Below are 58,304 nucleotides of genomic sequence, written 5' to 3'. Positions count from 1 at the left end.
TCTGGCCACCGCCGTTTCTGTTCCACCTCCAGGGTCCTGAGCATCTGAAGGAGGGTCCGGTTAAAGCGTTCACAGGCCCCGTTGCCTTCCGGGTGATATGGCGTGGTCCTGGACTTCTGCATGCCGTAGGTCTGGCAGAGGCGTTCCTTTATGCGGCCTTGGAAACACGCCCCCTGGTCAGAGTGGATGCGTTCGGGGCAGCCGTACCGCCGGATGAACTGGTCGACGATCACCTTGGCGGCGGTGTCGGCAGTCTGGTCCTGGGTGGGGGCGACAACCGAGAACTTGGTGTGGTGGTCGGTCATCACGAGGGCGTACTGATACCCCTGTACTGACTCCCCGATGAGTACGTAATCGATCATGAGGAGTTGTAGGGGTTGGGTGGTGACGATGGTCTGCACGGGGGCTCTCTGTTCCGTGGGTTTGGTGACCTCGCACCTTTCGCATGTTCGACATGCGTCTTCCACCACCCGCTGAAGCCCCGGGCAAAAGTATTGTCGACGCAGCCACTGGAGGGTCTTGGCAACTCCCAGGTGGGCGCCCTCCTGATGGGCTTCCCTGGCGAGCTCCTCGGCGGCTTGTCTCGGAACCACGATCTGCCACACTGTGCGGAGCTCTGGTTCTAGGTAGGTGCGACGATATAACACCCCCTCCTGGACCATAAGTCGGTCCCACTGGTGTAGCACCCCCTGGCCAGCACTTCCCAGCTGGTTTCTCTCGTGGGGGGAGGGCCAATGCCCTTGTTCCTTCCAGTTGCGAATGGCCCTCAGGGTGGGGTCTTGTTCCTGCTCTGTGGCCCAACCTTGGAGGGACCGTTGCAATTGTAGGCCACACGCGGTGGCTTGCCGGATCGCTGGTGGTGGGCCAATCCTGGCAAAGTGGGGCATCTCGAGCGCCTCCCGTTCCTCATCCGTGGGACCGGTGGGGGCATCCACTGGGAAACGGGACAGGGCATCCGCATTCGCATTTTCTTTCCCCGGCCGATAGCGTATCTTCAGGGGGAACTTGGCGAGGCGCGCATTCCAGCGTTGTTCCAGGGCCCCCAGCTTGGCCGTGTTTAGGTGGGCTAGGGGGTTGTTGTCGGTGACCACCTCGACTTCCCCCGCTGTCAAGTATTCCGGGAATTTCTCGGTGACCGCCCACACCAGGGCCAGCAGTTCCAATTTGAACGAGCTGTAGTTATCGGGGTTGCGCTCAGTGTCCCGTAGGCTTCGACTTCCATAGGCAATCACCCTCTCCTGGCCTCCTTGCACTTGTGACAGGACGGCCCCCAGTCCCTTGTGGCTCCCGTCGGTGTAGAGTATAAACGGCTTGTCGAAGTCCGCATATGCCAGTATCGGTGCCTGTGTAAGGGCATCCTTGAGCTGGTGGAACGCGTCGTCCTGCCTGCGGCCCCACTCAATCACTCTTCTCCGGGTGTCAGTGGCTACACCTTTTAGCAGTTCGTGGAGGGGGGCCGCTATCTTGGCGAAACCCTTAATGAACCTCCTATAGTAACCTACTAGGCCCAGGAAGGCCCGTACTTCAGTTACGGTAGTTGGCGCCTTCCATCCTTGTATTGCGGCTAGCTTCCCAGGGGTTGGTTGTACGCCTTCCTCGGAAACCACGTGGCCGAGGTATTCTAGGCTGGTCTTCAGCAAGTGACACTTCCGGGGTTTCAGTTTGAGGCCATAGTTTTCTAGCCGCTGTAGGACCAAATCAAGCCTCCGTAGGTGTTCGTCCATCGTGGGGGCGAAGACGATGATGTCATCTAAGTAGATTAGGATGGCTTCAAAGTTTAGGTCCCCCAGGCAACGCTCCATGAGGCGTTGGAATGTGGCGGGCGCATTGGAAAGGCCAAACGGCATCCGGCAGAAGTCGAAGAGTCCCATGGGGGTGATGAAAGCAGTCTTGGCCTGATCGCATTCTGCCACCGGTACTTGCCAGTAGCCGCTGGCCAGATCTAGCGTTGAAAAATAGCGAGACTTCCCTAGGGCGGCTAACGATTCCTCGATGCGGGGGAGGGGGTAGGCATCCCTTACTGTGCAGCTGTTCAGTTTTCGATAGTCGACGCAGAACCGGAGGGCCCCGTCCTTCTTCTTGACGAGGACGATTGGCGCAGCCCAGGGGCTCTTGCTCTCCTTGATAACCCGGTTTTCCAACATCTGCCGAATCATGGTCTTTACTTCCTGGTATAACCGGGGTGGTATGGGTCGGTAGCGTTCACGGACTGGAGGGGTGGGCCCCGTGTTGATTTCGTGTTCGATCTCGCGGGTGTAGCCAAAATCCTCTTCACTGCGGGAGAACGCCTTCTGTCTCTTCCACAACAGCCGCTCCAGCCGCTTCGCATCTGCTGGGAGAATTTGGTCCAGGGTCACGTCCGTCTGTTCCAGGATGACCCGACCGTTCCAGCTGGCGGTGGGGACTTCCTGTTCATCTACGGCTACGGACAGTGTCCAGGGCACCTTCGCATCTGGGTGGAGTGTCACACCCCGTTGGGGCATGAGGCGTTCTGCGGGGATGGCGTGCACTTGGGCCATGATGGTCCTGGCGGGGATCGGGGCCGGGTGGTTCCCCAGGTTACAGATCCGGACGGGCACCGTCCCACCTTTCACCATGGCAAGGGCCCGGGCCACAACGAGGCCGGTTTCGGTTTGTCGCAACCAACAGGGCTCGATGAGTACTTCCTTCCCTTCCAACCGGCACTGTGACCTGACTGGCAAGTCCAGGATCACCTCCTGCCGGGCGGGAATCTTCAACTTCTGTTTATGCTGTGTCTTGACACGACCAATCGGCCCCGTTCTTCCGGCGGCCTCTGGCTCTTCGCACAGCTGTACCACTCTCTGGAGGGCCTGTTGGACTGGCTTCTGCACCTGGAGGTGTTTCCAATAGCGAGGGCCTTTTTCCTGGACCAGCGCCTTATCCATGCAGCGTAGGATATTCATGCCCAGGATGACGGGGCCATGAGCTAATTCTTCCCCGGCAACGACCATCACGCCCTTCTTACCCAGGGGCTGGCCATACAATTCGACTTGGATCCATATGACCCCCACAATGGGGATGGGGAGGTTGTTCGCGGCCTTGAGGGTCACCCAGTTTCCGACGCTGGTCTGGGTCAGGTGGGCGTAGTGTTCCTGGAAGCATCGCTGGGACATGGTCGATACCTGCGAGCCCGTGTCCAAGAGGCAACGCTGGTCCTTGCCCGCTAATCGGGCTATTACGGTAGGGCACTCTCCAATTAGGTCCGAGGAGTGGTTGATGTCCACCCCCTCGGCCTTTTTCCTCGTGGTTTGGCCCACAACCGCGAGGGAGGCTAGTTTAAAGGCCTCCTGTGGGAGTCGCCATATCGCCTCCCAGTGGGACATTCCCGGGCGATGTGTCCAGTTTGCTCGCACGCCCAACACCGGGGTCCGGGGGCGTCCCTCCTCCTGGCTCCATCCGCCCCACGGTTGGGGGGCGTCTCCCACCTTCGCGAGCGTATGGGGGAGCGGGGTTCAGACCTCCGCTCTGGACCTCTTGCTTCAGGCCTGGTGTGGGTCCGTCGGTCCTCTACTCGGTCGGTTCGCAGGGCCAGCTGGGCGAGCTGTTCTTGCATCTGCCGCAACATGTCGGTGAGCGGGCTTTCGACGGGGCCTGGTGTAGGTTCGGGGCTGGAGGGAGCGTCCGGGAGGGCCCGTTGTGTGGCCACGGTGTAGGCGGAACCGCCGAGCTCCTGGTCCTTGGCCAATGCTCGAGTCAGGACCTCATGTAGCGTCAGCGCTGGGGTTCCCTCTATCCGGCCTTGGAGGTGGGCCCGCAGCCTCTGGTTCCGGAGTCCTTCCACCAGCAGGCCTCGCAGGGCGCGATCGGGGTCACCCGTCAAGAGGTTTTCGTCCGTTCGGGCCTTCACCTCTTCCATGCACTCCTGGAGGGCATTCGCAAACTGGGAAATGCTCTCGTCCTCTCGCTGTATCCGGGCAAACAGACGTTTTTGGAGACTTGTAGTCGTGGGCTTCTCTCGGTAGACGGACTTGAGGATCGCGAATACCTGTTCGGCGGTAGTCCTCTGGTCCTTCGGCCAGCGCAGTAGGGTCCTCTTAGCGTCCCCTTGTAGGGTATCGAGGGCCAGGTCCACCTGTTCGGAGGTGGGTACCCGATGTTGCCGGATGGTGGTATTCAGTTGGTCCTTCCAATCATCAAGGTCCATGTTCCGGCCATCGAATTTCTTCAAAAATTGTCCGGCAGCTCCTATGGGTAGCCCAGCGCGGAGGGCAGCTGCCAACGCTGTCGTCAGGTCGGGCGGCGCAGTGGCGGGGCTGAGGCCAGAGGTGCCCTGACTGGGCGCCACGTTGTCCGTGGGAGGGGCGACGTTGTCCATGGTGCGGGGACAAGGTGATCCTGCCGACTACGCCAAAATGTGAGAGCCACAGGGGGAGGGGCTGGGTGACCTAAGCCGTGGCTGCCACACGTACTCACCTCACCACTCTCCGGTTCTAGCCTTCGGGCCGATGATGGTACAGGCACGGTCTCCGGCTCCCGAAGCAACGCCACATGAAAGGGGAAAAACGGGGAAGGAGAATCCCACTATGGGGGGGAAGGGATGGTCATCATAGGCACAGTTGGCCTCAGACTGGTTACACCCGCTTGTGGAACACGGCGGGCGTAACTCGGGGAGGGAACCGCTCCGGGGAGGGGAAGGAGCACAAACAACACCACAACAGATTCAGTACAGGTTATACTCACCCGGCTCTTACCGGTCTCCGAACTCGGACTAGTCTCGGTACCTGTAGATGGAAACAGCCGCCGCCTACCGCTCCCGGAGGCAGGGCAATACAACCACACTAGCAAGTTCACTAAAGCGGCCTAGTGCGGAGTGGGGTGGCCTACGCAGTCCTGCGTAACCTGTGGCCTAGCGAAGTTCTAGCCAACCGGGATCCAGGGGCAATGTTAGACAATACACCCGCTGCTAGGCCTATGGGTTTAACCTAGCCTAACTACGCATGCAGGGCAGGCTAACTACAATGGACACACAGCCTAGCTACGCATGCAGCGCAGGCTAACTACAATGAACACACAGCCTAGCTACGCATGCAGCGCAGGTTAACTACAATGAACACACAGCCTAGCTATACATGCAACGCAGGTTAGCTACAATGAACACACAGCCTAGCTACACATGCAACGCAGGCTAACTACAATGAACACACAGCCTAGCTACACATGCAACGCAGGCTAACTACACTGAACACACAGCCTAGCTATACATGCAGCGCAGGCTAACTACAATGAACACACAGCCTAGCTATACATGCAACGCAGGTTAGCTACAATGAACACACAGCCTAGCTACACATGCAACGCAGGCTAACTACAATGAACACACAGCCTAGCTACACATGCAACGCAGGCTAACTACACTGAACACACAGCCTAGCTATACATGCAACGCAGGCTAACTACAATGAACACACAGCCTAGCTATACATGCAACGCAGGCTAACTACACTGCACACACAGCCAGAAGACACAAGAGATACAGTAAATAACCACACGAGATACAGTAACGGAAGCCTCACTGAGGGCTTACCTGTTCTTCCCTTGCGATTCGCTGCTCCAGGGCACTACTGCTCCGTCCAGTCGGGTGCAGGATCCAGCTCCTTCACCTCCACGTGGGGAGACGCAACCGCGCTTCCTGTGGGGGGTCTTCCCTTACATACCCCGCCGCGGTGGCTGCTGGGGCGGGGCGCGCGCCGTCGACGGGTGAGCGCGCGTCGCCCGCTGATGACACGCCAGATGACGTGTGCACGCTCAGCCGTGCGGGGGCCTCGGGCGGCTTCTAGGCATGGAGCCGCGGCTGGGGGCCGGGGGGAGGAGACACCTCCGTGCCCCTCCACAGATGCGGTACACTTGACCTTCCAACCCTGTTGACCTTAGCCACGCCCACCTATTTCAGGTGTCGACCTAAGCCCTGTCAAACTTCAGTGGTCGACCCTATGACCCATTCGCGTATTGCACAAACACGATATATATATATATATATATTTTTATATTATAAAAAAAAGACAACTCAGCAAGTGTCCGGAGTGCTGCCGTCAACCGTTCGTGTTTGTGCAATGTGCCCAGGTGCCCCCCCCCCTGAATCCGCCAATGGATACGAATACTAGGTCCACGCAATTGCAGACTCCGCCGATGGACTGCCTGAGACTAGCAGCGTCGGACTAGGACATGAAGGGCCCACTGGGGGAATGAAGTGGTGGGGCCCATGCTTAAGGGGTGTGGTCATCAGACAAATTTAGACCCCATGAGGTCGTAGACAAGATACCTATTTGGGGCCACCCGCGCTCACACAATCCATCACTTTTCATTCCTGAGCGCATTGTGCTGTAGCCTGAACATCAGCAATGTTACTAATCTTAATCAGTCCATAGGTCTGAGGCCCAGCCGCTTCCTTTGTGAGTGCTCACTGTGGTTAAGTCTGGGAGAGTGGGAACAGCAATTGATGTCAGTGCATTTTGGATTGGAACAAGCTCTGATGCTCAGTGTTGTGGGGCCGTGGTTGGCAGGGCTGCATTGGCAGGCCCACCCCGCTCCGATGCTCAGTGCAGACAGGAGGTGGGTCTTCAAAATGAGGTAGTGCTCCTCTTGAAACAGAGCCTGGTGGAGGCCTGAGATGGGGTCCGTCCCTAGGCGTGCACTTTCCGTGTCATGTAGGGAAACTTGATAGACATATATACAGGGTGGGGCATTTTTAGAGACAAGGAGGCCCGTGTTTAGCCTCCTAGGCCAGACTCCCTCCTCTCTGCCGGGAGCAGTAGGGTCAGCGCGCTCTAATGCTCAGACTCTACTGAGCGTGCGCAGATCGCTGGAAAAATGTCCGCTGCACCATTTTTCTGCCGATTTCTGCAGCCCCCTGCCACGGGACTCCAGTGGGTGAGTATTTCCAAATTGGGTGCAGTGTGCGTGATTTGGGTAGAGATGGCCATCGGCACATCCCCCATCGATGGCTATAAAACATTCTACAACCTACCATCGATGGTTCATCGCCATGCATGCGCAGAGCAAAGGGACGCGCAGCCACGTCGCTGCGAGGAGCCTGCCCAGCCGGGATGTGCGCGCATGCGCGCACCTCCTGGTGGGGCTGGCCGCCCACAGCGACGCCGCTGAATACAGCAACGCTGCTTACCCAGTCTGCATGCACCGCAACCTTACCATCGCAAGCCATCCATCCATATGGCATAAAACTATTCGACCCTCCACTATCGATGCCCAAAACATTGTGCACTAGGTCCCAACCAGTGATGCTTTGGAAACATTGATAGTCGATGGCCATCCCTAGGTGTGGGCCCCTCTGGGACTCAGGGGTTTATGTGCACGGCACACACTGCACTCATTATAGATTAGAGCAGTACGGATGGTGTAATGGTTAGCATTACTGTCTCACAGCGCTGAGGTCATGGGTACAATTCCACCATGGCCCTACCTTATGCTACACTGTCAGCGTAGGCCAACAGCAGCCCTCCGTAGTCAGCATAGTGTCCCCGTCCGGCAGCGTAGTCACCGTACTGTCCCTGCGAGCTGCTGCTCTGTCCCCGGTGTCCCTGGCAAGCCTAGTGAGCACCTCTCACACAGCGCCGGTAACCCTGCGCCGGTGGAGAGGCGCTCAATCTGCCTGGGGCGCACAAGCGTCACAGTAATTAGTTTGGGCAGGGTACGGCAACCAAACGCTCCATGTTACATACTGGCAAATGCCTCCATTTCAAACCCCCACTATCCATGCCAACCGGATGCGTGGCGAGCGGACGCAGTACGCATCCTCCCAACCTGTTCATACCCCCACTATCCACGTCGGTGTGGAGTTGATTTTATAAAGTGTGGCGAGCGCAGCGAGCCACTGAGTCCGAAGCTTGGAAAAGAAAATTACATAGGCAAAAGGTGCGTACACACAGGGGCGATTTTGTGCAAAATCGCAGGAAATATGGTCGCTAAGCGACCATATTGCCCACAATGGGAGTGTGCACCGGCGATATATCGCCGGGTGCGCGCTCCCGTTTTTGCCCCTGTGGTGATCGCCTGTCGCAGGAACATGCTCCTGCGACCAGCTGATTACCACTGCCGGGCTCCCCCCGGCAGTTTCTTTTTCATCAGCGACCATCTCTGGTCGCTGATGTAAAGGAGAAACTGAGCAATATATTGCTCAGCCATATATTGCTCAGCTATATATGGCTGAGCAATATATCTCCCCCGTGTGTACACAGCATCAGAGGCGTAACTCTGAGAGGCAATGGAGGCATCTGCCGCCGGGCTCCTACTCCTAAGGGGGCACCTCTCCACCTCTACAAGTTTGAATCAGTTAATTGAAAACAGAGTTTGAACCGGAAATTGAACGCCGTCAATATCACTTCTGTGGCAATATCAGTAAGGTATCTTGCCACCGGGCAATTGGGACAAAGTTACGCCACTGCATAGGCTTACCATCCACTCAGAAGCTGTGTACACACGGGGGCGATTGGGGCTGAAATCGCTGGAAATATGGTCGCAGGCGACCATATTGCCAGTGATGGGAGTGTGCCCCGGCGATAAACCTGGCAGAGGTTCCCCTTTCATCATCTCTGGTCGCTGATGAAAAGGAGAAACTGAGCAATATATCTCCCCCGTGTGTACGGGGCTATAGATTACACAGGTTATTTGGCTGATTGAAACCAGGAGAAATGCAGGCTTGAAGTCAGCCAGCTACAGAACCTGGATCAAATGGTAAGTCTAACATTAATATATACTGTACTTTAAAGCTTTTTGCTATTTAACATTTTTTCTTGTGGTTATGACATAGTTTTGTGTTCAAGTGGCCCATTTATTATGGATCGCATACACAATGCGGTCTGGGCAAATTATTACCGCCCAAGATCGCATTGTAATATGCGATCCTATCGCTGGGATGTATCTCCCCGCACACGCAGGGACAGGGCTCCGAAAGTCTGTCTCGCGATGCACTTAGCCGGGTGCTGGTCAGCCACTGATCACACTGCCCCGTCCGCCGGTAGGGCAGTCAGTAGCCCATAGGCTACCGCCATCTCAGAATGTCAGTGGGACCCGATGCGATGCTGACCGATGTATCAATATCGGGCAGTATCTCATCAGGTCCCTCTGCTACCATATCGCTTATACCCCATAGGCATATTGATATCCTTTCAAAAAAGTAAGTATCAAATATGGTTTGAGGTAACATGTTTACAAAGGGTGTAGTATAGGGGTCCGACAGTCGGGATCCCAACAGTCATTAGCCCGACGTTGGGATCCCAACTGGCCGGACTCAGACAGAATGGTGAACGCAACTAAGCCCCTTGCAGACTCGCTACGCTCGCCACGCTGCGGGCACGGTGGCTCGCTACGCTTGCCACCTATTCTATTCTCCCTCTATGGTGGTCGTGGACACCCACGAGGGAGAATAGCCGGTGGCCGTCGGGCACCTGGCTGTCGGTGTTTTGACAGTCGGGATCCAGACGTCGGGTAAATGACTGTCGGGACCCTGTCCGGCACTCGTTTAAAAAAAGGGGCAGACTAGATGGGCCAAGTGGTTCTTATCTGCCTTCAAATTCTAGGTTTCTATGAAACTTATGAGCGATGCAGCTGCCGGCGGAGCAGGAGGGATTGCAACAGGGATCAGGGATTCCTGCTGCAGTCCCTCCGTGATACATTCAGAGGATACTTAATATTTGTGACAAACCCCCCAAAAACAGGTGTTTTCCAGGATTTAGTCACAAATGATAAATGTGCCTAAGCACTTATTCAGGTGAAATATTCATGGCAGCCTGTCAGATCTTATGGGAGCGCCCCTGTCATCGCAATCGAGGAAAAGGACATGCGATGTGCCAGTTTCATACAATCCACTGCAGCAATGCATCTGAATCGCACTGAACCAGGCCATATCGCACTAGTGGATGGGGGCCAAGCTGGATACACACCTACAAATTTATCTGTCCAATCTATCTGGTGGTAACAACAACAACCTGGTAATGTATCATTGTATGGGAGCCAAGGACAATCAAAAATTTGCTGCCAAACGCTGGAAAACAGACATTGTCAGACAAACTGTTTACATCAATCTGATATAACACATTTTTCCAAGCAATTGTTTGGTCTGTTTTTCAGCATTTGGGAGCAAATGTTGATTGTAATTTGCTCATATACATTTCCAGACTTTTGTTCGCAGCAGGCATATTGGACAGATAAATCTTTGTGTATGTACCCAGCTTTAAGCAATGCACATGCAAGAGAAGGTGTACTCCCTGCAAACGGGTGTGGATCGTTTTGTCTACAGTACTTTGGTCGACAGTCAATAGGTCAACACCGTTGGGTCGACAGGGGGGGAGGTCGACAGGGGGGGAGGTCGACATGGGTCAAGGTCGACAGGTGTTTAGGTCGACATGGGACAAGGTCGACATGGGTTTAGGTCGACATATGCGTTAGGTCGACATGGGTTAGGTCGACAGTTCGTTTGGTCGACATGGGTGTATTCACAGTTTTTTGCCCGAATGTCGACACAGTCGACATGGACACAGTTGGAAGTGAACCGCAGCCGCTCACAATGCTTCGGGCACGGCGCCTCGCTGCACTCGGCACACTATTTTATTCTCCCACCACGCCCTAGTGCAGGGCTGGGCAATTACGGCCCTCCAGATGTTGATGAACTACACATTCCAGGATGCTTTGTATTAGTTTTGGTACGTGGCCATGCTGAAACTGATGCAAGGCATGCTGGGATGTGTAGTTCATCAACATCTGGAGGGCCGCAATTGCCCAGCCCTGCCCTAGTGGATGGTAGGGCATGAAATACAGCCTGTCGGCACATGTCGACTCAAAAAAGCTTGAAAAAACCCCATGTCGACCTAACGACCTGTCGACCTAGCGCATATGTCGACCTAAACCCATGTCGACCTAAACCCATGCCGACCTTGTCCTGTGTCGACCCAAACACCTGTCGACCTTGACTCATGTCGACCTAGAACCCTGTCGACCTTCCCCCCTGTCGACCCAACGGTGTCGACCTAATGACTGTCGACCTAGTGTGGTCGACAATACAACCGTATGCCCCTTGCGAACGCCTCTGCCTCTCAATCAAGAGGTGTCTGGTATTGTGCTCTGTGAATGCAGAGTAGCACCATCTGGGAAAGTGTGGGTATTATCACGTAAAGGTGAGTACACACGGGTGCAATTTCATGTAAAATCGCTGGGAATATGGTCGCTGAGCAATAAATCGCCAGCTGCGCGCTCCCGTGTGCACTGCCTAATGGTCGCTGGTCGCAGGAGCATGCTCCTGCGACCAGCGGCTTTCCCCGGCGATCGCTGTGCCGGGAGGTCAGCGCCAGAGAGATCAGCGTTGATCTCCCCAGCCCTGTGCCGCTGCTCCCTCCCTCCTCCCATCAAAGTGACAGCAGCAGCGTCCGCTGCTGCTGCGCTCCCCCTCCGCCCCGTAGCAGTGTCTCCTTTTCATCGCTGATGAAATGGAGACACTGAGCAATATGATTGCTGGGGATATATTGCTAGCAATATATCCCCAGCAATCATAATACCCCGTGTGTACACAGCATTAGTCATGCATGTCCAAACTATGGCCCTCCAACTGTTGTGAAACTACAAGTCCCATCATGCCAGTTTTGCTATTAGGGAATGCATGCTGGGATGTGACATGCCTGTCGTAAGTGATCCAAACCGAGTTAGCCCCCTACTACATGCACACACACTAATAACAGGTTTTCCAGGGAACCCAGCAGGTGCACAGGTGCACTCATTATTCACTGGCACATTTTAAATTACAAAGGTGGAGCTAATTATTTAATTTGTGATTCTATGTGGAGACCTGGAAAACATGCACTGTTGGGGGTCCCGAGGACCGAAGTTGGGTTTAAGTACAAGACATGCAGCTTTTCAGTGACATTTATGCTTTGTCATCCTTTATACAACTGTGTCATACTTGTCGACTTTTGCTGGCTGCCTTCCGGGAGAGGGCAGCCAGCTCTGTTATGCAGGGGGGCGGGGCTATCGCCGGGAGCTAAAAAGAGGCAGATTGGGGGCGGGGTCACAGACGGGCTTTCCTGTTGGGGGCGTGCCTACAGTGAACGCGTCATTTTAGCCACGCCCCCCGCCGTGCAATGCCGGTATTTCAGGCATTGCACGGCGGGGGGCAGGGTTAAAATGACGCGATCGCGTCATTTTACTCACGCCCCCCTGCCGAGGGGCGGATCGCTGGGGATTGGGGTTAATGCGGGAGGGTTGCCCCCCTTTCCGGGGGGGGCGGGAGGGGGACCCGATTTCCGGGACCCTCCCGGCCATTCCGGGAGGGTAGGCAACCCTGAACTGTGTAGTGTAGTACAGGTTCGGGTACTTGTGTGGTTTCACGGCGGCACTTCCCGAGGATTGCATGCAAATCGCGTACACACGGGGGAGATATATTTCTCAGTGTCTCCTTTTCATCAGCGACCAGAGATGGTCGCTGATGAAATGAACCTCTGCCGGGTGGTGCCGCAGAGGTAATCAGCTGGTCGCAGGAGCGATTAAAACGGGGCTGAAAATGGGAGTGCGCACCCAGCGACCATATTCCCAGCGATATCAGCCCCTATCGCAGCTGTGTGTACACGACTTTACATGATGCATGCTAATAACAGCAGCACATTGCTTCTATAATAGTGCTTAGCAATTTTGCCCCGTACCCACTTACGGGTGCCCAATAAAATAAAGCTTCAAACGGGCACTGAAAACTCACCTATTCATCAAAGCGTACCCTTCCACTGCATAAACCAGCTGGTTCTCCGACCCCTTGCCTGTTTCCTGTTTACATCCTGCTATCTAACCACCACCCCCTCGCTTGCACCTCTTGTAATCTGTCTGTCTCCCCTTCCTACTAGATTGTAAGCTCCTCCGAGTAGGGCCCTCTTCCCTCCTGTTGTCAAAGCCCTCTTCTCTTCACATGTCACTCACAGCTCTCCTATACTCCAACACTCAGTGACCATCTTTGTCTGCATACTCATCTCCATCATTGGCATCTAGCCTCTAGTTGTATGTTGATTGAATCCTCACTACTTATATCCAAGCTGTAATGTGTATTGATCTGTGGCGCTCTTTATTTGTACTGTATTTTTGTTATTTATTCAATGTTATGCCAAGTTTTGTTTCCCTGTATTGTTCCTTTGTACGGCGCTGCGAAACACTTGTGGCGCCTTATAAATAAAATTATAATAATAATAATAATAAGCAATAGTAATGATGATAACTGGATTTCCCCCATAGATATACAGCATCTGGTAAAAGGAACTACTATAGTTTCTTAAGGTCCACACACACTGGCCAATTTTACCCAGCGTGTATGGACACCGATCATACTGAAAATCGCTGGGCTGATAAACGCTTAGCGCACACACACTGACTGTTTTTTGCCCCCGGGGTGGACAGCTTTCCATAGCAGGACGCTATAGAAAGCAGTTCATTCCTTCATTCATCTGCCAGTAATACTAGCAGATGAGCGGCAGCCGCGGGCAATGATGTGGGCGCGCGGACCAGTGCTCACCGCTCATCGCTGCCCCGCACACACTGGGCGGCTTTCGAGCTGAAAGCCGCTCAAATTAGTAAACTGAGGAGCTTTCAGCCGCAGTGTGTACGGGGCTTTACTGTACATAACAGATCAGAAAGCTCAACCCTATATATAGGCGGGCTTGGCCTTTCTGGATACCACTAAGGAGTTGATATAAATTCTATAAAACCTTTGCAAATGTTATTTGTGTAGAAATGCATTACATTCCCCTGTAACAAGAAAGGCTCAATCACAGTTCTCAATATACAAGGTAATATATGTGATGCTGACCCTTTAAATGTGAGTGGGCGTGATTACATGTAAACTACTGACTGCATCTGCTTGAGGCTTGTGTGTGTGTGTGATGGTTGTATGCAATCTCTCCTGAGATGTATCTGCGCTTTGCTGATAGATCCAGATATGAAAACCTTCACTTATCAACAGCTCTGGAAGACTGGGACATGAAGGAGGAACTGAAGCAGTGTGTGACTATAGATCAGTACTTTGCTGGTAAGGTGCATGCTGCTATAGGGACTTCCTCACCCAGAGGCAGTGCTAGTCCTAGAGTGTGGTGCTGAGCACACCTGGGGCAGCCTTTCCCAATGAATGGTTTGGATAATATCTATAAACTCCTGTTGGGTGTTCTATTTCTATAGATCTATACATAGGGCATTTGTGTGTTGTAGCAAAGTCTCATTTTTGGAGGCGATGAGGAGCTTCTAAAATTTTGCATTAATAACTACTGTTAATTTATCAAATGGGTATGAGTCATTGGGGGAAATGTACTAAGATGTGTATTCTACTTCACATGTGATGTTGCTATGGGCAACCAACCAGAATTTACTTATTTATTTAGCTCCCTCTATAGTAGACAGGATCTGATTGGTATCCCATAGCAACATCACATGTGAAGTAGAATACACATCTTAATAAATTTCCCCCTTTGAGTTGTATTAAAAAAAAAAAAAATCACAATACATGTATACATGGTCGGCAGTGGGGATGTCGGCAATCAGAATACTGACGCCAGGATACCAAAGCTACAAATCCAGACAGGGGTCCGGTAAATATACGTACTTTCCCCCTGCCCCCATAAGCCTCTTATGTATGTTGACATTCTGTAGGTGGACAAATAACTATAATCTGCAATCCGTAATAATTTTCTTTGCGGATATGATCTAGTTCTAGGTACTGATGAGAAGCGGGAGCGGTGTTCTATAAAACAGCGCCATGTGGAGGTGCTGCCTCATAGGGCTGAAGATGGATCTCCACAGGGTAAGCAGATTCCTCTTTACCCTATGTACATATAGAGCAGGCTTTCCCAACCACGGTCCTCAAGGCACACCAACAGTGCAGGTATTAGTGATATCCAGGCTTCAGCACAGATGGTTTAATCAGAATCCCTCAGATACTAGTTAAGTCACCTGTGCTCAAGCCTGGATATCTACAAAACCTGCACTGTTGGTGTGCCTTGAGGACCGTAGTTGGGAATGCCTGACATAGAGCATGGTCGGCAGCTGAGCACTTACCATGCAGTGCCATCTGCTATGCAGTAGGTTTACTATGCAGTGGGAAAGGTTCATACAGTATGAATTGATATATCGTACAGCTCACAAAGACTGGGGTAAATGTATGAAGCAGTGACCAGGGAGGAGAAGCAGGGGCTGGCTGGCAACTTTTAGCCTGGAGGGCAAGTCCAGAGCACTGGCCCATAAGAAACAGTGCATCGTTAAATGGATGTTTTTCATTTAAAAAAAAAAAAAGATAATAATAACTGGACACCACAGGCTGCTCCCCCTGTCTAATAATAACAGGTCACCACAGACTGCTCCCCCTGTATAATAATACCAGGACACCACAGGTTGCTAACCTTGTATAATAATAACAGGTCACCACAGACTGCTCCCCCTGTATAATCTTACCAGGACACCACAGGCTGCTAACCTTGTATAAAAATAACAGGACACCACCGGCTGCTTTCCCTGTTTAATATTACCAGGACACCACAGGCTGCTCCCCCTGCATAATAACAGGACACCACAGGCTGCTCCCCCTGCATAATAACAGGACACCACAGGCTGCCCCCCTGCATAATAAAAGGGCTAAGGAGCTTTTTCTCCCGTACACCACCGTTGGATGGACACCAAGGCTGCAGCACTAGGGAGAAGTAAGGTGGACCATGAAACGCATGCAAAGACTGGTGTCTGCTCTGGTCCCTCATCCTTTCTACATCCCACCCACAGCCCCACCCTCTGGTGGCCATGTTCCCTAAGCCGCAACCATGTTCTTCAATCTGCAGCAGGTGCCGCCGACAGAGGGACTGGTGGACAATACTCACTGGGCCACCAGGCGGCCCGCAGCACTAATCACTAAAGTGGCCGAGGGGGCACATGGCACCCTGCCCTCCGGCCCAGACCGCCACTGAGGAGAAGTGGCCCATATCAACCAGTCAGGTGCTCTGCATAATTTTATAGTATAATAATATTACAGATGTTACTTCAGTGCTGATTGGTTGCCATGGGCCACTTCTTCTCTGGCTCACTTCTCCCTTATCACTGCTTCATTCATCTACCCCTAAAGTGCTTGCTAGTTGGGTTGGTCCCATATAATACTATGCTAGCAATAGTAATAATTCTATACTGATTTGGTAACTCAGCTGTTCAACTTTACCAACAGCCTTATATTTTGTTGTCATTTTAGAGGAGATTTTTCAACCCAACCTTTGGCTCATTGTTGATCCCAATCTGGTAATGCCATGCCCCAATGTTTGTATCAATATGCCTCTTGAGCTTCACGTGAATTCTCCTTACAAGTCCTCCACTCCAGAGAATGGGACGCCATCTCCTGTAGACTACTCCACTTTGGAGGATCATGAAGAAGACGGTCTGTCGTCAAGCAGTGATTTGGTAACAAGTAGTCGTGCTCACTTACATTTTTATGGGTCAGCATTAGCAATTACAGTCTTCAAAAAAACACTTAAGTGTTCTCTAAAATTAAAGGTTATAACAAACGTGTCATGTAGTGCATGATATGATACATGTAGTGTGTGTGTATAAAATGAAGTACGTAACAATTCAAAGTTTGTATATATCTGTATTTAAGGTGTTTGTGTCCAAAACAAATCAAAAAAATCAAGTGGGTGCCGGACGGCTCCCCAACAGTCGGGATTCCGACAGTCATTACTCCAACGTCGGAATCCCAACTGCTCCCTCGTGGGGGTCCAGGACCCCCATAGAGGGATATTAAAATAGGTGGCGAGCGCAGATCGCCACCGTGCCCACAGCATGGAGAGCGCCCGCGAGGGGCTTCATTGCGCTCCCCCCGCTGTGCAGTCTGGATTCCGACGTCGGAGTAATGACTGTCAGTGTGTTATCGCCTCTTACTTGATTGGGTGTGGTATAACACACTGACAGTCATTACTCCGACGTCGGAATCCCGACTGCACAGCGGGGGGAGCGCAATGAAGACCCCCACGAGGGAGCAGTCGGGATTCCGACGTCGGAGTAATGACTGTTAGTGTGTTATACCACACCCAATCAAGTAAGAGGCGATGTCTCAAAGGGGGTGATTTTAGGTTGGTTTGCAAATACAAACTCCTTCTTTAACCCCCTGAGTGGTGGTTTTGCTGGGGCAGGACAAACCTACCAGGGCTTGTCCTGCCCCAGCAAAAACCACCATAGACCATATGCGGATTCGATCATTATGTCAACTCTATTAGGGTACTATTTGGGCACTGAAAGTCGACAGGGTTTGGGTCGACACCTGATATAGGTAGACCTGGCTAAGATCGACAGGGTTGGAAGATCAACACAAGAATAAGGTCGACATTAAAAAGGATGACATGAGTTGTTGTTTTTAGCCGACATGTGCCGACAGGCGGTATTTCATGCCCTATCATCCACTACGGCATGGTGGGAGAATAATGGCTGAAGCGGTACACTTTGACGGTGACCATGTCGACATTTGGGGGGAAAACTGTGAACAACTCATGTTGACCTTGCCATTATCAACCTAATGTTTTGTCGACCTTGCAACCCTCGTCGACCTATTTCAGGTGTCGACCTAAGCCAATGACCCCTACCCTCCAGCTGGTGGATGCATAAATGACTGAGCTGGAATTCCTATGGCTTCCTGGAAGCGCTGGTGTGCGGATGTGAGAGGGGCATTGCATTATGGCACAAGGGGTTGGGTATAATGGTTATGTCTAACTACCATGTTTTTCTGAATAGTGAAAACCTATACCCCCCCCCCCCCCATTATAGCTTGGTCCTACTTATCTGCCTTCAATGGGTTCAGTGTTACTCAAATAATAGAGTTCATTCTAGCACCCCACAGCTTTTAAATCTCATGCAGTTCCTCCTCCCTGCCTGGGGTGTCGCTGTCTGCTTTGTGTGTTTCTGATAGTCTGGTCTGTATTGAGATACAGGCCACAATTTGATAGATACCACAGCAGACAGCGACACCCCAGGCAGGGAAGAGGAACTGCACAGATTTTAAAAGCTGTGGGTGCTATAATGAACACTAAATAACTTCATTTTATTTTCTCTACAAAACCAGTGTACAGAAGATGACAACTCCTTCATTACCTGGCCAGCTCCAGTTCACTTGCTGAGCACAAATTGCCGTGTTAAGAAGAAACAAGTAAAAAGGACTGTAACACAGCGCAACAACTGGCCTCGGCCTCCGATAAATTACTGCAACTTGATCTCACTGGCGTTAAGAAATAGTGAGGATGGAAGTCTAAACGTGCAACAGATTTACAGCTTTGTCAGGTGGGTTTAGAAGGTGTATCCAGAAGAACGGGGTGTGGGAATAGCCCTCTATGTTATTAGTAGTACACCAGAGGGAAATTTACTAATACCGCTTTCACACTGCCAAAACGTTTCAAAAACCGGTATTTAAAACGGGTCTGAGCCTTCACATTGCAGTAAATTACCGTTTAAATACCATTCACATCAGTCAATCCGTTTTATCCCCTGAACACGTTTCAAGGCAGAATGCAGGGGACAGCCTATCACAGGTCTGTAATCTGTTGTTTTTACTAAATACCGTTTCAGAGCCATTCTCACTGCATAAAAAACAGCCCTGAAACTTTTAGGACTCTGCTTTTTAAACGTTTTTGAAATATCTTTAACCGGTAAATCAACATTCCATGTACGGTCATCAAAAAGGGGTGACCAACTGGAAAAAGATTTTATAGAAATGTTGTATAATTAAAAGCTAAAACTGATCCTATAATTGCGTATTTCTTTTATTAGTTGCATAAACCACCTAATGACGCCAGCATAGTTGTCTCGTAGACATAGGTGTGCGCACATTGAGTGTTAGGGGTGCACAGGCATCCCCTAATACTGTGCCCCCTTTATTAACACCTCCCTGCCACTAGCAATACCTTTTACCAAAGCATTTTGATTTTTAGAACTGTATTCCATTAAAAGAATCACCCTTCGATGTGTGTTTTGCATTGTTAATTGTACTAGACCATTGTCATATCACTACATACCTGTATGTTTTTTGAGTTAATTTGCATGTACTGTTACACAGAGTAAAAAACTGAAATAATCATGAGATTATGGTGTGGCTGAGAGACGCTTTATATTGTAGCGAGTGCCAATAGATGATGGTAGACCGGCCTGATTGGCGGTGTTTGACATGCCCAAAAGGTGGTGTTAAGCAGCCCATACACGGTCCGTTTAACGGATCCGTTTGGGACTTAGCACACATCGGATCGGATCGCATCCCTAGTGCATGCAGTGTGCATGCACTGCGAACCGATACGATGTGTACCTAGTACAAAAAGTATGTGAAGCACATACTTTTTGTACCGTACTATGTGATGCGCGGGAGCGCGCATCGCATAGTACAGAACGGAGCCGTACACAATGGACTGTGTATGGGCTCCTTTAGGCACACCTCTTTGAAGGTGCACCCCCTAATAAAATGTGCTGCACACGCCTTTGCTCATAGATGCATGTTAATAATAAACCTCTTGTTACAAAGTGTCTCCAAATTTGATGAACTTAATAATTGGATACCTGCGCATATTTTATCCCGTCTGAATAGTCCTTAACCCTTTCAGATCAACATTCCAGGGGGTATTCAATCCCAAATTCCCTATAGACTTCAATTGAAGTCTGACTGTCGGGAAAGTCCCCATGAAACTCAGGGCGTGCGCATACCTCCCAACATGACCCATTCCAGGAGGGACAAGATGCTCTGTTTCTGGACATACATGTCAGTGGCAGAAGCAGAGTTACAGGGCTGCAGCACAGTCCAATATTCAGATAGGGGAGCCCCACCAACTGACACCTCAAACACCCCAGTCCGGACTCACTGGCAGGTGTGGCTCCCCTATTTGAATTTGCGACAGTGGTGCAGTCCCACCTCTGCAACTGGCAAGGAAGTCCAGAAGCAGAGCATTTTGTCCCTCCTGGAATGGGTCATGTTGGGAATACCTCCTAACCATGCCGTATTGGATGGTAGGGCATGGTGCGCATATGATAATGACCCTGATCAGCCTGCAACGCCCCTCTCCACCCCCTGCTCGGAAGGCAAGGAGCGAGCACTCGGCGAGCAGACTTCTCGCTGAGCTGGCTCGCTCACTGCGTACAGACATGCGCAGAAATGGTTCTGCGCAAGCGTATACGCACAGCGTATGTACGCTGCCTGAATTCCTGTCCGAGCAAAACATCTGAATAAGGGCCCTAATCCCAACCTCAGCAGTGGAATGGTCCACATACATATTTGTGAATGTTCTGCCAGGATTTGGTTGTATTATGGACCAGTTTAATCCACTATTTGATTTTTTTTTCCCAATTCTCAGGGACCAGTTCCCATTTTTCCGCGTGGCTCCGGATGGCTGGAAGAATACAGTGCGGCACAACCTTTGCTTCAGCAGCAGCTTTGAGAAGAGTGCAGGCTTGGAACGTGTGGATGGACACAGATGTGCGTGCCAGTGGAAGCTGACCCGCCAGGGACGGAGAAAGTTCCACACTGAGATGCACGCCCTATCGGATGAGCTAGTACGTGTGTTACGGAGGAGTATGAGCAAGCCAGGTTAGAAGAAAACTTTTTATGTTACAATGAACATTCCTGTAATATTTGAATGTTTATTCAATGTGAAATGGGCCTGATCTTGCTGCCCAGAATTGCAATATGTGATCACATTGCGTGGATGTATTAATCACTACTCATGTCCCTGAGAGTGAGATATACTGTGAGGGACGCGGAGGTGCTGCTCATTCAGAGTCAGCCAGACCGCACTGCACAGCAACCACTTCTGGCGGAGGGTTCCTGGGGATCTCTGCTGGGAATACATCTGAAGAGTGCAGTAGCTATGGTGAACCAATATCTGGAATGCTTCACATTCCAGATATTGGTAAATCAGGCTGCATCATATCCCCCATAGAAACCTATAGGGGATGTGGCTGTGGGGCAGCAACAGAGGGATCGCAGCAGGTATGGGAGATATACAGTATGCTGTGGTCCCTTCTTCATACATTCGGGGGAATACTTAATATTTGCACCTTTCCCTGGAAACAGACGTGTTCCAGGATTATTGCCATATATTGCTTGATAAATTGGCCCCTATGTGTCACCAAGGGGCCCTTTACCATTGGATTGCATATGCAATCCGATGCGATCTGGGCAGGATCTACCGCCCAGGATTGCATTTCAGTATGCAATCCTATCATCTGGATGTAACACCCACGGACGCAGGGACAGTGGCTCTGAAAGGAGCCAGTCCCTGTAAACTGCTCAGTTGGGGGTCTGCGCATGCGCCATTAGCACTGACCGCACCGCCCTACCGGCCTATGTAACCATAGGCTACAATGGGCTGCCGCCAGCTCAGAGTTCGGCTGTGAGTGAAGCAGGTGGGATTGGAGATTCCTGTTGCGGTCCCAAATGGGCCCCTAAATGATCTACAAAGCCGAGACTGTGCAGCACACCTTCAGTTTTGTGACGTTGTGCTCTCTTCTAGCATGTGCTCTAAACTATGGTTTTAATATAAGGCAGTTGTTCACAAACCTGTTCTCGTGATACCCTAACAGTCCAGGCGTTAAGACTATCCATGGCTAAGCAGAGGTGGTTCATTCAAATTGACTGGTACAGTACATAATAAGTGACCTGAGCTCAAACTTCGTTATCCTTAAACCATGTGCCATTAGGGTGCTTTGGGGACTGCGTTTGGGAACCTCTGGTATAAGTATGTAACTGGTTTGGCTGCAAAGAGAATAAGCCCACATACAAATATTACATGCTGTCTTAGGGGGTGAGGCCGCTCCGTGAGCCTTAATGGGTGATATATTGCAAATAAAGGAGGGATCTTTATCAAACATTAAAAAGTGGAGATGTTGCCAGATTCTAGATAAATAGCTTGAGTGTGGTTGCTATGGACAACTTTTTCGCATGTCCTTGTTAGAAGGTTTAATACCTTCTCCCCTGTTAGTCCTTCTAGTGGTTTTCTTTAGTTGTAGTCTTATTTTTCATATCCATTGACACAGAAAATAAAAATTGTCCTCTTAACCTTCCCAATGTATGTCGACCCAATGACCCATACCCCACACAGAATAAAGGCCCCCATACACTATGCCAGCAGTTCTCAAACTGTGGGCCCTGACCCCAAAGTGGGTCGCGACTCCATGTTGCTGCCCATCAGGCTGATGACTTTTCTAATCTCAGTCATTGATTCAATGAGTCTGAAAAATCTGAGTTTCCTGTTATTTTAGACTCCTCCCATCATTTTGTGCCTCCACAATGCTGCCATGTATGTGCTGTCTGCTGACTACACGTGATGTGATGGCCTTCTGCAGTATCTTGCTGGGGTCCTGTAATTATTTTTATATAGGCCTGATTTCACCCAATTCTGGTGGATCGTGCCGAGAAATCGGGTAAAATCGGTCTCATGTGCATCGGATTGGACCCGGAGATCAGGAAGGAATTGGATACGGTATCTCCCCTAGAAGAAGTCGCATAGTGTATGGGGGGGGGGCTTAAAGGGCCTTTCTGAGCAATGTCTTAAAAAATAAAATAAATAAGAGTAGTGTAGTGTGTACACTTAATATCACTAATGAGTGTTAATGTTGATATGATATGACCAAGGAGACAATAAGTGGAAAGCGCAGGTTACGTAATGTGTCCGTAACCTGCTTACCCGTTATACCTAACTGCGTGCGAACAAAACGTAGCGCAGCGCAGCGTACAGTCTATTGTATGTTATACACCAAGAACCGATACCTTAATAAGAGATCCTTTCGCAGGACTTTGTCTCCAATTGTGCGAATATACCTTAAAGGACAGAGTCCGTAATGTAAGGACAGAGTCCTTAATGTACCTTATCGCTATTATGCGAATAACTAGACACGACCACTGAATAGAAGTAAGGAGGTTAGAACTCCGTAAAAAGATTGTATTAAAGTCCCTAATGGACAAAAGGGGGTTACAGAAATAAGAATAAACAGGTATAACAAGTGATACAATACAATAACAATGAATACTAAACAAACTCTGCTAAGGGGAAAGAATACAAATACAAGACACAATCAGCTAACAATAACTACAAGGATAAATACCGTGATAAATGCAACCGTTTACCGTGGTCATTTAGTAAGCGAAGCGCAGTCCGGTCAGAGCTCACTATCGTTCAGGAATGAACTATAGTCCGGTAGGAAGGTCCAGGGAAAGTAGATGTGCCGAAGAGAGCGAGCCTGCTCCGGGTCGCCTATCTTATAGGGTCAGAAGGGGGAGGTCAAAGGCCATTCTCATTGGTCAGAGATCATATGTCCGGTCCACTGTGATTGGAGGTTAGACGCTGTAACTGGTCTGACCAGGTGCTGGGGAGTGAACTTTAAGAGTCCTTTGTTTGGTGGTTTCGGCGTCAGCAAGGATAAGAACCGGTTTGAGCTAGTTTCCTTTGTTAACTACTTACAACAGAAACTGTCTCTGGATTATGGATTATGTCCATAACTATCGGACAGTGTACATTGCGAAATATTCGCAATGACCGGAATACTTTGCATGATGAGCTGAGCGGAACGATACTAAACACGATACAGACAGATGTGTGCAGGGCTAACTAAGCTATGTGTGGCGTTCTAAACCTTTTAACTATATTTCCTTTCGTGTAAGTGTGTTATTATGAATTTATGTGTGATAGTATGTCTACTCTTCTGGTCCACATTGTCACACATACTCGGGTATGGAAACTTTATTTGCGCAACTCTGCGAACCAAAATGGCGGCCATACTATCACAAAATGGCGTGTGTGTACCTAGACTTCCACAGTCCACCCTTTAACAGTAAATATAAAACTGTTACATTACAAAATATTTCACACGACAAAACAGAAATTCATAATCCTAACAGAGAAATTGGGATACATGAAATAAACATATAAGGGGAGTAAACCATCTGCTCTCGGCCGATCCAGGATCATGGATAAACGATGGGCCGCATTTATCGAACAATCTACTCAGGGTCACGAAGGATAATGTACAATTTTTGGGATAAAAATAAAAACAGGGGTGGTTACAACATATACACGTTCACAAATATGGCATCCTTTGGTAGGTATTGTTTGTGACAACAGACCCTTGAACTCTTTGTTGTCTCTCTTTTTGGTATGCTTTTAAGTATGATGGTATTAAAACATCCGGTCCTGGGTAAGGTGTCAAGTTTATAGATTCTACCTTAACCTAAGCTGGGACGGGTAACACACTCTCAGAACTCTGTATCGTCCATCCAATGCCTGGCAGCAGGGCGGCGGCGGTATCCTTGATTTGGAGGGTGAGAACGGACAGAGGGGGGGGGGAAAGACAAGAATAGGACCCACAACAGTAGGGAAAACTGAGAAAGGAAAAATTTTGTTAGTGATCCTTTCAACCTGTTACCAGTGGGGTGTATCACAGTCCCGTTTTGTAGCTTGTACAGGTTGCTTGACCTTAGCTGCTCTCCAGTCCTCCCGAAATGGTGCCTCTTAGTGATTTCTTTCTTTCGCCCTCGAGTGTAGGGACCTTCCGGTTTTCAGTTCTTTCTGCCGTAGGACGAACGTACCCGAATCTCTCTCTGCGACTTTGTTATTGAGGTAGTGCTGGTCAACAAGATCTGGGGTGGTCCTTTCCAAAGGTCTATCAAGCAACCTGTATATGGCAAAGCAGGGGAAACAACAACAACATCTCCTGGTTCACGGTTATGACAGTTCACAACAGGTGTCAACAAAGTCCTTTTGCTGCAGTTTTCCAGGTGTGGATACATCACTTGCATTGGTGGTCTAGGATCTTCTTGTGGGATTACCATAACCTGTGGCTGCCCGCCAAGCAATGTTTCGATGGGAACCAGTGAGGTGGAGTTCTGAGAGTGATTTTACTACTACGAAAAGAGATTATGGGGTGTACCAACAGTCCCTGAAGGTTAACACATGACTTAAACCTTTTATATATATATTTGCATACTCAAGGGTGCTTCTGGGCTGCCATATCTATACACACAAACGTCAACACATACATATATATATATACATAAAAATAATAATAAAAACTATATGCTTTTAGAGTGGACTGTGCAAAGCCAATTTTTGTATTACCTGCAGAGGATCCTGCTGGAGGAGGGATGTGGAGATGGCTCTGTGGGAACAGCCGTTGCAGTTTGTTTCCCCCAGACAAGTAAGGCATGATTCTGTCGTCTTACCTGTCTGTGGGCACACCAGTAATTTTGGACTAATTTTTCCACATACCTTCCCTGTCAAGACAAATCAGGCCATGGGCTATCTCTGTCCTGACAGTTTGGCATGTTCTTAGAGTCACTGGTTTACCTTGTCCATCTTTCTATTCCTGTCCACATCCCTTCGGCTTCCAGACTGCTTCTCCTGCAGGGGACACAAATCTTGTATTACTATGTGAATATACTGACATTTATAGGGGGACCACAAACATTATCCGCAGAGCGCATGGCTCACCCAGCTGCCTTGCCAGCATGTTCATTATCAAGTGACACTGAATCCTCATTGAGGATGTGGTTTTTACACTTGATAACAGCCACTCTGTCCGGCAGCTGTGTGACTGTCAGAAATCTTTTAAACTTACAACGCTTGCGCCACTGGAGTGCCAGCTACTGAAACAGAACATCTGAGGCGCCATAGGGCCTACGATCTTCTGTATTACCCCAACAAACATACTTGGAGTCGGCATGAATATTGGCTGTTTTCCTCTCAGCCCGCAGTACTACTAATGAGACTGCTGTTGCTGAGTGAGCCGTCCAATGGGTTCAGCCTCTACTATGCCTTTTCCATCTATTACGGTATAGCCAGTGTACAATTTTCCCTCTCGGTGTTGTGGAAAGAACGAAAAAAAAAATGAATTAAAATGAATTACCTCTTCCAATGGGTTGTTACCACCCTTTGGGGGCATGCTGCAAAGGTCTGATTCAAACATGTCATGCAATCATATTCGTCTCGGCTCCCACTAAATTCCACCATTCCAGCAACCTCAGCACCACTCCACCCTTTGTGCCTTAGTGGGCACACCTGGTAAGAGTGTTGCTGGGTTTACAATACTACCCATTTTTACTGGTAACATCAATGCAGGTTCCCATTTAGTGAACTTGGCTGATGAATATTTTTCACATGTTTAGGCAGAATTTTAGGAGTGTCCAGACTATACGAGGAGCAAAAACAGTTAAAACACACCCCAACACCACATTCTCAGTTTTGTTTACCAGTAGTGCTATGGCAACTACACTGTGTAGACAAATATGAAGTGCTTAAGTAATAGGGTTTAATTGTACACTGCAGTACGACATTGGTCAGGCTGGCATCACCAGGTTTCTTACGTCACTATATCTGCCGCCCCCTCAGCAGGTCTAATACTCTAAATCACATGGTCTCTTGTGTCAGTTTTACCCATGGCAAAAAGCTGTAATCAGGCCTGTTTCTCCTTCTTTATTGTCCACATCTGTCTGTGAAGACATGGGTATTGTGATTGCACCTATTTATATGTAAATGCGTTTTACAACCCTTTTCATTCTTTGTAGAAGGGGAATGCTTTGTGCATTACTTGGACTGCTTTTCACAAGATGGTGGCTGTGGTTGCCCTGGGTAACATTAGGAGTAATGCTTAAAGTTATTTGGACTTTGTTCAAGATTTACTGAAAAATATCTATATTGTGACTACTCGCTTTACAGGGTACCGCATATTCACAATGGTATTTCTCTGCTGGGGGTGCGACAGATTCTTCGAACTGTTTTTCTATGATTTGTGGGTTTCTGGAACAGAAGGGTAGGGGAAGGAGAAAAAAATTGGAAAAAGAGAGAGAGATAAACTCAAAAAGGGTAGAAGATATTTATGACAGTAATGTGTACATTTATTTTCAACAGAAACATTTTTCTTTTATTTTGCGGACGCCAGGATTTAGCACTATGGGGGAATTGGCTCTCAACTATTTGGTTCTTACCCTTTTCAACTCCTGTTCAGATTCATAAGCCCTCCCTTTCTTTCTGTTTCCCAGTGTGGTTGTGACTATGGGCTGTGTCTAGGGGTATTTAGCTAAAAGTTCTCTTTTGGGAACCTTGTTATTTCACTGGGTATTTTCCCAGCTCAACCTCAGGTTTCGAATGGTGAAGCTATACTTTGGGGCGCTATACTTTCTGTTTTTAACAGGGTTTCTATTGAAGCTATGGTTGCCATTGATCCTGTGTCCTTCCCATCTTTAGTTCAAAGGGAACTCGGTATTTGTGCTGTAGTTTTTAGCTACCTTAGATGGATTTGACTCTATAACAGTGGAATACAACATTAGCCTCTGAGGACTGTCCAGCATATCTTGCACTTCTTGTGTAAGATTTCTAGGAGTGTCCAGAAATACCCCATCAGGGGTGTAATAGATGACACATCCCATTTTGCATAGTAAATCTCTACCCAGGAGGTTAGTCGGGCCGCTGCAGCTAACAGAAAAGAGTGTTTGGTATGCAGAGGCTCGCTTGTAACATCTGCTGGTTTTGTCAGTGGGTAATGCTGTATTTTTCCTGTTACCCCACTTGCTGCTACTAATTGCTTGGCACAACCTAGACCAGGAGGGAATGTTGTTAACTGGTTTGATACAAAAAAAACTTTATATTTAAACTATTCCACTTACCCATATCTGAGGCTCCTCCCTAAGGTATTGAATTAGTCTAACTGGTTGTAGGATGCAGGTATGACCTGCTTCCTATTGTCTGACCTGGGTTGCCCTTAGCACAGTGTCAGTCATCAGATGGGGAGGAGGCATGTTGCGTGACCTGTCTGTCTCCTTCCATTGTCTAGGGGCTGGGTATCTCCGTGTCTCACCTTTGTGAGATTCCCATTCTCGCTTATGTGTCTTGATAACTCCTGGGGTTTCCTGACCTACAATGAGCTGAGTAGTGACCTTCCCTATTGCAGTTGTAACAGATAATTGGCTTTCTACCTGTGTCCCTGGTGTTTCGTTGGTAGGCAGCTTTGTTTGGGGCATTAGTAAGGGCTTGGATGCTAACCATCATTAGTTTGTCAGTTTGCAGTTCCCTGTGCTTCTTAATGTTGCGGTCGTGGTCCACAGCAGATTTCCGTAGGGCGTCTACTGTCATTCCACGCCAATTTGGAAAGGAAGTTTGGACTCTGGCTCTCAGGTTTTTGTTAAGCCCTTCCACCAGCACAGACACAATCAGCTCCCTCAAGTGGGGGTCGTCCTTAGGTTTAGAGACACCAGTGTATTTTGATATCGCCATCAAACCCCGGTTGAAATATTCGCTAGCTACTTCACCATCTTTCTGTGTGATGGTGAACCCTAGGGTATTTTCAACTGTCCCTGGGAAATATACACCCAATTGTATATTTATTAGGCGTATATTTTCCTGGTTGCCCTGTTCAGTTAAAATCTTATCGCCCTCCACACCACTGTCTCGAATGAACTTCTGGACATTTATGTGCGAAGGGAGGCAAGCTCTCAACATGTATCGCCAATCTTTATTGGTGGGCTCATCTGAATTTCCTCGCTCCCTTACAAATTTCTGACACTTTGCCAGATCTTTGCTGGGATCAGGGAAATTTTTGATGATTGAATGACGTTCCAATCGTGTCCATGTATTGTGCATGTTACTATCCTTTACAGGCATTACCTCATCCCCGTCTCCCCGTCCACAAGGAGGTTCCACTGTGTGCAGAGGGCGGATCTGTATCCCCCCTGCACCATTGGACAACATCTCAGGAGCAACTATCTCTGTGCTGTGTTGTGTGTACTTACCTGTGTCTCCAATCGTGTTCCTGGCATCAGCCATCTCCTCGACCAGAACGGCAGCAGCAGCTTGGGCTGTCTCAGCCTCTCTCTCCTTTCCGCTAGCTTCGCAAGGGATGGCTGATGTCAGGAATCTCCCTTGTGGATCTGTATCTTGCTTATAGGAGGTAAAAACAGGGTACAAGTTAGCAATGGATACATTATTACTTATGTCTTTCTTATAAGTCATTAACCCCTTCGGCACATATGGGGGTGGGGGAGCTGATTCTATTGCGGCAACGGTTGCATTTTTATTGTGGCTGATTGTGTCCGGTATTGCCAGACCTTTGATTCCCCATTGTTCCTGTCCTTCCTTCTGCCACAATTTAAGAATATCTATATGCTTCACTCTCTCCTTACGGCTGGAGAGTAGGCATATTTCATCTTTTACTGCCGATAAGATTTCTGGATCGAAGCTACCAACACTGGGAAATTCTAACTTGCTGCCTTGTGTCATTTTTCTCCATTTATTTTGGTAAACAACTGCGAGTTCACCGTGCTTCTTGCACATAATAAAAGCAGCCGATCCTTTTGGCTGGCTTGCTTCCTCCCTAACATGCACGTTATCACAGCGTGACCCGTTATTACCCATAGTTACAGGAATAAACGTTCACAGCTTAATAGATATCGGTGGGTTATTACTTATCTGAGAGCTCCCCAAACACTCACTTCTACAGCTTCCTAGAACATCCCACAGTCAAGCAGGTGCGAAGGATACGAGGTATTATACTCAATCACCAAGCTCTCAACTAGCAGCGAACTTCTAGCCAACTTGCTTGATGCGGCACAATTTTTCCAGGGTATAACAAACTTGTTTTCCTATACCCCCAAAAATCGGATTTCTAAAGTAGCTAATCGGAAACAAGTGCGTTCCGATATATCTTCTTGTACCCTCCTAGCGGAATTAATTCCACTGAAGGGGCAGTTCCTATGTGTACGTCGGCACGTACACCCTGTCCTAACTGGACCTGTCCTATTACACTGCGCTTGGGTTGTGTCCGTCCCACACCCGTCCGCCTCAGTTCTTTTTCACACTGGGCGCTATTTACACCTAGGTCTTATGCTTATTTTTGAAATATTTCTGTACAGAAAATTTTTCCCAGGCCGGTAGCTTTTCACTAGATTCTTATGCAGGTATAAATCCCTTATAATAAGCTATAGGAATCTATTAAAATAATGCTTGAGTTGCTTGCTTATGAGAAAATGAACAAAAAGAAAACCTTATTTTCTTTTCTTAAATCACCGCTTCATTCGCAGTATATTACTATACTGTTTAAATAAAGCTAGTGATTTAAATACTGTTCACTTCTTCCTATGTGTGCTGCGTGTGCAGTACCAATGAACAGCCACGTGTGTACGTGCGCTTGTTCACAGGCCGCCGATGAATCGGCCACCCACGTGTTCTATAGTGTATTTGCAAGGTTGCGCTCGGGTTTCGCTATACGCAGTAATTGCGCCTAAATGTGGAATAAATCCCTTAACTCTGTCCGAGAGTTACGTATCAAGATGCGAAATAAATCCCGTACTTAATCCGTAAACCACGTACAAAGATGCGAAACTTTCCCGATGTGGGCACGTGCGCGCGCACCTTGCGTAATACACAATAGACGCTTTACGTTACTGCAAAAGGCCCAGGACTTGTCGCCACGTGGCGGAGTCCCTGTTTTTGCGGTAGCTAACAATAAACAATTATAGTTTTGCACAGAGGGGATCCTCTATGTACTATAATAAACACAGATTCCACGTGTGCGAACCTTATCGCACGTGGTACATATACTATAATAAACAAGCAGCCCAAGACACTATACCCCGTTAAACTACTTGTGGCAGGCAGAAGTACAGTTTACTAAACACTTAGGTATGATATGCTTTAAAACATGTGGCTTTCACTTATTGTACTCCGGGTTCAGCGCTAGCACTTCCCGAACCCCGCACCGCCGTGGAATCGGCCTATCCAGCAATGGAAACAAATAAATACTTCCACCCTTTTGCTGGTATAGGTCGATTCGCACGCCTGGTACTGAGTTCTGGACTGTGAAACGACCGGGCGAGCACCCCAATTGTTAATGTTGATATGATATGACCAAGGAGACAATAAGTGGAAAGCGCAGGTTACGTAATGTGTCCGTAACCTGCTTACCCGTTATACCTAACTGCGTGCGAACAAAACGTAGCGCAGCGCAGCGTACAGTCTATTGTATGTTATACACCAAGAACCGATACCTTAATAAGAGATCCTTTCGCAGGACTTTGTCTCCAATTGTGCGAATATACCTTAAAGGACAGAGTCCGTAATGTAAGGACAGAGTCCTTAATGTACCTTATCGCTATTATGCGAATAACTAGACACGACCACTGAATAGAAGTAAGGAGGTTAGAACTCCGTAAAAAGATTGTATTAAAGTCCCTAATGGACAAAAGGGGGTTACAGAAATAAGAATAAACAGGTATAACAAGTGATACAATACAATAACAATGAATACTAAACAAACTCTGCTAAGGGGAAAGAATACAAATACAAGACACAATCAGCTAACAATAACTACAAGGATAAATACCGTGATAAATGCAACCGTTTACCGTGGTCATTTAGTAAGCGAAGCGCAGTCCGGTCAGAGCTCACTATCGTTCAGGAATGAACTATAGTCCGGTAGGAAGGTCCAGGGAAAGTAGATGTGCCGAAGAGAGCGAGCCTGCTCCGGGTCGCCTATCTTATAGGGTCAGAAGGGGGAGGTCAAAGGCCATTCTCATTGGTCAGAGATCATATGTCCGGTCCACTGTGATTGGAGGTTAGACGCTGTAACTGGTCTGACCAGGTGCTGGGGAGTGAACTTTAAGAGTCCTTTGTTTGGTGGTTTCGGCGTCAGCAAGGATAAGAACCGGTTTGAGCTAGTTTCCTTTGTTAACTACTTACAACAGAAACTGTCTCTGGATTATGGATTATGTCCATAACTATCGGACAGTGTACATTGCGAAATATTCGCAATGACCGGAATACTTTGCATGATGAGCTGAGCGGAACGATACTAAACACGATACAGACAGATGTGTGCAGGGCTAACTAAGCTATGTGTGGCGTTCTAAACCTTTTAACTATATTTCCTTTCGTGTAAGTGTGTTATTATGAATTTATGTGTGATAGTATGTCTACTCTTCTGGTCCACATTGTCACACATACTCGGGTATGGAAACTTTATTTGCGCAACTCTGCGAACCAAAATGGCGGCCATACTATCACAAAATGGCGTGTGTGTACCTAGACTTCCACATGAGGCACACATAGTCAATGACATTGCCCATTGTACAAAATATCGTGCAACCACAGCACAACACCAGTGATGCATCTGTTTAATGCCGCTGTTTTTATTTCCAGCACTTATGGAGTTGATGTTTGGAATGTGAAGACTGAAACCTCCTGGCGACTGTTGACTGTTTTCTTTCCTTTGATTTACACCCCCCCCCCCCAAAAAAAAAAAAAAAAAAGAAAAGAAATGACTATTCTATTAATATTGATTTTCACACTGCACCTGGTCTGCTTATTAACTCACAAATGATGTGTATCACATTAAAACATGTACACAACATTTGTATTGTCTGCCTGTTCCTCTTTATTGTACTGTAATGTAGGGTAGACACCAGAATGATTTGGCCTCAATTCACCCAATTTATTTAGATAAAGATGTCCCTGCGCCTGGTTTTGCGGCTAGGCAGCGCAGGCAGGGGGCTACCAGTGATATGCGAGCGCTTGGCTGTGTAGCAAAGCGCTCGCATAATAGTGATGCTTTCACAATTTTACAAATGCATCACGCCAGCAGTTGTAGTTTTTCACATTCTTGCAAAACTACAATTGAATCTTAATGGATATAATTGCCTATATATTCTCTATAAATTGCTGGGTAATATGTGGGCGAAAAAAACTTTTAATTATGGTGTCAAGGGAGAAATTGTGATTGTAATAAACATTAAGGGGTATATTCACTAAGATGGGAGTTCTATTGAAGATTGGATATTGCTCATAGTAGCAAGTAGCAACCAATCAGATTCTACTTCTTATATAGCACTTTCTAGACCAGTGGTAGCGAACTCCAGTCCTCGAGAGCTACCAACAGTTAACAGTTTCCAGGTCTCCTCACAGAATCATAAGTGATGTAATTAGCTCCAACTGTGGCTCTTTTAAAATGTGTTAGTCAGTAATGAGTTCACCTGTGTACCTGCGAGGTGAGCTGGAAAACATCAACTGTTGGTAGTTCTCAAGGACTGGCTACCACTGATCTAGAATATAATATAATCTGATTGGTTGGTTGCTATGGGCATACAGATAGTGGTATATGCTCAATTAGTTCAGTAGCATTACCCAGGTGCATGAGGGAGGGGTTAAATACTGGGTAAGTAAAACAAGACATTTTTTCCCTCAGCACACTGAGCAATGCTAGTAACCAATCTAGAACACTACATGATAATAGAATTCAGAGATATTGGTTACATATACCTGCGCAGGTGTATGCTATGGGCAACAGAACTTCCATCTTGGTAAATTCACCCCAATGGATCCTACACACATAGCGATTTAGGGGCATTTTATAAGCGATCTCACTAGATCGCTTAGAAACTGCATCGCCATAGCGATGTGCGGCCAGCCTGGCGATAAATATCCCACATGCTGAATATTAACATCTTAATCACCAGGCCGGGCCAGTGCTCTCACCAGAGAACACTGGCCCTGACAGATCTCTCAGCACAGAGCTCTGACACAGCGCTGTGATGTGCTGAGCGATCTAACTTCCCTCACAACGCTTAGCAAATCACTACGTGTGTGGGCTCCTTAAGACCCCATTCCTAGATCTCTCCTGAAAATAGTATAATACAGTAGTGCGGATGCTAGATAATGAAGGAGTTCATTTAAAATACCGATTATCTCAGTAGTACATGGTGGAATTACCGTTGGTTACTGCCGAAGAGGGGCGTTACTGCTTGCCACACCCTGCCAGTATCGCTAAACCTGTAAAGGCCCCCATACACTAGGGCGACTTGAATAGGATGGTTTCTATTCTCCCGCTCGCCGTGGGGACCGCAGAGCAGCGGGAGAATAGAAACCATCCTATTCAAAAGACTGGGCGGCCGCTGATTGGCTGAGTTCTCAGCCAATCAGCGGCCGCCCAGTCCATTGAATGGGATTTCTTTCTATTCTCGCGCCGCGCACCCGGTCTCTCTGCATCTGCGGTCCCCGCTCCTGACCCTGCCTGCCGCAGCGCCGCTACATCTGAAGAGGCTGAGGCTCTCCCAGTTCACAATACAGATTACAGCCTGCACCTACAGGTACCCAGCACCGGACCCCGCCCCCAGCCTGCTCCTGTCACTCCCCCGGACGGCTGCACATGATTAATCTTATGTGCAGACCGTCCGACATCCGGATCTGATCCGATGTACACGGGACCACGCATCGGATCAGATCGGATGTCATACACTACGCAATTTGCCCAGGTTCACCCGATTTCTCAGCCCAATCCTCAAGAATCGGGTGAAATCGGGGCCAAATCGCGTAGTGTATGGGGGCCTTTACACTGACATAGGGTTAATAGTAATTCTCAGTCCTAGATCTATTTCTGTGCCTGTGATGTGCATCCATAGAGAACTAGTCCTATCACCATGTCTTAGCAAATAGACCTGTTAGGAAAATCCTGATCTAATCCTCCGCTCAGCTACCTAGGGGCCAGATGTATTGAGCTTCAAAAATTGATAAAATGGAGAGTGATATACAACCAGCCAATCAGGTCCTTACTGCCATGTTACAGGCTGGGTTTGAAAAATGACAGTTAAAAGCTGGTTGTTTATCACTCTCCATTTTATCACTTTTGAAGCTTAAAACATATGGAGTCCATACACTCTGCTACTGTAGCCACTAACCTGCATCTCCTACTGTAACATTCTACAGCCCCCTTATACTCCCACTTTGTGTTTAATGCTAACAGATGTGTGCTGCAGCTGGCCAAAATCCACTTCCACCCCTCAGTCCTATTGGGTGCTGCTGTCCCTCCCTACACAGACTCTGATCTCTCAGAACTGTATTTCCCACATGATATAACTCCTGCTATTGTCACCCATTGGGTCATTGCACCATGTGTACCCCTAGTGATTCTGCGGTATTGCATGCCATATTTAATCCGAACGTTCCATTCGGTGATATTTATGGACAGAATGATGGTGACACACACGAGGACACAGATCTGGGTGAGTTATGTAAGGTTACGTTTGGTTGAACGATGACAATTCCTGGAGAGAGACATCACTCATTTGGTTTGCCCTTAAATGTAAATATTTGTTTAATGATTGCTATAGACTTTGGCGAGTGCATGAAGAATAATTCAGGATGTATTCCGCACTCATCTCTATTACTTACACATTACAAGGCAGAATTCTCAGAGAAGAGTGCTTTACCTCAGGCAGCCGGTCCAGTCAGCATTCGCTGCAGACTTGCACAGTGTTAACCAGCTGAGGCAGCTTTGAGTATAAGGAGGACTGCAGGAGTCCTGGACAGCACTGTGACCTGCAGTTACTGGGATACCAGTTAGATTGCTGAAACAGAAAGGAAATATAGCATGGGAGTTACTGTTTCATAGAACATATAAATGCTGTATATTTCAATGAGATGTCCATTTAAAAATAAAAAAGATTTTTCAAAGCTCCAACATGGCCCCTTCCATAGAATTCTCTGCTCCTGGAGTGCTGAATTAGGTGAAAGCAGTCCTCTCAGGCAGTGGTGTAACTAGATACATGTGGGCTCCATACAGTGGCGTAACTAGCAAATTTCAAATTTGCTCCCCCCTGCCAAAATAAATTCTGCTCCCCCCCCCCCCCCCCCCTCCTCCTCCTCCTCCTCATTTTTTTTTTTTTTAATGCCAGCAGCCCCCGGGAATCAAGCAGAGTGGGCAACGCCGCCTGGATCAGGGGAAGCTGGACAGTCAATGACACGTGTGACGGTGCGACACATCCCCCGGCAGGGCATAATAGCCAGCGGAGGTGAGCGCTTCTTAGGCTGACGCTCTCTCTCCCCCTCCTGCTTACCGTATCCAGCCAGGTCCTTACCCCGTTTTCCACCCGCCACGCTGTTCCTGGCCATAGGCCATAGTGATCAGGCAGGTTGAAATACTGTCAATGCTCAGCGCTGTCCTATTAACTACAATCCCCGTCAGCTGACTGGTACACCGCATTGTACACGGGCAGCCCGGTCGGAATACACTGCAGCGCTGCGTGCAAGCTGGAAGGGCAGCGTGCATGGATGAAGGGGGAGCGCTGTCTGTGTGAGGACGCTTAGTGAACTTGTCACTGCATCCTCCCACAGACAGCCAGAGAGCGCTCCCCTTTCCACGATGCCCGCTGCCCTTCCAGCTTGCACGCAGCGCTGCTTTGTATTCCGGGCTCCCAGGCGGCGAATGTACAATGCTGTGTACCAGTCGGCCGACGGGGAAGAACACTGTGAACCTGCGCCCCGGTGGCGCCTGCTCCCCCCCGCCACCGCTGGGGCTGCGGACCCCAAGTTACGCCACTGGCCCCATAGCAAAAGTTTGTAAGGGCCCCTATTTATCACCTAATGCTGAAAAATGTATACAGCACATGATACTTTGACAGGCAAAGTGGGCCCCTCTCAGCTCTGGGCCCCATAGCAGCTGCACCCCATGCACCTATGGTAGTCACGCCCTTGCTCTCAGGACCCAGGGTTCCACTCACTAATGTCAAGGGTTTGGTTCATATAACCAGTCCTAGGGTGTTACATGCAATTTACTTCCATCTTTAACCAGCCCTGATAAATTATAAGTAAGGTAATGCTAGTTAGCTTGGTACATTCCTAGATGTCAGTTAATCCGTTATTCTCTAAGCCAGGTGTTCTCAAACTCGGTCCTTAGGACCCCACACAGTTCACGTTTTCCAGGTCACCCGACAGGTGCACTCATTACTCATTGACACATTTTAAAAGATCCACTGGTGGAGCTAATTATATCACTTATGATACACTAAAGAGACCTGGAAAACGTGCACCGTGTGGGGTCCGGAGGACAGAGTTTGAGAACCTGTGCTCTACGCCTCCATGGACCTGCTATACCCTGTGCCATAATCTTTCTTTCTATTCTGTAATTTGAGTGCACAATGTCATTTATATTGTTAAACCAGAAAAGTTGTATATTTAGGGGGGTATTTAATCCCCGCTGCTATTTTCGACGGTGGAAATAGTGACGGGCGCCTATTCAATGCTGCCTTTTCCGTTTTGCAGGGAACAGCCATGAATTGTCGCGATCACGGCTGGATCTCGACAAGCCACGGCCATTTACATGAACATGCCCCCTTTTCGCCGATCGGCAGGCGGGACATTGAATCCCACCTGGCAATTTCCGGTTGAGCAAAATGAAAACGGGCGAGGGTCACGGCTGTCGGGACGTCCCGACAGTCGTGACCCTGGATTGAATCCCCCCCCCCACTTAGTATCCTGTGTTCTGGATTCATATATGAGCCTGATTGTACTGTGTTATAGATCACAACTTCCCCACTGATCTTGTAAAGGAGGTTCGTAACCTAGAGCTCTGTGGCGTTAAAGCAGCAGAATCTGGAGATGTGAGGACAGCGGTGCAGAGATTCAGCGAGGCCATTGTGCTCCTTCCTGACCGGGCATCTGCATACAATAACCGCGCTCAGGCTCTGCGCCTAGAGGGCGATGAGACAGGTACATAAAGTATACTCCTTGTTATATACTAACTAATAATGTATGTAGCATAACAACAATTACATCGACATAAGCTGTAACCATTTCTTAGGAGTTTGTTTTTTTTTCTCCTGTTTTTTCACAGGTGTCTTTAAAATAACTTTCCCCAATAATAGTCGATCTTTGGGCGTTTAGATGTTTTTGACAAGGTCCTGAGCACCATCCTAATGTACATATTTAACAGGGCATGCACATTTTAACAAACCAATCACTTCAGCGATAGAGACTGCCACACTTGTGGCTGAAATGATTGGTTTGTTTGGGCCACCACAAAACAAGCTGCCAATGAGCAGTGTATGTTGCTGGCAATGATCTTTCTATGCACAAACTGGCTTTACATAGGCAAGATATCATCATCATCCGATTCCTCACCCCGATCAGTGTGTACTTCCTCTTCTTCACACAATATAAATCCGTCCCTGCCCATGCACATTTCAAAAACATTGTGCTCGCATGTGAGCATATTGACCTGAATAAGGTCCATAGATTGTAAGCACCATGGGGGCAGTGAATAACCAAAAATATTCTCTTTAAAGCGCTGCGGAATACATGTGAGTTATATAACTGGTAATAATAATCATATGTTCTTTTTTTTGGGCAGAAATTGGAGACAATTTTTGGATTTTATATTGTTGACCAAATGGACTGTCAAAATTGTTTAAAAAAAACCCCACAAAAATCTTAATGCAATAACTAGTAATAATGTAGCGCACAATGGTGAATGACTATAAAGCAACAGTCTCCTTTTCCATTACCAGGTGCCCTGCAAGACCTTAACCGTGCTGTGGAACTGAGCAGAGGGAAAGGGGTTGCTGGCCGGCAGGCTCTTGTACAGCGAGGACTCATTCTACGTCTGCAAGGAGACAATGAGGCAGCGAGAGACGACCTTCAGCGGGCAGCTAATCTAGGCAGTGACTTTGCCAAACAGCAGTTGGTTCTCCTAAACCCGTATGCTGCTCTCTGTAACAGCATGTTGAGGGACATGATAAGAAAACTGCAGGAACCAGAGATGCAGGAATGCTGATAGTCACAGTAGTTACTGTGCATTCAGTAAGATATACCAGTGACACAGGCCAGCATGCTAGGCACACCATATCCAGGTCAGACACTGGCCCTTATTCTGGTTCACTCACAAAGGCAAATTCCTTCTCAAATGGACAAAACCATGTGCACTGCAGGGAGCACAGATGTAACCTGTGCAGAGAGAATTAGATTTGGGTGAGTTATTTTATTTCTTTGCAGGAAAAATACTGACTGCTTTATTTTTACACTGCAATGTAGATCACTTTGAAGTAAAACCCCACCCAAATCTAATTCTCTCTGCACATGTTACATCTGCCCCACCTGCAGTTCACATGGTTTTGTCCATTAAAGAAGGAGTTTGCTTTTGCAAACCAACCAGAATCCAGCCCCAGATCCGTAGGTCATACCGGCAGAACATAAGTCGGAATCAAACCCATCCGATGTCCGTAGGTGCATCCAGCAGTGCCACTGCTAGCACACACACCTATAGTCTTCAGAACAGGGAAACGCCAGGCAGGAGAGGTGCTCTGCAGTAGCACTGGCAGGCAGGAGATTTCAAGACTCCCATGAAAATGAATGGGTGGCCGCTGATTGGCTGATAGAGCTCTCTCAGCCAATCAGCAGCCGCCTACTCATTTGAATGGGAGTTTTCGAAGTTTACTGCCTGCCCGCCACTACCAAAACTCCCATTCAAATCAATGAGCAGCCAGCCAATTAGCCGCCACCTATTCATTTGAGCACTCAATTTCCCCGGTAACATATTATGCTCCCCTGAGGGCACTTTTTACTTGAGCCACCTCGGGGAGCTGGGGGAAGTTGAAGGCAAATTGGTGTATGGGAGCCCTAAGATATGCTAGGCACACCATGGCTCTTATTCTCGTTGACTCCCAAGGCTTGCAAGTCCCCCAGACTCCACCTGCATGGCTAGCGACCATCGAATGATCCTCCAGCGCTCGCAGATCTGAGACACCTCTGTGGTGTCTCAGATCTCTGAGCACCCTGTGTGGGAAGCGGGCGGGCAACCGGCATCTGGGAATTTCCGTGGGAATGCCCAGCATTTTCGTGGGCACACCCATGAAACGCTGGGTGTTCCCATGGGTGAATCCCCTGGCCCCCGCCTGGACTTGTGTGTTTCGAGTGCTGTGGCTGCTCGCACACAGCAGCTGTGCATGCACATAAATAACTATGCATATGAGCGGTCACCAAACATCAGAATGGCCCCCAATATCCAGGTCAGGATTCCACACACATTTGAATAAACTGCAGTGTTAGGTGCCTATAGCTGTGAGCTCCTTGTATTTCTGTATCCAATAATGCCGGTATCTAGGAAAACTCCATTTGTGTCATTGGTTTGGGAGTATTCACCTCTATAAATAAAGTAAATAGAAGTGTTTGCATTGCTTGTTATTTGGCAATATTTGTTTCTCAACCTAATAGTATTTCACAACTCAGCACAACTCATCCTGAGGGGATAGTTACTAAGAATGAGGGTTTCGGTACTTGTGGAGTATCACGGCTCCCATTGCATGCCATCGCATGCCATATACAGTTGTGCTCAAAATTATTCAACCCCCAATGCTGTAAAGGGGTTTAGGGACTATAGTGTACATTTGGAATTGTATTCAGAATGAAATCCTACAAGGACGTTTTAAAGAACCAAATGCAACTAAAATGACATCAATTGTTTATATAACACAGTAGTAAATGTGTATTTTGTGGTTTCTTCATTGCCACAATTATTCAACCCCTTAAAGACTTCCACTCTGAAGAAGAGAGGTTAATTCTGGTGTTTTCAATCAGGTATTGAAAACACCTGTGGATGTCACCGAGCACCAATCAAGCATAATAAGCACCAATTAGGCAGCTTTAAAATGACTGTGATACTCAGCTCCTTCTAGACATTTACTGGTGTGGTTACAAACATGGTGAAGTCAAGAGAATGGTCCAGGAAGACAAGAGAAGAGGTGATTTGTCTTCACAGGAAGGGTAATGGCTATAAGAAGATTGCAAAGAAGTTAAACATACCAAGAGACACCATAGGAAGCATCATTCGCAAATTCAAGGCAAAGGGCACTATTGAAATGCTACCTGGTCGTGGAAGAAAGAAGATCCTGACTTCGACTGCTGTGCGCTACCTGAAGCGTAGAGTGGATAAAAGTCCCCGTGTGACTGCTGAGGAACTGAAAAAAGATTTGTCAGATGTGGGTATAGAAGTTTCAGCTCAGACAATAAGGCGCACACTGCGTAATGAAGGTCTCCATGCCAGAACCCCCAGGCGCACCCCCTTGCTGTCTCCCAAGAATAAGAAGAGTCGACTGCAGTATGCCAAAAGTCATGTGGGCAAACCACAAAAGTTGTGGGATAGTGTTCTGTGGACTGATGAAACAAAATTAGAACTGTTTGGGCCCATGGATCAACGCTATGTTTGGAGGAGGAAGAACAAGGCATATGACGAAAAGAACACCTTGCCTACTGTGAAGCATGGCGGAGGGTCAATTATGCTTTGGGGCTGTTTTGCTTCTGCAGGTACAGGGAAGCTTCAGCGTGTACAAGGTACCATGAATTCTCTTCAGTACCAGGAGATATTGGATGAAAATGTGATGCAGTCCGTCACACACCTGAGGCTTGGGAGACGTTGGACCTTTCAACAGGACAATGATCCCAAGCATACCTCCAAGTCCACTAGAGCATGGTTGCAGAGGAAAGGCTGGAACATTTTGGAGTGGCCATCGCAGTCACCAGACTTAAATCCGATTAAGAACCTCTGGTGGGACTTAAGGAAAGCAGTTGCAGTGCGCAAGCCTAAGAATTTGACTGAACTGGAGGCTTTTGCCCATGAAGAATGGGCGAAGATACCCGTAGATCGCTGCAAGACACTTGTGTCAAGCTATGCTTCACGTTTAAAAGCTGTTATAACTGTAAAAGGATGTTGTACTAAGTACTAAGATTGAATGTCACTTGGGGGTTGAATAAAAACTAATAATGATGTGAGCACAGAGAAGACATTTGTGGTTATTTCATTATAAACTCTGACCTACAAGTGCCTCTTTCATGTAAATGTAAGCAAGATGACTGAATGATCAAAATCAATGGCAAACTGGCCAAAACATTCAATTTCAGTGGGGGTTGAATAATTTTGAAGACAACTGTATAGTGGCATGCGATTGGATACGATTTTTGCAGTTTTTAACCATTTTTTTTACAAAGTCACATGCGATCGCACTCGGACACCTGTGAAGCCCGCGAGGGGACGCGGATACCTGTGAAGGTATCCGTGTCCCCTCGCGGGGCACGCTGCGCTCGCCACGCTTCGGGCTCGGTGGCTCGCTGCGCTTGCCACACTTTCTATTCTCAACTCCACGCCGATGTGGATAGTAGGGGTATGAAAAGGTCGTAGGACGCGTACCGCCGCCCCTCGCGGGCTCGCTGCGCTCGCCACGCTTCGGGTTCGCGTTGATAGTGGGGGTGGTACAGCCTCAAAAATGACATTTGGGGGCCATTGAACATGTTTGATACTAATTTCAATGCATTTGGATGCTTTTCTGTTAAAAAACGCATGCAATGCGATTTTTTTGTTATACGATGCACATCGTGGGAGCCGTGATTGTCCACAAGTACCAGGGTTTCAAACCCAAGAATTTAAATTTCTTATCAGCGCCATTCGTGTCAATCACATGCAGGATAAGGAGAAGCGAAAGCAGCAATGCGTAATGAAGGGAAATAATACCTCTTCTATATGCGGGAGGGTATATGGTCCCTGGGTCACTGGGTCTACAGTCACTCGGTCGCCCACTAATGGTCCACAGTGACTAGGTCAACACCTGGAAATGGTCGACATACCATAGCTCAGCATTGATAGAAGGTCGACTTGGGCATGGTTGGCAGAAGTTTTTCATGTTCTTTTGGTGTAAACCGACTTAGTTCATACTTTACTAGCCAAGCGGGCAAAGAGTGAGAATATAATAGTGTGCCAAGGCCAGCGGTACACGTATAAAATCCCCACGTCGACATAAACAACACAAATATGCAAAACTCATGTCGGCCATGTCAACCATAAGCATGTGTCGACCTTCTGGCAATGTCAACCTATGGTATGTTGACCATATTCAGGTGTCAACGTAGTTACTGTCGACCATTCGTAGTCAACCTAGTCATTGTCGGCCCATTATACCATAACCATCGGAAGCTGGCCCATACTTTGCTGATAGAATAAAGGTAGGAGACCGTGCACCCAGCAGGGACAGTACTATCATAACACAGCTCATCACACTGCCCAGTGCACCTGGGTCTGGGGGGGGGGGGGGATTGGTGGCAGTGTGGGGTTTGGGGAGTTTCACTATAATTTTACTAGGTTGAAGATTTGTCTAGGGTGTCAAGAAGACTCACACTGGCTCCAAGTACACCTGGGGATACTAAATATTGTACCCCGGGGCCCCCTACCAGAGCAAACTGAGGTCTCCCTCTTGTGTACAGCAGAAGGAAGAACCTTGCAGACAGAATGAGAGCAGGAGAGTGTGAACATGGCCCCTGCTCTACCCCTACCCAGTGTCACCCCCACTCCACCACGTTATACATTATGCCACACACCATAATGCCCATTGCACATTATGCCACACACCATAATGCCCATTGCACATGACATACACCTTAATACTTTATTTACTTTATGCCACACACCATGCTTATAACATTTTGCGCCACACACAGTAATGCCTATTACATTTATGCCACTGACATCATTTTATGTTTCACATACAAAAAAGCCCCTTGTAAATGATTCCGGACAGTAAGGTTTCTAATTACTTGTTGCCAGGGGTTTCATGGCAAAAGATGTATTGCTGCTTACACACATAATTCCCCCTGAAGTGCTTCTTCCTTACATGCTCATTGCCAAGGTTACATGCTCATTGCCAGGGGGCTCATGCTTCTTGCCAGCAGAGACTTCAACAATGCAGCCGGGCCTAGAAAAAAGGGGCGTGGTCAATAGCAGGGGGCCCCCATTCTCCACCCCACCCCTGTGGTAAAAAAAACTTAGCAGACCATCCGGGAGGGTGGCAGACTGGCTGGTAGGACACCCGCTCAGGGAGAGAGAGGACAGTCTGCCGCTGCAGCTGCCTTTCTACCCCGCTCAACAGCAGTGTGTGCTGGTCTGGGGAGAGAGGATGTGCTGAAGCCTGTCCCTTCTACTCCCACTGCCTGGGTCTCTGCGGGAATGGAGGGGGCAGTGGGACCCTCCATCAGGCACATGCCCAGGTAAAAAGTACCTGCCCCCCCCCTACCCCTTTTCGGCACCACTGCTTGCCGGGAGGGGGGTCACATGCCTGTTGCCATGCTGGTTACTTGCTCTTTGCCACATTCCCAGATCATACAGAAAGAAAAAGGCTGTGATCTCTCCCTGTCTTTCCAGTAACTGCTGTCACCAGTGGTGGGACTTGTGTGTGGCGAGCCCAGGTGCAAAATTATAATGTGGGCCCCCATTCTCCACCCCAACCCCAGGGATTAAAGTGATAATGCAGAGGTGGGGGAAGTCATTTCTCTATGCCACCTAATTACCTCCCCTCCCCATCCCCCATTAGGCAGAGACAGGGCCAGTGGTAGGGTTTTGGCATCCCCCTGCAAACTAGAATGCTTTTCTGTAAGAATTACTGTGCAGGGCCAATGTGAAGGTTAAAATGTTCCAACTCAGTTCTACCCCGTTCTCCCTCACTTTAACCCCTGCCCAACTCTAGTTCACAATATGCAACAAGGCAGTGGGTGACTGGGAGAGGCAGGGGGAGGCAGAGTGTGACAGGGAGAAACAGTGAGTCACAGGTAAGGGTGACCGTGGCAGCAGTGGGCCCCTCAGACGGAACGGGAAAGCACATTACTATCTCCACAGTGGCTAAGATTGCTGCAGGGATCTGGTTTGGTCCAGACCATTCTGGGTTTTACCCAATCCCGATAAAACTTGCCATGTTGCATGACAGTGACAATGTGAATAATTGAATTCTCTGTACTTGTGTACTAGCATGGCGCCCACGATATTTGGTCGCACACCATATCATCGCATCGCATGCCATACACCCGATGCACTTCGATGCGATTTCTAAATTGTATAAGCCCTCTATACGATGTTTAATTGTATAAGCACCCTAATGGGGGCTTACAATGTTAAATGCACCCCCACGCCACCCCCACTTTGAACGGGAACGCTTCGGGCTCGGTGGCTCGCTGTGCTCGCCACACTATTTAAATTCAAGTCCACGCCGGCGTGGATAGTGGGGGTATGAAAAGGTCGTAGGACGCGTACCGCCGCCGCTCGCCACGCTTCGGGTTCACGTTCATAGTGGGGGTGGCGTGAGGGTGCATTTAACATTGTAAGCCCCCATTAGGGTGCTTATACAATTTATAATCGCATCGCCAGTGGCGTAACTATGAATTGGGCGCCCCCCCGCCGTTAATGGGGGGCGCCCCCCGCCGCACCCCCCGCCCGCAGCCTTACCTGTCTTGCTGGTCCCGTCCCGGCTCCCTTGCTGGCTTCATTCTTCTGCTAGTGAGACGGACCAATACAAAATGTCCGCCCCCATACAGCAGACAGTACTGTCTGCTATATGGGGCGGACATTTTATTGTGGTCCGTCTCACTAGCAGAAGAATGAAGCCAGCAAGGGACGGGACCAGTGAAATCAGGTAAGGCTGCGGGCGGCGGATTGGCAGGCGGCAGATGGGCGGACGGGAGGGGGCTAACTATAGCACCACGGCCCCCCGGCGCCCACACATGCACAGCGCGGCCGCGGGGGCTGCGGTGCTATAGTTACGCCTCTGCGCATCGCATCGCATTGTATGGCCTTGTATGCCATATACAATGCTATACGATTTTAACATTGTATGACATCGGGGGACATCTCGTCGCATCGCATCACATCGCATGCCTTATGGTCTGCGATGCGATGGGCGCCGTGATAGTAGTACACAAGTACCGAATTCTCTACCGAAGACTATAATGTGGCTACAAAAAGTGACTGTTATTGTAAAAAGTTTGTTTATTTGTTTATAGTCACGTAATACAATACTATGTAACAGAAAAGCGCATACATTCATTTCCGACTATGACCCAAGTGCTCTTCGAATTACCATAACAAACGCAATACTTAGTGGAGTCCGCCCTCTGCTGGCCATGAAGTAGTGGTGCAGTGTGTTAGCTGGATGCGTGCCACTTGGAATAATACTGCAGTGGCTGATCAGGCCAGAGAAGCTGCTGATGCTGCAGGTACATTACCAATGGCTTGTGTGATCCTGCACTGCCACAGGACTCCTGTGAGTGAGGTGAGCACAGGAGCATTAGCACGCTGGAACTGAATGCAGTGCAGGTGAGTGCACTACATATGCCTTGGCTAAGTAGAGGGGACCCTACTATAGGTTTGTGATTCTGCAGTGCATGCATCATCACAGTATACCTGTGATATGGTATTAGTAAGCCTGAGCACACAGTGATCCTTGGTGTGTGCATAAGCATATATTGCTATTCTCAGTATCTTCTTACTTTGTGACTCAGGGTTATTGGAAAGATACCAGCACTTCTTGCCAAAGCAAAAGTAATGTGGCCAATCACAATGATTAATAGCTGTTATAACCTCTGGATGACTTCTTGGAGTAGACAGAAGTAGTCAAGTTGAGTTCAGACCTTAAGGAGCCCATTCATCTGCGATTTATTGCAGCAGTTCCCTGTACTGCTGGTGCCTGAAGCCCCATACACACTAGGCAATATTGTGACATATATCGCTCAGAAAGGTTTATGTCGTCCAAAGGTGAAGGTCAATGTGGCTATATAGCCAAACAACCTGCATGTTTAGCGGGCCTGGGTGATATCGCTAAACGATATTGGAGGCCGATATTATTCAGTGTATACGCACAATATCGGTCGCCCGCGGCCATGGCCGATATTGTTAACTAGCCGCGGCCCCTATAGCCTAGTGTGTATGGGGCTTGAGTCAGGGAAATTATACATGTTGGAAATCCTTGTAGAAAATGGGATACATACGATATGTCGGAGGGCAGGATGTGATCAATAGACCAACCCGTATGTACCATCTTCCCCCCTAATCCTGACCCTCTCTTGCCCAAACCCCACCCCCACCTCAGAGCCTGAGCTTTACCCTCCAATCTAGTGCCTAACTTTAACCAGTACTTGTTTCCTAGCACGGCGCCCAGATTTCCTACGTACGTTAATGTAGTGAAATCGCATCTCATCGCGTGGGCCATTTTATTGCCGTGCCCCAGGGGATCGCATCGCACCTCCCCCAAAATCGCATTTGATCGCATGAGATTTTATAGGGTGTGCGATGCCATTACATTAGCTATAAAATTGTATCACTGTATGACATACAATGATGTTTTACGCACCCCCCCCCCCCCCACTATCCACGCGTTCTCTGACGTTTTCATACCCTCACTATCCACGTCGGCGTGGAGTTGAATTTATATAGTGTGGCGAGCGCAGCAATCCACCGAGCCCGAAGCGTGGCGATCGCAGCGCGCCCTGCGAGGGGACGCGGATTACTTTACATGTATTCCGCTCGCCATGCTTCGGGCTCGCTGTGCTCGCCACACTATATAATATCAATTCCCCGCCGACGTGGATAGTGGGGGTATGAAAAGGTCGGAGGACACGTTCCGCTGCCCCTCGTGGGTTTCGCTGCGCTTGCCACGCTTCGGGGTGGGGGATGCCTAAAACCTCTTTGTATGTCATAGAATCATATTCTTGTATAACTAATGTAATGGCATCGCACACCCTATAAAATCGCATGCAATTTTGCGGGAGGTGCGATGCGATGTGATGCGATCCCCTGGGGCACACAGAGCAGTGAATAAATTACATTCAAAAATCGCATCGCATGGCACGGCACTTAAATGGCCCTTGCAATGCGATGTTCCTATGCAGAATAGCCCACTAAGCTATAAGCTATTTGCTTAGTGGGCGCCGTGCTAGGAAACAAGTACCCTGTAACCTAACCCCTCACCCTGCAGCCGAACCCTAAGTCCCCCACCAGTGCCTAAACCTAACTTTCCCCCACCACTGCGCCATCGATTGCAATGGATGTTTAGCATAAACATCCATGCGTACAGGGGTAAAATCATTCGATGTTCGCCGACCATCAAATGATTTTTTTCCCTGTTCACAAATACTGTATGTCAGTCTTGACTGACCTATATTTGCGGCATCCAGCTCTGAGAACGGAGTGGGCACTGACGTCATTCGATGCCAGCTACCCGCCCCCGGCAGGATGCCCAGCGTCTTCCTGTGCGCACCCACCGTTTTTGTGGGTACGCCCACATGCGTCCCCATATGCCGACCACCTGACCATCTCCACCCCCCCTTGTGTGTACCGCACAACAGCCCTGCACATGCGCACATTAGAATAAAACATCGGTCTCCAGTGCTAGTACGCCGGGGACTGATCATTACTGAATCGGGCCCAATGCCTTACTATAATGGTGTCAGGAGTGTCTGGCCATCGTGCACCCTCTAATCTTGTATCCTAAGACAATGCCCCCCCCCCCCCCTGTATCCAGGTAAATGCCACCCATTCAAATATTTGTATACCCTTTTGTATTAACTGTAAGTCTATGTTTACTTTTCAAATGGCCTTTGTCCGCCGAATTCCGGGTGGACGCTGACTTCATGCGATGTCAGCCACAAGCCTGGGCATGGACTCGCAGGGGTTCGCTCAGCATTTCCATGGGCCCTCCCACTGTTTTTGTGGGCATGCCCATAAAACTCTGCCTGGTCTCCAGTGACCGCCCCCTGTCTGCCTATCTGAACACCCCAGCGAGTGTGGAACTCACCCAAGGTGGCTGCGCCAGGGGTTTGCACATGCTCATATTCGCGCTTGCGCAAACCCCCACATCGGCCGAGGGAGCGAATTCGGACCACACCGAGCAGGTCTGCATTGCTCCCTATGTTGTATCTTATTAACATCAATCTTTTAAGTGTCTATATCATAGGTTCCCCAACGGTCCAGGTATTAAGTATATCCATGCTTGGCCACAGGTGACTTAATTAGTAACTCAGTCAGTCTGATTTAACCATCTGTGCTGAGCCATGGATATACCTAAAACCTGGACCGTTGGGGTGCCTTGAGGACCTCGTTTGGGAACCTCTGCTCTATATTAGTAATGTCTACATATTATGCTGTTGATCTTTTAAGTGCGGCTCCTAGTGATGTCTATGTATGCGCTGCCGATAATTTCAATGTCTCATATTAGTTCCGTTGAACTAGATCACATCGACCTTTAGTTCTGACTAATACTGTATATTCCATTCCATCGATGGTGATCTATCTTCTACAATGCACAATGCTGCCAATGTGTGATTGGTGTCTACCTAACGTTTGCCGATGTACCACCTTTGTCTATCTAGCGCTGTCCACCTATCAACTAGATCTGGGGTCTAATTCAGACTTGGTCGATGGACAGCTCATTTTTGGAGTGTAGCCCAGGACTAACCTGGTGGCTGTCATAGAAGCAGTCGGATCGGGGCCGGTGTTTTTCCTGACCCTTCAAGAAAGTGGCCGATTACCACCTTCCAACAGGTGCTGGATGACCTCCCGAAAGTCCGGATCCCGATGCCACTATACCGCCATTGGAATCCCGACTGTTAAATCCCGACAGCGGCTATTATCCCACGTGGTGGTCCACGACCACCATAGAGGGAGAATAGAACCTGTGGCGAGCCACCGAGCCCGCAGCATGGTGAGCACAATGAAGCCCCCAAGGGCAGGACGGCCTTGCGCATATGCGCTACAATTCGTATGCATCCGCAGTATATGGACAGCTGCCCGGCCGGCCAATGTGCAGCAATACGATCAGGCCCATTATCTGTGCGCTATACCACCCACTGCTGCAAAACAAGAATGAGATGAATTCTGTTTCCCCAGGAATGAGGACGCTCTGATTATCCCTACAACATGTTGTGGATTTCACTCCTGCTGCTCCCGCCATTGTTTCAGAGAGGTGGGTGATTTATACATGAATGTTTGAGCATAACGTTGATCTTTGTAGAGAATAAATATGTGTGTTGTGTGAAATTACACCCTCTTCCAAATTAGTTTTTGATGATATAATCATATTTGACCAACAAACCATGGGCCTTATTTTGGTTCATTCTTTCTGACAAAATCCTTCTTAGATGGACAAAACCATGTGCACTGCAGGGGGGGCAGATGTAACATGTGCAGAGAGAATTAGATTTGGGTGAGTTATTTTGTTTCTGTGCAGGGAAAATACTGACTGCTTTATTTTTACACTGCAATATAGATCTCACTTTGAAGTAAAACCCCACCCAAATCTAATTCTCTCTGCACATGTTACATCTGCCCCCCCTGCAGTGCACATGGTTTTGCCCATCTAAGAAGGATTTTGTCAGAAAGAATGAACCAAAATAAGGCCCCATGATAGATTTTAGGCTGCATACACACTAAGCGATAAATCGGTACACTCATGTTGACCTTTTGACTGTCCATCTTTCCATTGTCGACCTAATGTTTGTGTTGACTTTAGTCATTTTGACCTATTTAAGTCAAACCTATGACCTACAGATGAGCTCCTCTCAGCCAGCGTCGGGGCTCGCCAGAATGCACTCGCTGGTGATCGCCGGGGGAGAGGTGCTCCATCTGACTGGGACGCGCGAGCGTCTCACACACATGCGTGTCCCAGTTTTCGGGCAGCAGGGGATTCCTGCCCGTCTCCGCTTCAGGGAGATGGGCAGGGTTAGGGATCGGCAGACAGCGACGGGAAGTTCCATTGGAGGGGGACGCGCAAGCGGCTCTTGCGTGCACGTCCCCTTCCATAGGCTGGCGGGGGCTAGCGGTTGGAGGTCCGACTGCCAGACCCCCGCTGAATGAGGGCAGCTCCATATGTATTACCCGTCCCATCTGGTGTACTGCACGTCAGATGGGCCAACTCCCTGGATGACTACATGTATGTAAACATGGGACGTACCGATGTATTGCGCCGACAGATGATTTTTGTGCAGTGTGAATGTTCAGCACAATACCGTGTAGTGTGTACCAAGCCTTACTTTGTGCACGCCTACATAAATACTGGACCCTCCATTAGACAGGTCAATGGATCTCTCTATTCCCAGATACACTTCCCCCAGCCACAGAGATGAAACAGACCACCAACAATTATTATTTAACTATATGCAGGGGCATTTTATAAGAGGAGGGTTCTGTGTACAGAAAACATAATTTTCACTGGAAAATCACAGGGCTACGCCCGGCTGTGTTAGTATTTCAGTAAAATCAAACTGCACTATTTTTCGGGTTTTTTTACCACATTTCCCAATGCACAAAGGGCCTTATTCTAGTTCACTCTTAGACTCAAATTCCTTCTTAGATGGACAAAACCATGTGCACTGCAGGTGATGCAGATGTAACATGTGCAGAGAGAATTAGACTTGGGTGGGGTTTTTCTTCAAAGTGAGATCTATATTGCAGTGTAAAAATAAAGCAGTCAGTATTTTCCCTGCACAGAAACAAAATAACTCACCCGAATCTAATTCTCTCTGCACATGTTACATCTGCCCCACCTGCAGTGCACATGGTTTTGTCCATCTAAGAAGGAATTTGCCTCTAAGAGTGAACTAGAATAAGGCCCAAACACCGCACATTGGGGTTTCACTGTGGAGCATATTGCCAGCAAAAGCTGGTGTTACCCTATAGAAGACTTCACTCTGCATCTCTCTTGGAGGGTTCCGGCATGGGTCTCTTCCAGCATGCCCTGTATCCGCTGCTGTCACTCTGCGCAGGGACTCCAGAGTGGCAGACCCAGAAGTCCAGCGACAGCGGCACTTCGCAAAGGATAACTCTTAGAGCTGTACTTTGCGTTAACCCCTTTAGTGGTGTTTTTTTTTTTTTTTTTTTAAGGAGCAAACATGTTAGGAAACATCACTCTGTCTCCCGGGGCCGGGCAGCACCCAAAGCTGGGCGTTAAGCAGCGGCAATCCTGAGAATTTCCGTGTTTCCAGTCTGGGCACTGAAGTATAGCCCGGAAAATTCTCGGGATTACCACTGAAGGGGTTAATAATAGTTTATGTTAGTGCATATGTGATTATTAACAATGCTGTACACGGTGGTGTGTGGCGGAATACACCAGTCGAGGTCAGTGCTTCCTGCCCATTTATTTTCCCTTCATAAAGTTTCTCTTATATGTGTCTGTTCCAGGACGTGGGAATGCAGACTACAAGGATGGGACTCATGGAACATACTGTGAGGCCAGCGGCTCCACTCTCAGCTGGTACCTGAATGGTATAAAGCAGGATGTAGGGCTTGGTAGAGAGCCCCCGTTTCTGCTGCCAGTAGCTTCCAGCAGCTCTAGTACATTGTCTCTTGAAGAGATTGTTGGGGAAAACTGCAACCAGACAGAAATCCGAGGAGAAGAGTTACTGAACATACACTGTGAGTATGTGTACACGCTGATCTACAGGCGTATAATTGAACGATGTTTGTGCGTGTGTGTATGCGTGTATGGATGTTCCACGATAAGTCTTGAATGCTTTAACTCTGTGGTTCTCAACCTCAGTCCTCAAGGACTCCCAACAGTGCACGTTTTCCAGGTCTCCACACACAACCAAAGGGGAAATAATTAGCTCCACCTGTGATCTTTAAAATGTGTCAGTGACTAATGAGTGCACCTGTTCACCTGCCAGGTGACCTGCAAAACGTGTACTGTTGGGGGGTCCTTGAGGACTGCGGTGAGAACCACTGCTTTAACTGATCGTATTCAAACTTAGCACACTACCATATCAGCTTAACCACCTTACTGGTAATCCCGAGAAATTTCCGGGCTAAGCCTTAATGCCCAGGCTGGCAAGCCCGGAAAATTCTCTGGGTTGCCAGTGATTAGCGCCCCGCCCCCCCTCCTGCTGTTGCATTACAGCCTGTGGCGCCGGCTTATGACAAGCCGGATTGCCGCATGTAGGGATGGGGTGCCGGGTAGTTAGAGATCTGCTCTGGCTACTGCAGCAGCTCCTGCCCTGCTGTGGTTGGGAAGAGAAGGTGGATTGTGGGAGATTTGGTCTGGCTGCTGCAGCAGCTTCTGCCCTGCCGTTGTTGGGAAGGGAAGGTGAATAGTTGGAACCTTGCTGTGCCTGCTGCAGCAGCTTCTGCCCTGCTGTGGTTGGGTAGGGTAGGTGGATAGTTAGAGACTTGCTATGGCTGCTGCAGCCGCCTCTGCCCTGCTGTGGTTGGGAAGGGTAGGTGTATAGTTAGAGACCTGCTCTGGCTGCTGCAGCAGCTCCTGCCCTGCTGTGGTTGGTAAGGGAAGATGAATAGTTGGAGACTTGCTCTGGTTGCTGCAGTAGCATCTGTCCTGCTGTGGTTGGGTATGGTAGGTGGTTAGTTGGACACTTGCTCTGGCTGCTGCAGCAGCTCCTGCCCTACTGTGGTTGGCAAGGGTAGGTGGATAGTTGGAGACTTGCTCTGGCTGCTGCAGTAGTTTCTGTCCTGTTGTGGTTGGCAAGGGTAGGTGGATAGTTGGAGACTTGCTCTGGCTGTTGCAGTAGCATCTGTCCTGCTGTGGTTGGGTATGGTAGGTGGTTAGTTGGATACTTGCTCTGGCTGCTGCAGCAGCTCATGTCCTGCTGTGGTTGGTAAGGGTAGGTGGATAGTTGTAGACTTGCTCTGGCTGCTACAGTAGCTTCTGCCCTGCTGTGGTTGGGAAGGGATAGTTGGAGATTTGCTCTGATTGCTAGCTTTAAGACTAGTTTTATATAATATATTGGTTATGTGCACTATTGCACAAAGGAGGGTGGGGTTCTAAATACCCATAAATCCCCCTGATAGAAAAGAGAAAGCAAGCATAATATTATAAAGCGACCTCCAATGGGGAAAACAAATGACACACATTGGCCCTGACATCCCCCACATCACCTTCCTGCACAACAGCTCCATCACCTTCCTCAGCCACAGCTCCATCACCTTCCTCAGCCACAGTCTCATCACTTTCTTCAGCTCCACCATCCTCATCCCCAGCCCCATCAGCATCCTCAGCTCTCAGCCCCATCACCTTCCTATTCCCCCAGCCACATCACCATCCTCATCCCCCCAGCCCCATCACTTACCTTGGCTCCATCTCATGTCATTGTAGTCTGCCTCAGTGCAGATGTGACGTAAGGATCCTTGCAGTGGCCTCTAAAGTTCTTGGCACCTGGAGCTTGTGCTCCACTGGAACTGCCCTGCTGACACATGGTCATTTTGTGGTTTTGCTTTTGACACTGAGGCCAGATGTATCAAGCTTCAAAAAGTAATAAAATGGAGAGCGAAAAACAGCCAGCCAATCAGCTCCTACCTGCCATGTTACAGGCTGTGTTTCCAAAATGGCTGTGTTTCCAAAGTAGCTGATTGGCTGGTTGTTTATCCCTCTCCACTTAAAGCTTGATCCATCTGGCCTTAAGGGAGAAAAATATGTATTTGTATAAGCGTGAACAACTTAATAACAAATAATTTGCTTATGATGAATGCAACCTTACATTACAGTCCCGCCCGATTCTCCGGTAAGAAAACCTCATGTCTCTGGACTGTCCCTCCTACTTCTCCTAGTAATACAAACCCGGCCTCCCTCCAGCTTCACCATACGAGACCAAGATGGGCTACAGTTTGTCAACTCTTCCCGTTTGCTTCTGTTGGACACACGCAACGTCGAGGGCAATGGCAGCCTGAGACTAAAAATCAGCACCGAGCACAGTGACGTCAGCCAAACTCCTGTGACCGCAATGGGTGAATCACATAAATCATAACTTAGCAACCAGTAATGGTTCCATCATATAATGTAGTCTACATAAACTGCAGGTGTCTCTTCATAGTAATACATACATAGTAATCTTATTCCTACTTTACAATCATAGGTCTCCTTTCAACCCGAGTAGAGATTTCCCTGTTGGTTCTTATTGTCGCCGGTTCTGCCCTGGCTGCTGGAATTCTGCTGGTTAATATCCTGGTTTGGTGCCTTGTTCTGAAGAGGAAGAAAGAGAAATGTGAGTGAAGTCTGTTTATGTCAGGACATGTGGGTGACAGCGTATAGAAGCCTGTTCATGTCAGGACATGTAGGTGACAGCGTATAGAAGCCTGTTTATGTCAGGACATGTGGGTGACAGCGTATAGAAGCCTGTTCATGTCAGGACGTGTGGGTGACAGCGTATAGAAGCCTGTTCATGTCAGGACATGTAGGTGACAGCGTATAGAAGCCTGTTCATGTCAGGACATGTGGGTGACAGCGTATAGAAGCCTGTTCATGTCAGGACATTTGGGTGACAGCGTATAGAAGCCTGTTCATGTCAGGACATGTAGGTGACAGCGTATAGAAGCCTGCTCATGTCAGGACATGTAGGTGACAGCGTATAGAAGCCTGCTCATGTCAGGACATGTAGGTGACAGCGTATAGAAGCCTGTTCATGTCAGGACATGTAGGTGACAGCGTATAGAAGCCTGTTCATGTCAGGACATGTAGGTGACAGCGTATAGAAGCCTGTTCATGTCAGGACATGTAGGTGACAGCGTATAGAAGCCTGTTCATGTCAGGACATATAGGTGACAGTGTATTAGAAGCCTGTTCATGTCAGGGAATAGGAATATAATAAAGGGTTCAGGTAGAAGGTGAGAGAAGTGTAACATTGTATAGCCACGCAGTCACATATACTGTGTGGGCGAAACCCCTTAATAAAATTACAGAGCCTTTACTCCTATTTTTTTAGATGGCGTGGAGAACCGACTGACCCTAAGGTGAGAAGATTAGTAAATATCTTATGTACTTCCCACACTAGACTTTTATCACATATGTAGCCAGAGGCACTAAGCTTCAAAAGCAATAAAATGTAGAGTGATAGCCAGCCAATCAGCTCCTACCTGCCATGTCACAGGCTGTGTTTGAAAAATGTAAGGCAGGAGCTGATTGGCTGGCTGTTTATTACTCTCCATTTTATCACTTTTGAAGCTTAGTGCATCTGACCCATGGTCACTTGTTTTTGTATGGCAAATGCATTGCTTAAATTCATTGTAGGTGAGACTATGGGGCTGACTCAGTCCTGTTCGTACAGGTACAGTTCAGCCCTGTCCCAGATGGTGCGGGTCTGCGCAGGGGAGCTTGGTGCCTGAGTGACAAGCAGGGGGCATTTGCTGGGGTCCGCCCAGTGTTTCATGGGCATGCCCACAAAAACGGTGGGCAAACACAGGCGTGCCCCTGTCTGCTCAGCGTGGGCAGATGAAGTGCGCCCGCCCCCAATTCTGCGCAAAGCGTTCAAATAAAAAGTAAGTCCTGGCCTTCATTACAAGCAGAGGAAAAATCATTTGCATGTGGCTGTCTGTGCGGCCGGGTGCAAGCGAATATGTAAGCGTACACATGGGCTCTCAGCATAGTGTGATGATTTGGGCAGTGGTGCCGCGTTTACCTGATTGCTAGGCAGTGAATATACCCAGCCTAGCAAGCCGGTCTTACATTACCATCAGACTACAGACACAGCAAGCATATAGGAGAAATAACATCCGATATAAAGCTTGTGAGGGCCGCGGGGAAACTAAGTTATGGGGGCCATCTCCAATAAAATAGATTACCCAGCCCTCCCCAATATAGTCACAGTGGCCCTACTGTATGATACACAGTGTAAACCTCACCCTCCTGGTGGCCCTCCCAAGTGCTCCAATGACTTGGCCTTGATGTGTCACAGGACACTGAAGAGGTTACTAGGGAACCATTCTGCTCTGTTTGCATGGACAGTGCATGCCAGATATAGAGCCGCAGAAGCCCCCGGGCACTTGTACTTGGAAATTGCAAGGTCAGACTGACACCTTGTGTGTTTCCCCTGTGTGCACCACGCCCCCCCCTCCTTAATCTGTCCCTGTGTAGAAGGCTACACAAATATACAGAAATCTAACTTTTCACAGATAAGATGTATGAAACCGTGAAGAGAGATAACGTACCAACCAATCAGCTTCTAACTATGTACTGATTGTACTTAACGATATGGAGAAGGGCCCTTCTAAGCAATACATCTTTAAAAAAATATATATATATATTATTGTGTAGTGCGTATGGGCCTTTAGTCTGTATAAGAACTACGTCACCAACCAAGGTCAAGGTGCGGTGTGAAAGGGCCACCCCAAGCAACCCGACCAGGGTTGAACACGGGTTTGACCCGGGTCAAGGAGCAGTGTGAACAGGTAACCCGGGTTGAGTGACCCAGGTCCTGTTCACAGTACGAAGGAGGCAGCGTTGTCTGCTCCAAGTGCTGCCTCCTCCCCCCCCCTCCCCCAATGATGCACCGCCGCTGAGCCCAACCCCTGTGTGACGTCACAATAAGCCGGGTAAGATACAGAGCTTTCAGACCGCAAATGCCGGGTCACTCCTGTCCCGTGCCCCTATCCCTGATACGACCCGGCATTTGCAGTAAGTAATTCGGGAAAGTGGCCTTGGCAGGGTAGAATTTATTGTGGTATCAACAGAAATAAAGCTTGCAAGTAATAGTAGATGTATGGGCACCTTTTATGTATGCTTGGAATCTCCAGGTGTCTTCATCCTTGTCCACAGCATCTCGAATAACATGAAGCTGAATAACAGTTGCCTGCCCCGGGAGCACATGTCCCTGCCATCCAATCTGCAACTCAATGACCTCCGACCACAAGCAAGAGGTAGAGAACTGTTCTTCACCGTCTTCCATAATTAATCCCACCGCTGCCACCAATGTGAATGTGCCTATTGTACCCTTTATAACGAATCCCGCTGCTGCCACCAATGTGGATGTGCCTATTGTACCCTTTATAAGGAATCCCACTGCTGCCACCAATGTGGATGTGCCTATTGTACCCTTCATTATGAATCCCACTGCTGCCACCAATGTGGATGTGCCTATTGTACCCTTTATAATGAATCCAATTGCTGCCACCAATGTGGATGTGCCTATTATACCCTTTATAAGGAATCCCACTTCTGCCACCAATATGAATGTGCCTATTATACCCTTTATAAGGAATCCCACTTCTGCCACCAATGTGAATGTGCCTATTGTACCCTTTATAATGAATCCCACTTCTGCCACCAATATGAATGTGCCTATTGTACCCTTTATAATGAATCCCACTTCTGCCACCAATGTGAATGTGCCTATTGTACCCTTTGATAGTGTTTCTTAGTGCTCCCTAGCCAAGAACCCTTGAATATGAGTATCACAAATGGCTTTGGCATTGGCCTTTTGGTAGAAAAAAATGCACTGAAGAACACAGTAAAACTTTGCATGTAACATAATCTACTCCACAGGGCCAGGTGACTCTGTCTGTGACACACAGGAGGACGTGTCTGCACCTTGTGGGGGTATGAATGACACAGGTACGTGCTATATAATGTATATACAACTACTAACTATAAGCTTTTAACTTACAATAAAACAACAAATCAAATGTTTGCTGAAATCTTGTATGGATAATTTTTAAGGGCCAGATGCATTAAGCTTCAAGAAGTGATAAAATGGAGAGTGATAAACAACCAGCCAATCAGCTCCTAACTGTCGTGTCACAGACTGTGTTTGAAAAATGTTGGTTGGTTGTTTATTCCTCTCCATTTTATCACTTTTTGAAGCTTACTGCATCTGGCCCTAACTCTTTTCGCCCTGCCAGTTGGTCTACCAGTCAGTAAGTGTTATGCATAGCCGTAGCCCTTTGCGTTTGACAGTACTATTAAATACATCACCTGAACAAGGGTACACCCT

At 48.4% G+C, this 58,304-nt stretch overlaps 3 protein-coding genes across 7 annotated transcripts in view; all 3 read left to right on the top strand.

Annotated features, from left to right (window-relative positions):
• Positions 1–13,852: 13,852 nt before the first annotated feature.
• FOXR1 (forkhead box R1) lies at positions 13,853–32,379 on the top strand. The gene is made up of 6 exons (XM_083162525.1): positions 13,853–14,029; positions 14,702–14,794; positions 16,220–16,425; positions 18,077–18,291; positions 20,343–20,575; positions 32,169–32,379. The coding sequence occupies exons 1-6, from the start codon at positions 13,909–13,911 to the stop codon at positions 32,195–32,197; spliced, it is 897 nt and encodes a 298-aa protein (XP_083018651.1). The 5' UTR covers positions 13,853–13,908; the 3' UTR covers positions 32,198–32,379.
• Positions 32,380–34,851: 2,472 nt separating this feature from the next.
• On the top strand, positions 34,852–39,963 carry TTC36 (tetratricopeptide repeat domain 36). Of its 3 annotated transcripts, none has more exons than XM_083162520.1 (4): positions 34,852–35,023; positions 35,696–35,812; positions 37,320–37,508; positions 38,306–39,963. In XM_083162520.1, the coding sequence occupies exons 1-4, from the start codon at positions 34,912–34,914 to the stop codon at positions 38,569–38,571; spliced, it is 684 nt and encodes a 227-aa protein (XP_083018646.1). In that variant the 5' UTR covers positions 34,852–34,911; the 3' UTR covers positions 38,572–39,963. The 3 variants fall into 3 exon arrangements, with proteins under 3 accessions (XP_083018646.1, XP_083018647.1, XP_083018648.1); XM_083162521.1 differs by having other exon boundaries at positions 34,853–35,023; positions 35,699–35,812; XM_083162522.1 differs by lacking the exon at positions 35,696–35,812 and having other exon boundaries at positions 34,859–35,023.
• A 5,756-nt stretch (positions 39,964–45,719) lies between these two features.
• TMEM25 (transmembrane protein 25) overlaps positions 45,720–58,304 on the top strand; it is a 15,125-nt gene continuing 2,540 nt past the window's right edge. The window contains exons 1-8 of one of the 3 annotated variants that reach the window (XM_083162517.1): positions 45,720–45,918; positions 49,486–49,561; positions 51,775–52,008; positions 54,088–54,327; positions 54,456–54,584; positions 55,302–55,329; positions 57,131–57,231; positions 57,857–57,925. In XM_083162517.1, the coding sequence (XP_083018643.1) occupies positions 49,516–49,561; positions 51,775–52,008; positions 54,088–54,327; positions 54,456–54,584; positions 55,302–55,329; positions 57,131–57,231; positions 57,857–57,925 (847 nt within the window). In that variant the 5' untranslated portion in view covers positions 45,720–45,918; positions 49,486–49,515. The remainder of the gene's footprint in view (positions 45,919–49,485; positions 49,562–51,774; positions 52,009–54,087; positions 54,328–54,455; positions 54,585–55,301; positions 55,330–57,130; positions 57,232–57,856; positions 57,926–58,304) is intronic. The other 2 variants (XM_083162518.1, XM_083162519.1) reach the window with 2 other exon arrangements.

This window comes from Crinia signifera, chromosome 19 (genome assembly GCF_055691185.1).
Source record: "Crinia signifera chromosome 19, ASM5569118v1, whole genome shotgun sequence".
Taxonomy (NCBI): Eukaryota; Metazoa; Chordata; class Amphibia; order Anura; family Myobatrachidae; genus Crinia; species Crinia signifera.
This window is presented reverse-complemented; position numbering and strand designations above follow the sequence as displayed.

Excerpts from the sequence above, each read along its gene's own strand:
- FOXR1 (XM_083162525.1), top strand. The coding sequence starts at position 13,909 with ATGTATCTGCGCTTTGCTGATAGATCCAGATATGAAAACCTTCACTTA. Across the intron at positions 14,030-14,701 it reads TATAGATCAGTACTTTGCTG|TTCTAGGTACTGATGAGAAG; the intron begins GTAAGGTGCATG and ends GATATGATCTAG. Across the intron at positions 14,795-16,219 it reads TGAAGATGGATCTCCACAGG|AGGAGATTTTTCAACCCAAC; the intron begins GTAAGCAGATTC and ends TTGTCATTTTAG.
- TTC36 (XM_083162520.1), top strand. The coding sequence starts at position 34,912 with ATGTGTACCCCTAGTGATTCTGCGGTATTGCATGCCATATTTAATCCG. Across the intron at positions 35,024-35,695 it reads ACACGAGGACACAGATCTGG|CAGCCCCCGGGAATCAAGCA; the intron begins GTGAGTTATGTA and ends TTTTAATGCCAG. Across the intron at positions 37,509-38,305 it reads CCTAGAGGGCGATGAGACAG|GTGCCCTGCAAGACCTTAAC; the intron begins GTACATAAAGTA and ends TTCCATTACCAG.